Source organism: Triticum urartu, chromosome 3A (genome assembly GCF_056163025.1).
Source record: "Triticum urartu cultivar PI428250 chromosome 3A, HENAU_Tu73, whole genome shotgun sequence".
NCBI lineage: Eukaryota > Viridiplantae > Streptophyta > Magnoliopsida > Poales > Poaceae > Triticum > Triticum urartu.
Window position 1 is genome coordinate 310,866,848 of NC_141875.1, and position 72,089 is coordinate 310,938,936.

The 72,089-nt window shown below is 45.2% G+C and overlaps 2 protein-coding genes across 4 annotated transcripts; both read left to right on the forward strand.

Annotated features, from left to right (window-relative positions):
• Positions 1-12,547: 12,547 nt before the first annotated feature.
• Positions 12,548-33,841, forward strand: LOC125543805 (protein REPRESSOR OF VERNALIZATION 1). Of its 3 annotated transcripts, none has more exons than XM_087546999.1 (9): positions 12,548-13,119; positions 13,214-13,276; positions 13,864-14,571; positions 16,430-16,564; positions 17,385-17,468; positions 21,561-21,617; positions 21,739-21,825; positions 33,090-33,161; positions 33,278-33,841. In XM_087546999.1, the coding sequence occupies exons 1-9, from the start codon at positions 12,655-12,657 to the stop codon at positions 33,680-33,682; spliced, it is 2,076 nt and encodes a 691-aa protein (XP_087403125.1). In that variant the 5' UTR covers positions 12,548-12,654; the 3' UTR covers positions 33,683-33,841. The 3 variants fall into 3 exon arrangements, with proteins under 3 accessions (XP_087403125.1, XP_087403124.1, XP_087403123.1); XM_087546998.1 differs by lacking the exon at positions 33,090-33,161 and adding an exon at positions 26,360-26,401 and having other exon boundaries at positions 12,549-13,119; positions 33,278-33,414; XM_087546997.1 differs by lacking the exon at positions 33,090-33,161 and having other exon boundaries at positions 12,550-13,119.
• Positions 33,842-57,115: 23,274 nt separating this feature from the next.
• Positions 57,116-60,174, forward strand: LOC147979552 (uncharacterized). Its single transcript, XM_087515262.1, has 5 exons — positions 57,116-58,031; positions 58,488-58,797; positions 58,935-59,007; positions 59,592-59,857; positions 59,973-60,174. Exons 1-5 carry the CDS (start codon positions 57,116-57,118, stop codon positions 60,172-60,174), a joined length of 1,767 nt encoding a protein of 588 aa, XP_087371388.1.
• The last annotated feature ends 11,915 nt before the right edge of the window (positions 60,175-72,089 follow it).

Here is a 72,089-nt window from a genome sequence, read left to right on the forward strand (position 1 = left end):
GGTATCATATTTTCCATCCAAGGCTCTTAAGATCTTCTTGATGATGAATTTGTCGGTCATATCTTCACTTCCTAAGCCGGCAATCTCATTTGTGATGAGAGCAAACCTAGAATACATTCCGGCGACACCTTCACCATCCTTCATTTTGAACTTGTCAAGTTGACTTTGAAGCACATCCAATTTGGATTCCTTAACGGAGTCGGTACCTTCGTGCATACCAATCAAAGTATCCCAAATTCCCTTTGCATTCTCAAGACGGCTGATTTTGTTGAATTCTTCGGGGCACGATCCGTTGAAGAGAATATCACAAGCTTGAGTATTGTATTGTAGCATCTTCAACTCTTCCGTGGTAGCTTCATGGTTTGGTTCTCTCCCATCGAAGAATTCACCTTGCAAGCCAACACACACAATAGCCCAAACGGCGGGGTTATGTCCAAGAATATGCATTTTCATCTTATGCTTCCAACTAGCAAAATTTGTACCATCAAAGTAAGGACCTCTACGGTGGTAATTTCCCTCGCTAGACGCCATACTCTCCTAGGTTGTGAAACCAAGGCTATGACCACCAAAAGCTATGGAAATCAAAGCAAATGGAGACCAAAACTCTGATACCACTTGTAGGATTGAAAGTATGCCTAGAGGGGGGTGATTAGACTACTTGACCAAATAAAAATCTAGCCTTTTCCCAATTTTAGTTCTTGGCAGATTTTAGCAACTTAGCACAAACAAGTAATCAACCTACACATGCAATTCTAAGAGTATAGCAGCGGAATATAAAACAATTGCATATGAAGGTAAAGGGAGGAGTTTGATGGAGCAAACGCAATGTTGACACGGAGATTTTTGGCGTGGTTCCGATAGGTGGTGCTATCGTACATCCACGTTGATGGAGACTTCAACCCACGAAGGGTAACGGTTGCGCGAGTCCACGGAGGGCTCCACCCACGAAGGGTCCACGAAGAAGCAACCTTGTCTATCCCACCATGGCCGTCGCCCACGAAGGACTTGCCTCACTAGAGTAGATCCTCATGAAGTAGGCGATCTCCTTGCCCTTACAAACTCCTTGGTTCAACTCCACAATCTTGCCGGAGGCTCCAAGTGACACCTAGCCAATCTAGGAGACACCACTCTCCAAGAAGTAACAGACGGTGTGTTGATGATAAACTCCTTGCTCTTGTGCTTTAAATGATAGTCTCCCCAACACTCAACTCTCTCTCATAGGATTAGATTTGGTAGAAAGAAGATTTGAGTGGAAAGCAACTTGGGAAGGCTAGAGATCAAGATTTATGTGGTTGGAATGGAATATCTTGACCTCAACACAAGTGTAGGTGGTTCTCTCTCAGAAAATGTGTATTGGAAGTGTAGGCATGTTCTGATGGCTCTCTCCTCGAATGAAGAGTGGGTGGAGGGGTATTTATAGCCTCCACACAAAATCTAACCGTTACACACAAATCACCAAACTCGGTGGGACCGAATCATGAAACTCGGTCGGACCGATTTAGTTCAAAATGTGAACGTTAGGATTCTCGGTGGGACTGACATGTCAACTCGGTGGGACCGATTTCGTTAGGGTTAGGGCATAACGTAATCTCGGTGAGACCGATTACGCAAACTCGGCGAGACCGATTTTGGTAATGGACTAACAGAGAGTTGGTCAGGAAAACTCGGTGAGACCGATTCGCTCATTTCGGTTGGACCGAAGTGTTACGAAAGGGAAACAGAGAGTTTACATTGCAATCTCGGTGGGACCGATCGCTCATCTTGGTTTGACTGAAACTTTACGAAGGGAAACAGAGAGATTACAATCCCATCTCGGTGAGACCGAGATCCCTATCGGTGAGACCGAAAATATTAGGGTTTCTGGCAGTGGCTATGTTAACTGAACTCGGTGGCGCCGGATAGAAAGAATCGGTGGGGCCGAGTTGGATATATGGTGTGGGACATATATGGATGTGAGAAAGTAGTGGAGGGTTTTGGAGCATATCACTAAGCATTTTGAGCAAGCACCTCATTAAGCAACACCTCGTCCCTTCTTAATAGTATTGGCTTTTCCTATAGACTCAATGTGATGTTGGATCACTAAAATAGAAAATGTAGAGTCTTGTGATTTGAGCTTGAGCCAATCTTTTATCCTTAGCATTTTGAAGGATCCACTTTCTAATCCATGCCATGCCAACCATTGAGCTTTCCTGAAATATTCATCTTGGAATAGCATTAGCTCAATGAGCTATATGTTGTTAGGAATTACCAAAACCACCCAGGGATAGTTGCACTTTCATGCCCGCAGTCAACTACGGTCTCGGGGACTACACCCAGTGGGTGCACTCAGCGTGCCCCCACTGGTTCAAAGACTCAATCGACACAATCCAGTCGACTCAAGAAGTAAAAACCATTCAGCAGTACTATTCAGCAATAAATTACACACCCAGTGGGTGTGCACATGCAAAAGGCAGACTGACGAAAAGATGCACAAAGAAAATTTTTGGGTAACATATCCTAATAGAACAAGTGTCAAGCTAAGACTTCACTCGGTAGTCAACCAACCTGGACGTTGCTCCGGAGAGCTGGGCTGGCGTCATAAGCAGCTTGACTAGCCCCTCGAACCACCTTCATCTGCTCCATCATGATGCCTGCCTGACGTATGGCCTCCTTGGTAGCACCCACTTGGTCCTTTGGGACGCGATACGTAGTGAAGATTGGAGATGGTGTATCAGTTGGGATCTGAGCAGTCGACGCCAAAGGCTAAGCACTCGACAATGGTACAGCAAAAGTCACAGAAGTTCAGCTCGCATCGTCGATCTCCTGGATCATCTACTCTGTCACTAGTGTCAATTGGGGCACCTTGCGAGTTGATGCCTTCTTACTCCTCCTGGGCCTCAGTGGCACATCCTCGTCGCCATCTGGAAGATCAATGACATTGGGAGGAGTTGCAAGAAAGAATTAACCGTCAAAATTCAGTCGATCAACAAAATGGCTGAGAAAGCAAAGACAAGTTTGCAAAAGTCATACCCGGGTTAGAAGTGACCGTGTCTTCCACATCCTCACCATCATCCCTGTAAGCAGAAGTCCCAGAAGTAGCAGCTCTGCAAGTTTAAAGATTCACTCGGACAAATGAGAAAGAGAGTCAACAGCACAAGTCCCCGATCAAAAAGTGGGGGCAATACACTTACGCAGAAGCGACGGGGACATCGATCTTGATCTTGGGCAGGGTCTTCCGAGGCTTTGGTTCTGCAACTTTTGGCTGTTTTGGAGCATTCTCAGTCAGCACAGGGGAAGAGGTCCGAGTGTGCTTGGAAGTCTGTCCGGTCAGCCTAGCTACTTCGCCGCGGACACTCACTGGGTCGTGCTTATGTTTGACCGCTTTTCGTTGCGAGGCGGTGACTCGACTTCTTCACCACTGTTCGAGTCCTCGCTTTCCTCCTCCTCTTCTTCTCCATCTGATTGACAATCCATGCTTTCGCCTTCGCTTTCTTCTCCTTCCTGGTACTACTCTTGCTCCCCGTTCGGCATTGAGTATGTCTTCATATAAACCTGCGAAGCAAAAGAAGTGACCAAAGGATGGTCGACTCAGTAAACGACTGCAAGTCAGAATGAAAAACACTCGGAAATAAGGACAGACCTTGTCTGGTTGGTTGTTGGTATCGAATGGCAAAACTCTTCGGGACCCCCTGGGGTTATCCTTGTTCCCTGTCAGGTGATAACCCACAAGTATAGGGGATCGCAATAGTTTTCGAGGGTAGAGTATTCAACCCAAATATATTGATTCGACACAAGGGGAGCCAAAGAATATTCTCAAGTATTAGCAGCTGAGTTGTCAATTCAACCACACCTGAAAACTTAATATCTGCAGCAAAGTATTTAGTAGCAAAGTAATATGATAGTAGTGGTAACGATAGCAAAAGTAACAGTAGTAAAAATAATGTTTTGGGTATTTCGTAGTGATGATAACAATACCAACGGAAAAGTAAATAAGCGAAGAACAATATATGGAAAGCTCGTAGGCAATGGATCGGTGATAGAGAATTATGCTGGATGCGGTTCATCATGTAACACTCATAACCTAGGGTGACACAGAACTAGCTCCAATTCATCAATGTAATGTAGGCATGTATTCCGAATATAGTCATATGTGCTTACGGAAAAGAACTTGCATGACATCTTTTGTCCTACCCTCCCGTGGCAGCGGGGTCCTTGCGGAAACTAAGAGATATTAAGGCCTCCTTTAATAGAGTACCGGACCAAAGCATTAACACATAGTGAATACATGAACTCCTCAAACTACGGTCATCACGGAAGTGGTCCCGATTATTTTCACTTCGGGGTTGCCGGATCATAACACATAGTAGGTGACTATAGACTTGCAAGATAGGATCAAGAACTCGCATATATTCATGAAAACATAATAGGTTCAGATCTGAAATCATGGCACTCGGGCCCTAGTGACAAGCATTAAGCATAGCAAAGTCATAGCAACATCAATCTCAGAACATAGTGGATACTAGGGATCAAACCCTAACAAAATTAACTCGATTACATGATAAATCTCATCCAACCAATCACCATCCAGCAAGCCTACGATGGAATTACTCACGCACGACGATGAGCATCATGAAATTGGTGATGGAGGATGGTTGATGATGACGATGGCGACGGATTCCCCTCTCCGGAGCCCCAAACGGACTCCAGATCAGCCCTCCCGAGATAGTTTAGGGCTTGGCGGCGGCTCCATATCGTAAAATGCGATGAATCTTTTTCTCTGATTTTTTCTCTCTCCGAACACGAATATATAGAGTTGGAGTTGAGGTCGGAGGAGCTCCAGGGGGCCCACGAGGTAGAGGGCGCACCTAGGGGGGCAGGCGCGCCCCCCACCCTCGTGGCTAGGGTGTGGGCCCCCTGGTCTTGATCTTTTGGCATTATTTTTTATTATTTCCAAAAATATGCTCCGTGGAGTTTCAAGTCATTCCGAGAACTTTTGTTTCTGCACATAAATAACACCATGGCAATTCTGCTGAAATAACGTCAGTCCGAGTTAGTTCCATTCAAATCATGCAAGTTAGAGTCCAAAACAAGGGCAAAAGTGTTTGGAAAAGTAGATACGACGGAGACGTATCAACTCCCCCATGGTTAAACCTTTGCTTGTCCTCAAGCAACTCAGTTGACAAACTGAAAGTGATAAAGAAAAACTTTTACAAACTCTGTTTGCTCTTGTTGTTGTAAATATGTAAAGTCAGCATTCAAGTTTTCAACAAAGATTATAAACTAACCATATTCACAATAACTCTTAGGTCTCATGTTTACTCATATCAATAGCATAATCAACTAGCAAGCAATAATAATAAATCTCGGATGACAACACTTTCTCAAAACAATCATAATATGATATAACGAGATGGTATCTCGCTAGCCCTTTCTGAGACCGCAGAACATAAATGCAGAGCACCTTTAAAGATCAAGGACTGACTAGACATTGTAATTCATGGTAAAAGAGATCCAGTCAGGTCATACTCAATGTAAACTAACAGTAATGAATGCAAATGACAGTAGTGCTCTCCAACTGGTGCTTTTCAATAAGAGGATGATGACTCAACATGAAAGTAAATAGATAGGCCCTCCGCAGAGGGAAGCATGGATTTGTAGAGGTGCCAGAGCTCGGTTTTGAAATAGAGATGAATAATGTTTTGAGCGGTATACTTTCATTGTCAACATAACAACCAAGAGATGGTGATATCTTCCGTGCTACACACATTATAGGCGGTTCCCAAACAGAATGGTAAAGTTTATACTCCCCCTCCACCAACAAGCATCAATCCATGGCTTGCTCGAAACAACAAGTGCCTCCAACTAACAAGAGTCCCAGGGGGTTTTGTTTGCAATTATTTTGTTTTGATTTGCATAAAGCATGGGACTGGGCATCCCGGTGACCAGCCATTTTCTCGTGAGTGAGGAGCGGAGTCCACTCCTCTTGAGAATAACCCGCCTAACATGGAAGATACGGACAACCCTAGTTGATACATGAGCTATTCGAGCACACAAAACAGGATATTTATTTGAAGGTTTATAGTTTGGCACATACAAATTTACTTGGAACGGCAAGTAGATACCGTATATAGGTATGTATGGTGGACTCATATGGAATAACTTTGGGGTTTATGGGATTGGATGCACAAGCAGTATTCCCGCTTAGTACAGGTGAAGGCTAGAAAAAGACAGGGAAGCGACCAGGTAGAGAGCGACAACAGTCATGAACATGCATTAAAATTATTCAACACCGAATGCAAGCATGAGTAGGATATAATGCACCATGAACATAAATATCGTAGAGGCTATGTAGATTTTGTTTCAAGTACATGCGTGAACATGTGCCAAGTCAAGCCACTCGAATCGTTCAAAAGAGGATACCACCCTATCATACCACATCACAACCATTTTAATAGCATGTTGGCACGCAAGGTAAACCACTATAAGCTCCTAGCTAATTAAGCATGGCATAAAAAACTATGATCTCTAATTGTCATCGCAAACATGTTTATTCATAATAGGCTGAATCAGGAACGATGAACTAATCATATTTTGCAAAAATAAGAGAGGTCGAGTTCATACCAGTTTCTCCCACCTCAATCAGTCCATCATACATCGTCATAATTGCCTTTCACTTGCATGATCGAATGATGTGAATAATAATAATAGTGCACGTGCATTGGACTAAGCTGGAATCTGCAAGCATTCAATAAACAGGAGAAGACAATGCAATATGGGCTCTTTTGTCAGATCAACAATAATGCATATAAGAGCCACTTCAACAGTTTAATCATGATCTTCTCCTATCGACCCCAAAGAAAAGAAATAAAACTATTTACATGGGAAAGCTCCCAACAAGCAAAAAAAAGAACAAGAAATCTTTTTGGTTTTTTTTAATTACTACTACAAGCATGTAAAGTAAACTAATTAAAAACTACAACTATTTTTTTGTTTTTCTTAAGGTTTATCAAACACACAAGAAGAAAGCATAAAAAGGAAATAAACTAGCATGGATATTGTCGTGGTTTTGTCACGGCAGATGTCCTAGAGAAAGGACTTAGTCGTGGAGCCATCGCAACGGGTTAGCTTGAAGGGGTTAAAGCGGACACGGGGACGCAAGAGAGTTTATACTAGTTCGGCCCCTTCAATGAATGTAAAAGCCTACGTCTAGTTGTGATGGAATTGATGGGGTTTCGATGACTAGGGAGCAAACAAGCTTCGCCTAAGTCTCGAGTTGTTGTCTGTCCCTGAACCGCCGCCGGGTCGTCCCCTTATATACACGGGTGACGCCCGTCGGTTCACAGAGTCCCAATACCGGCTCATAGATGTGTCCGGTTTGCTCTCTACTTATTCCTAACTTACAATACAAGTTAAATCCCAACGCCGGTTTACGACTACAGGCCTTGAACCGACCATGGGCCTTGAGCCCTCCTCTTCCTTCTTGGGCTTTAACATACTTAACTACTGACGAAGTTAACCCGACCCAGATAGGCCGGTTTACGCCCAGTAGTGATATCCCCAACATTAGGCCCCAGGTTGATTTGAACATGTTCATGTCAATCCTTTAGCAAAAATCTTCATCTTCAATATCTTCTTGTAGTTTGTTGAACCGCCGTGATGTCATCTTCTCTGGTCGTTGTAAACCGGCGTGACGTCACCTGTTATAAAGGACCTTAATAGGTCTGCGACAATTAAGGCGACATCTTCATTTCCAGGCCCACGGTCCCTTGATTTTCGCGCCTGACTCCTGTCCCTTGCCTTATAAATAGGACCGAAGGGTCATTTCTTTTTCCCCTCCGTGCCCTTCTACTTCGTCTTCCTCGCGTTGCCCAGCTTCGGAGCTTCGCCACCACCGTCAACCTCTGCATCAACCTTGGCCGCTGCATCAACCTGGGCACACTAGAGCACCGCGACAACCTTCCGCGTCTTTCTCATCTCCAGTAAGTCTTCTGTTCTTTTCAACACATATCTGTTCTAGGGTTTCATGTTCTTCTAGTGTTCATCGCCTGTCTCGTGTTCATACGATAGCTCCTAGATGCATCTGTGAATCCTTGCTCTGTGTAGCGATAGGTTTTAGCATCCGCCTTCAGTTTCATGCCTCAAGACCATAGATCTATATGTATCTCTGCCCATTGATTCAGTATTGTTCTTTTTTGAACCTTGAATATTTTCCTTCTTTTCTGAACTTGCTTCAGATCCGTCGCTGTAGAGAAGTCTTGTGAAATCTGTTTCTGTAAACTTACTCATCTGCTTCAATGTTTAGACCAGGCAGTTTAACTTTGTAGAAAAAATTGCCAAACCGGTATATACCATTAGTCCCCTTGTTGAACCGCCAGATGTTGTTGCTTCATAAAACTCCGGTTTAAATAGATCTGTCTCCGGTTTAACATTGCATATACCAATGTACCTTAATCAATGCATTTTTGAACCGGGATCACCTACCTTGTAGATTTCATCATGGCCAAGCAAGTATATGAGTGCAACTGGGTTCCTTCTCGCGTCACAAAGGCTCAACTGGACGATTTAGTCCTGATCGGCGCCTTAGGCAGCAAAGATACCATCCATTGGAGGGTTCCTGGCAAAGAATGCCCTCCCACACCTCAAGAAGGAGAGGTCGTCGTTTTCGTAGATCACTTAGCCCGGGGCTTTAAGCCGCCCGGTTCTAAATTTTACCGGGACGTTTTAGCCAATTTTCAACTCCACCCACAAGACATTGGTCCCAACTCTGTTACAAACATGTGTCACTTCCAAGTGCTCTGTGAGGCGTTCTTTCAAGAGGAGCCCACAGTGGAGTTGTTCAGAGACTGTTTCCATCTAAACCGCCGTACTGAGTTTTCTGATGGTTCCAATACGGAATTGGGCGGTGTGGCGATTCAGAAAAGGAAAGAGGTCACATACCCTCATGCCAAGCTTCATAGCCATCCCAAAGAGTGGAATCAAACATGGTTCTATTGCAACAATTTTCGAGGGTAGAGTATTCAACCCAAATTTATTGATTCGACACAAGGGGAGCCAAAGAATATTCTCAAGTATTAGCAGCTGAGTTGTCAATTCAACCACACCTGAAAACTTAATATCTGCAGCAAAGTGTTTACTAGCAAAGTAATATGATAGTAGTGGTAACGATAGCAAAAGTAATGGTAGCAAAAGTAATGTTTGGGGTATTTTGTAGTGATGATAACAATACCAACGAAAAAGTAAATAAGTTAAGAATAATATATGGAAAGCTCGTAAGCAATGGATCGGTGATAGAGAATTATGCCGGATGCGATTCATCATGTAACAGTCATAACCTAGGGTGACACAGAACTAGCTCCAATTCATCAATGTAATGTAGGCATGTATTCCGAATATAGTCATACGTGCTGATAGAAAAGAACTTGCATGACATCTTTTGTCCTACCTTCCCGTGGCAGCGGGGTCCTTGCGGAAACTAAGAGATATTAATGCCTCCTTTTAATAGAGTACCGGACCAAAGCATTAACACATAGTGAATACATGAACTCCTCAAACTACGGTCATCACCGGAAGTGGTCCCAATTATTTTCACTTCAGGGTTGCCGGATCATAACACATAGTAGGTGACTATAGACTTGCAAGATAGGATCAAGAACTCGCATATATTCATGAAAACATAATAGGTTCAGATCTGAAATCATGGCACTCGGGCCCTAGTGACAAGCATTAAGCATAGCAACATCAATCTTAGAACATAGTGGATACTAGGGATCAAACCCTAACAAAACTAACTCGATTACATGATAAATCTCATCCAACCCATCACCGTCCAGCAAGCCTACGATGGAATTACTCACGCACGGCGGTGAGCATCATGAAATTGGTGATGGAGAATGGTTGATGATGACGATGGCGACGGATTCCCCTCTCCGGAGCCCCGAACGGACTCCAGATCAGCCCTCCCGAGAGAGTTTAGGGCTTGGCGGTGGCTCCGTGTCATAAAACGCGATGAATCTTTTTCTGTGATTTTTTCTCTCCGAACACGAATATATAGAGTTGGAGTTGAGGTCGGAGGAGCTCCAGGGGGCGCGCCCAGGGGGCAGGCGCGCCTCCACCCTCGTGGCTAGGGTGTGGGCCCCCTGGTCTTAATCTTTTGCCAGTATTTTTTATTATTTTCAAAAATATTCTCCGTGGAGTTTCAGGTCATTCCAATTTTTTTTGTTTCTGCACATAAATAACACCATGGCAATTCTGCTGAAAACAACGTCCGTCCAGGTTAGTTCCATTCAAATCATGCAAGTTAGAGTCCAAAATAAAGGCAAAAGTGTTTGGAAAAGTAGATACGACGGAGACGTATCATCAGGCTGTGCACCCACTGTGCCACCGTCTTCTCATCAACGTCCTCCGGATGGATCCGAGTGGAATCTTCAATCCCCGAGTACATCCACATGGAGTGATCACGAGCCTGGAGGGGTTGAATACGTCGACTGAGGAATACCTCGAGCAGATCCATACCAGTCACACCCTCATGGATCAGCTGAACTGCTCGCTCCATCAACATGGACACCTCCACCTTCTCTGCTGGAGTCACTCTCAGTGAAGTAGGCTTCTGGACTCGCGCTAAGGAAAAGGAGGGGAGACCAGTCGAATGACCAGGGTCGACTTGTCTTTGCAATAAAACCAAGTCGACTGCCACCCTCTAACCGAGTCAGGGAGAGTCATCGCAGAAAAATCACTCTTCCCCCTCATCTGGATACCTAAGCCCCCACACATCTGGATCACCTCTGTTTTCTCATCACTCGGGTTAGCCTTTTTCACAGTCTGCGAGCAGCATGTAAAGATGTGCTTAAACAGACCCCAATGCAGTCGGCAACCCAGGAAATTCTCACACAAGGAGACATAGGCCGCAAGGTACGTGATTGTGTTGGGAAGAAATGGTGGAGTTGAGCTCCGAAGTTCAGGAATGCACGGAAAAAGGGATGTGGGGGCAGAGAAAAACCGCGGTCGACGTGAGTGGCGAGCAAGACACACTCACCCTCCTGAGGTTGCGACTCAGTTTCATCCCCCGGAAGCCTCCAGGAATCATGCTCAATCAGCCCACTCTCGGCCAGGTCTTGCAAGTCATCCAGCGCGATTGTGGATAGGATCCAGTCGTCCTGAACCCAACCGCGTGACAAGCCAGATCTCGACGACGACCCGCTCCTGCCGGTCTTCTTGCCCTTCCCCTTCGCCGCTCCCTTCTTTGCTCGCTCCAGCGCCGCTGTCTTGTCCTTCGCCATCACAGCAAGGGGCGCACGGGCAGGAGGCGGCGTCGAGGGCGGAAGCGGTAATGGTGGAGAAGCAGAGGAGGAAGAAGGAGAAATTAAGGCACACTGTGCAAAATTCCCCAACCTAACGTCTTATATAGAGTCATTTCCGAGTGACTGACGACTGGGCCCGGACAATCACGTCAAATCTCGCAACTGTCGCTCGCTCGGTACGTGGCAAAAAAGGTGGCGCGGTGATCGAGGCGCCCCTGCCTAATCCATCCCGATTATTGCGGCCTCCTCCGTCCCGTGCGCTTCCCAGAATTTCGAATCCCGCAAGATCCGGAAATTGCATAGCAACCTGTGAGACTGAAGATTTCTTTCATACCAACACTCGAAGCTTATCAGCAAAAATTCACTCGACTACTTAGAATGGATCAAGGCGACTGAAAATGAAGTCAAAGTTGTCGCATAACTCATCAGTCTAAGAAAAATACTTCCGCAGTGTGTAACAGAGTCGGGGCCAACTTCTACTCCATTTTCCACTCGAACCCTGAACCATTCAGGGGCTAATGACGACGACATGTACCTAGGGTAGGGTCATAGACCTGACCTAGACACCCCCACAAGGACATTGGCCTAAAGTCATAAGCATTCGAGGAATACCATCATTCATTCGACCATAAACACTCCACTCGGAAGATTCAAGTTCACTCGACCAAGGAGTACTCACTCGACCGCGACAAAAATTACGGCAACGGTCCGGTGTTACCCCATAGACTTAATAGTCATTCATGTATCTTTATTGTTGGCGTTATCAGTAATGCCCATCTTTATGTATCTTAAACCCTGTGTAATTGAGGACGGAAGGGGTCCGGCGCACTCTATATAAACCACCCCCTCCTCTGGCACAAGGGTTCGCACCCCCTGTAACTTCACGCATATTTCAATCGACCAAGCCTCCGGGCACCGAGACGTAGGGCTGTTATTTTCTCCGTGAAGGGTCTGAACTCGTACATCCTGCGTGCACAATCTCACAGTAGCTAGGATCATGCTTCTACATTCTTACCCTCCTATTTTACTGTCAAATTTACAACCACGACACTATCCATGCATGCAAATCAATGCGATGGCCAGAGCATTTTCACGATGAAGGGACCACACACGACTTGCAAAAAAATAATTAAGATGAAGATGCCTCGGTTAGTTCATTTGGCCTTGTATAGATGAAAATAAAATAAAATTTAGGGTTAGGCCTTGTATAGATGGAAGGAGCGAGTACACAAGTTGTACATGGATGTCAAAAGACCTGTCCACCGACCGGCTTCGCCCGACTCGACTCGACTCCCCACTCCCCAGCCCCAGCCCCAACAGAAACCCCGTCCAGACTGCGCCGCTTCGGCCCCAGCTTCTCAATCGGACATTAGGAGGGATGGGGAGGCGCCGCCGGTTCACGCAGCAGCCCACCAGCGACGACGACGACGACGACGACGACGAAGCCGTCCCGCAGCCGCTCAGAACCACCAAGCCCACAGCCCCCCTCTCCTCGGGCGCCAAGAAGCAGCAGCGTCACCGTGCCGACGAGGACGACCTGGAACTCGAGGAAGAGGAAGAGGATGAGAAGGACCTGGCGGAGTTGAGGAAGAACGAGGAGGAGGAGAGGCGGGAGGAGACGCAGACCCGCCGCCGCAGGGGCCGCAAACCCAAGCGCCCCGCCGAGGAGAGCGACGAGGATTCGCAGGAGAAAAAGGCGGAATCAGAGGAGGAGGAGGAGTCCCGCGAGGAGGATGGCACGGAGGCGGTACCCGTCGGGCAACCTTTTAAGGTGACCGGCAAGGGGAAGAAGCAGCGGAGGCATTACTTCTCCTTTGAGTACGAGGGCAACACCTTCGAGCTTGTAAGCGGCCGCCCTGCTTCTATTAAACAAAATTTTTTTTGTTCGATTTTATAGGGTTTTTGTATGTTGTAAATTTTGTTATGGATTTGTGTAGGAGGACCCTGTGCTGCTCACGCCCGAGCAGCAGAAAGAGAAGCCCTATGTCGCCATCATCAAGGTCTGCAATTGGTGACACAATTTTGCGGTTTCTAAGATATTAGTACATTGACATGCATAGAATTCACATAGAGGATATGCTATTTTGTGTCATCTTTTTCCAGATAGTCACCGAAAGTTTCTATGTTAGGTAGTTCATTTTTTGCTAAGATACTGAATTATTAGCTAGTTTTCGTAAATTTAACAATGTTTTCTTCCTCATATGCTTCACATTGCAATCAATTGTTGAAAATGGTCTTCTTCATTTAGAAGACCACATGTTCACTGTGCTCTCTGCTCTAGGCTTGGTTTTGGCTGCACTTTACCCTGTGGTGTTTTTTCCATGGTTGAACAATGCTTTTATACCAGGCTTTAGGTAATGATCTATGTTGAGCGGTTTTCGTACGGCCTAGCTTGCATTCTATGATTGGGGCTATTGGCTATTCTCAGTAGTTGTGGAGCCAAAATCCCTCATCTCTTTAGAGCTGCATGAATGTTCTATGAATGCAATTGTCCTTACTTCTGTTACCTCTTTCTGTTATCTATTCATCTCTGGTGCAATTGGTTCTTAATAATGTATGCTCATTTATTTTATTTATCATGGAGCAGGATATAACAGAAAATGATGGGAGCTTATCGGTAACTGGTCAGTGGTTTTATAGGCCAGAAGAAGCTGACAAAAAGGGTGGTGGGAATTGGACAGCAAGTGACACAAGAGAGCTATTTTATAGTTTTCATATAGATGATGTGCCAGCGGAGTCAGTTATGCACAAATGTGTGGTCCATTTCATTCCACTGAACAAGCAGATTCCCAGTCGAAAGGAACACCCTGGATTCATTGTCCAAAAAGTTTACGACACAGTTGCGAAGAAATTGTGGAACTTAACAGATAAGGATTATGAGGATAACAAGCAACACGAAATCGATCTCCTCGTGAAGAAAACAGTGGACCGTATTGGACAGCTTCCTGACCGTGAACCTATAGATGTACCTGCTGACAGTACTGATCAGTTCTCAAATAAACGCGGTCTACGAAAGAGACCTCCGAACCCTTTAGACGTGTCGAGAGATACAACAGGCAAACCCGAGCAATTCATAAAAGCAGAGACACCTGGGAGTGATAATCTAAAGCATTATGCCATCCTCGCCAAATATAAAGCTGTCACTAACGCCACTTATCGCGATAAGTGGCTTGATAAACTAGTAGACACTATTCCATTAACATCAAAAGAAGGTGCTGAGGCTTCTCATGCCGATACTGGCAGTGTGGCCAAAATTTCAAATAGCTCTTCATCTGCAAGGGATACTAGTTCAAGTGTAAGTTGCTCCTTTCTTGTAACGAGAATTATTTACTATTGCACGTCAAATTCATAGTTAGTAGAAGTAGTAGGGATCTACTATGTAGGTATATTAGGATTAGAAAGTAGAACATGGTTTCTTAGAGTAGCATTACATGGTCGGGGGTACAGAACATTTTCTCCGAAACTTGACAAAATTCCACTGTGAACATGAAACTCATATCCTAAAACGGTTTTGAGGTCAGCAAATCGATACAAGATACATAGGTGTCCTAGTGAACCTTGTGGGTTTATCAGCTGTAATTCTTATTGTATATATACAATAGTAGGTAAAATTGTAGGTATCAATGCTGTCTGGGGAACCCGTTAAGGCTTGTTGAGGTTTTAATGGTTTAGAAGTTCTCAAACAATATGAAACAAATACTGAAAAATCACACCTATAATATAAGATGATCCAATGGAGCGATTGGGAAAAATATGAGTTGATGTGCCCTTGGTAAAAATAACAATCATAAAGTTGTTATTTTTCATCTAGGGTACACAAAGTTGTATTTTCCAATCATTCCATTGGATCATCTTATATACCTGGGTCAGACTATTCATCTCTTCACCCTTCTCTTATTACATCACTACCCTACATTTTATGTCTTGTAAATTTGTCTTACATCGGACGTGAAAAGAGAAGGTAAGAAAATGTGTGTCGGTCGAAGGAGATATTTCACGTGACGCAAAATCATGAACGTAAAAATATAGTATAAAATATACATATAAATGTAAATTTTGTGGTTTTATGACTCATATCTTCTCTTATATCGAATTTTGCGTAGTGAATCAATATGAATGTAATCATTCGTAAACAAATGTAAATTCTAAATGTAATGATGTAAAGAAAACCATGGGTGTAATGCTATTCATCACCCAGGGTGCAGAATAAGTTACTTTACACCCGAGGTTTTTTTACGTCATTACATTCAGAATTTACGTTTGGTATACGAATAATTACGTTCATATTCAGAATTTATGTTTGGTATATGAATAGTTACGTTCATATTAATTCACTACACAAAAATTGCTATAAGAAAAGTAAGATACGAGTCATAAAACAACAATAGTCACATTTATATGTAGTGTGATAACGTTATTGGATTGTTGGCCGTTGTATGACTTAATCCAGTTAGGTATCTGCCATATATTGTTTCACTAGCTAATTTCATTGTGCCTGTTGTCTGCTAAACTGATTCTTCTACTTCCTACATATGAAAAGTTTCAGTTATAATTATATTTTGTTATTTACATATTGTTGGCATGTCTCGGTTATTTTTTCTATTCACATATTGTTGGCCTAATTCTTCTACTTCCTCTACAGTTATTTCCAATTTTTAGCTAAAAATATATTATTATCAGCCAACAATGTGAACTGTGCATGCTTTTCCTATGGCTAATTTTGGCATGCTAAACTAAGGTCCATCCTTTTGTCCTATGTTTACTTGTTAACAAAATAGTGCATGCATCTACACTTATTTGTTGAAACTCCTTTTCTAGTTTTAGACTCGAATTTGCGGTTGCTGAACCATGTTGTGCTGAACTTACTTTATAATCTGCTGTGAAAAATAACACAAAGGTAGAAAAAGTAGGTGAGCCAAACAGAAAATACTTAAAAGCTTAGGAAAGCTAGATTATCATAATCCACGTCAGTGCCAGACACAGCCTTAAAATAAGTTCTGGTTCTGTTCTGTTTTCATGCTGGTTTGTTGTATTCTCTTATTGTTGCATTTCATAAAAGATCTAGATGAGCCTTCTACTTGTTTCTTGGATCCCTGTTTTTTTATCCTTTATCTTTCCTCCTTGGATGGTTGGTAATGATCTTCTATTTTCAGGATAATGAAAATTCATATCCACCAGATGTGGTTGTTTCAATAATGGCCTCCTTAGAAAGGTCTACATATGACGCTCTTCATGCTGACTTCCAGAAGTATAATCAGAAAATGAGAAAATTAGAATTCAACATCAAGGTACGTAAGTATCCAGAACTTTGTTTTGGCCTATGTTTCTTGGGAACATCTATTTTCAACCTTAAATGCCAAAGTTGATATGATTATGTCCATATGCTAGTACTGAATAACTGTAATGCTAGCTACTTAGGACTGGAGCTTCAAGAGTTCGCCATCATTCCCTCAAGATTGATAGTTTATTACTGTGGGTATGCATGTCTATGTCGATGGGCATCATATGTCTGCTCAACTAGCTAATTAGGAGGACTGGGGCTTCAAGAGTTAGCCATCATTCCCTCAAGATCGATAGTTTATTACTGTGGGTATGCATGTCTATGTCGATGGGCATCATATGTCTGCTCAAGCATTTCTCATGCTTCCACATATATTCATCTTACCTGGCATGGATCTTAAATATTGGGAAAACTAATTATTTTGATTGTTCCCTATGAGTAAAAGTGTAAATTTAACACATAGAATCATCGCGGTAAGATCCCAGCAGTTAGGAAAGTTAGGATTAGTTCCTTCCATAGGAGCCAAGTTATCCGGCTTCATATGACGGGGACATGTATCAATGCCAATCAAGATCAAAATAATTGTTTTATTTCCTACCAATGCTTAGTCTAACTTATCCCTGAATTATCCAAGGATAATCCCAGATACATCATATTTCTTTGAAGGAACTATTTGGAAAATTCTATCGTTATTTTCATTTCTATGGTTGCTGTAATTACCATGCTACTATTTCATACCAATTAATGATATGCGCTCCTTGACAATTTATCATGGGATCTTTTGTCATATAGATCTTTAACTCATACTGTTTATTTTGGATCCACAGAATAGCCCTGTACTGCGCAGGCGACTGATGAACAAGGAGCTTGACCCTCCAGTTCTTTTAACCATGTCTCCAGATGAACTAAAGGTCTAGTAATTGTTTCATGTGCTTTACATTTTGTCCTTATAATAACCAATTAACCATTTTCTCTATCTCCTTTACGGCAATAATTATATTTTGCTTGCTAGTGTTAAGGAGTATTAGTATTGGTCTAGGAGTCCGTATTAGTCTATATTTCCTTCCTTGTACCCTAAGTCTTGTGTACTATATATTTGCTCTCCAACCATAACATGGTATCTTGAGCCTAGGTTTAGGATATTTTCTCCGGACGCTGCAACTCGCCCGCCCGGTCGAGTTCCTCTCCTGGTCTCTCTCCGTCGATCCTGTTCTCAGATCTTCTGGCGTTTTCTGTGACAAGAGGCGTAGGCCTCCAGAAGCTCCAGTGCATAGTGGATGGCTAAAGCGTGTTGATAATGTCAAGAGAGGCCGGGGTAGACCAAACTTGACATGGGAGGAGTCCGTAAAGAGAGATCTTAAGGACTGGAATATCATCAGAGAACTAGCCATGGACAGGTGTGCATGGAAGCTAGCTATCCATGTGCCAGAACCATGAGTTGGTTGCAAGATCTTATGGGTTTCAGCTCTAGCCTACCCCAACTGTTTGGAACTGAAGGCTTTGGTGTTGTTATCGTCTATTTATAGGCCTCCGTTGATCTGCCACTTTGGGGTCGATTCCCCTCTGCCTCCCTGGTCAGGCCGCCTCCTAGGTCTCCACCGAACCCCTTGGCATGGGCCCACTATCTCCTGCATGCCCAGTCGCTGTCGCCATCCTGCGTGTCAGCATGCTCCTGCAAGCTCGTTCGGCTCCATTCCTGATCCAGGCCCCGTGCCTTCGATCTAGCAAATCGTCCGCGATTGGCACCTGTACGAAGCACATCCCCATACCCACGCAGCATGCCGCCCAGATTACTGCACCCGCTGGAATCTCGCCGCCTCTATCGTCCTCCGCCTCGCAGGGTGCTCCCGCTCGCTGTCCTCATACCGGAGGACACTATTAGGAAGTATTACTATTGGTCTAGGAGTACTTATTAGACCATGTTTCCTTTCTTGCACCTCAAGTCTTATGTACTATATATATGCCCCTTGGGCCTTGTAATAAAGATAAGTTGCTTTCATAACATGGTATCAGAGCCTAGGTTTAGGTCTCCCTCGATCGATTCTTGATCTCGTTCCTGCTGTTCTTGTTCCAATCCGCCTCCTCTGTCGATTTGAGCTTCCAGCTCGATTGAATGTTGCCCATTAGCTTCCACGTGCCAAACATCTTCGAGGTCTAGATCGCCTACAAGTCCATGGTTGGGTTGGGCCTGGTTGGCCGATGCACAATTGAAGATCTCCTAGGCTGGGCCTGTTCAAGCCGCCGCTTGTACGTGCTGCTGCTGCAGCTCCCTGGGTGACCTCCTTATGCCATGCGAGCCCACCATACCTTTGTCTGTCAGCCTTTCTCTGGTCCTGATCCTTTCTATACAGCTTTTGTGGCTGCTTGCCCTTGTTGTTTTCTTTAGGATTTTCTGGACTCTTTTTGCATTATCGATCTACACCCATTGTGCCTTAGCCGCCGAGCTTCTTTCGCCGTCGGTTGTCGTGGGCTATGATTTTCTGTGCAATGCTTTATTCTCTTGATGTGCCATCTTCCTTTGACAACCTATCTTCTCTTGATACTTATCATGTATCTTCTAGTGGTGTGGTGTCTTCCTGTGATGTGCCACATCACATCTCTTCGTTATCCCCTTTGGCTTGACTCGACAGATTCTGAAGACTCTTCATGCTACGATGACACTCTCAAGACGCGGATTTGGATTATCATTTATTTTTTCTAGTATTACACTTCTTCAAATGCAATGCTATTGCATACGCTTTGCATTTGAGAGGGGGGGGGGGGTGTTAGGAAGTATCAGTATTGTGGTCTAGGAGTCCTTATTAGACTATGTTTCCTTAACTTGCACCTCAAGGCTTGTGTAATATATATATATATATGCCCCTTGGGCCTTGCAATACAGATAAGTTGCTTTCATAACAGACACGATCCGCACTGCCGCTGCCTTCTCAGAGTCTGGCCGCTGCAGCCACCGGCTGTACCGCAACGGTCCATCCGCACCCAGGCTGACCGCTTCACCGTCCATCGCGGCCCAGGGCAGCCGCACCTCCAGTCTGCCGGCCCCCAGCTTGACACATCGAGCCGCCGGGCCTCCTACTCCTTGCAGTGGTCCACCTTGGCGACCACTCCACCAGCGACTCGCCATGCATTGTGCTCCTGCTCCATGCATGCTATGCCCGCACGCCCGAGCACGCCTTGTGCTATTTGCTGGACACTGATCCTCTGTTTCCCCTGCTGTGGAATTAGCCTTTGGGTGTGATTACTTGTGGGCATCTCACCTGTATGGCCTCCTTCGCAGTCTCCCTTGCAAACACGATGGGTCCTGCATCATTATCAGTATTGTGGTCTAGTAGTCCTTATTAGACTATGTTTCCTTAATTTGCACCTCAAGTCTTGTGTAATATATATATGCCCCTTGGGCCTTGCAATACAGATAAGTTGCTTTCATAACAGACACGATCCGCACTGCCGCTGCCTTCTCAGAGTCTGGCCGCTGCAGCCACCGGCTGTACCGCAATGGTCCATCCGCACCCTGGCTGACCGCTTCACCGTCCATCGCGGCCCAGGGCAGCCGCACCTCCAGTCTGCCGGCCCCCAGCTTGACACATCGAGCCGCCGGGCCTCCTACTCCTTGCAGTGGTCCACCCTGGCGACCACTCCACCAGCGACTCGCCATGCATTGTGCTCCTGCTCCATGCATGCTATGCCCGCATGCCCGAGCACGCCTTGTGCTATTTGCTGGACGCTGATCCTCTGTTTCCCTTGCTGTGGAATTAGCCTTTGGGTGTGATTACTTGTGGGCATCTCACCTGTATGGCCTCCTTCGCAGTCTCCCCTGCAAACACGATGGGTCCTGCATCATTGTCTCGCGTGTGCCTCCTAGCTTCTATCTTTCTATGTCTTCGATGCGTCCACCACATTCGTTGCTCTTTCGTGTTTCTCATGCATGCAATTCCACCACACCATTGTATGCCAACCTCCTTTTCTGATCTTGTCCTTTCTATACAACTTTCGTGCCCTTTCTGGTCCTTATTGTTTCTATTGGATTTTTGTGGCCTCTTTTTGCATTGTTGTTGATCTATGCCCATTCTCTTGCCGCCGAGCTTCTTTCGCCCCCGGTTTCTTGGGCTACTTTTTTGTGCAGTGCTTCATTCTCTTGATGTGCCATCTTCTTTTGATAAACCATCTTCACTTGATACTTAATCTTCCTTGTACGGTTGTACCCCAAGTTTTTTGTACTATATATTTGCCCCTTGGGCTATGCAATAGAGTAAGTTGCATCCATAACAGCTAGTACCCGACTAGTACAGTTGATAGGGCAAAGGATAACAAGACTGAAACTTTTCTATTTAGTACAAAGCATTTAGCTTCTACCTTTAAACATGCAACATATCTTATGCAAACGGCTTTTGTTGGAACGAAAATAAATACAAAAAAAGCTTTAAATGATTCTGCAGAAAGTGTAAAATTTGTTTGAGATAAATATTAGACAATGAAATTAAGGAAAATGAAGAATTTATTTTTGACTTTGGCATAGAACTGGAATAGGGGAAGCAGGGGAGAGTGATGCTCGTCATAGCTTGATCTTGACGTGTTGAGCTTGCCATGACAGAGGGGAAGTACAAGGGCACATGCTCTGCGGCTGAAAGTGCATAGTCCAATGGGAGTAGAAGGAATTATCACTCGGGCGATGCATGGCATGCCAGTGATGTCGAGCTCTAAAGGTGGTTGCAGGCCATCATGATCATATGATTGAGAACAGTGAAAAAAGAAGAAGAAAATGACAGAGTGCATTGATATCTGGGACTTGTTAGATGAATTATTTCTTTAACATTGCCTGTGCCATTGCCATGTTGGGTTCGTCAGCCACATCTATATCATTTTTTTGTTTCGGGTTCGGGGTGGATGGGGGGGGGGGGGGGTAGAAGTCCCTTACAACTGAGTGGGTTAAGTAGATGCATCCTAAATTCAGGGGTTTAAATAGATGTTCTCCAATTCTAATGGTAGCTGTTTGAGCATTTCAGGCTGGGTTGACACCAGCAGAGAAAACGTCTGAACCAGAAGAGGCAAGGCGATTGCAGGTATTGTTCATCAATTCAGTAATTAGTCAAAACTGAGTAAAGAAGAATATTCAGTACGATTACTAATTTTTAATGCGGAGTTATACTAGTGATTCTCATATCTTGTGTTTGTTTTAACTAGATGACTGACGCACGATGTGAAAGGTGCACAGAAAAGAGAGTAGGCATTTCTGATATTATTCATGCTGGTCATGGAGATCGATATCAGGTATTTAGTTTTTCATTTTATTTTCTTTATTTCATTTGGCTATCAAGATGGGTTTACATTCTCTATTTTTCTGGATGCCACGTTGGGCCTTTCCATTTTGATTGTACAATCTACAGGTATTCCGTTTTTAAAATAATATAATTCCATAAATGGATAAAAAGTAGTGCTAATTTTGGCATTTCAGGGAATGGTTTCAACTTTGAATAGTTCAAACCTGCCTCTAAACACTAGTTTGGTTGGTGCCTTTGTGGGCTTCCAGATCTATTCTTTTCCTTGCACATGCTTCCAGATCTCTTTAGGAGTGCTGGATTGTGCAAACCTTCTCCTATTTACTGCCATTGTTCACTGATTTGTTCGAGGCTCTTGTTCCTGTCACGAATATGCAACTTGTATTACTAGGAGCCAAAGCCACCATATATAGATGTACATGAGAATGCCAAAAGGCAAGAATACAAAAGGCCAAAGGACATCATCAATATAACTCTTAACACCCCCCTCAAACTCATGGTGGATCCACAACACTGAGTTTGGAGAGGTGAAATCTGTGTTGCACTCTAGTCTGTGCCTTCGTGAAGAAGTCTGCTAGCTATAACTCGGAAGGCACATACTGAAGAGCAATAACATGATCCTGCACAGTAGCACGCACATAATAAGCATCAAAACCAATATGTTTGGTAAGCTCATGCTTCACGGGGTCCCGTGCAATACTGATAGCACCTGTACTCTGGGACAAGAGGGTCGTAGGTGTAGGGACAGAAACACCAAAATCCTCCAGTAGCCATCGTAACCAAGTCACCTCTGCCGTCAGAAGAGCCATAGCTCTCAACTCGGCCTCTGCACTCGAACGAGAAACTGTAGTTTGTTTCTTTGTCTTCCAGGCAATGAGAGAACCACCAAGAAAAACACAGTAAGCAGAAAGTGAACGGCGATCCTAAGGATCACTGGCCCACGTAGCATCCGAATAGGCCTGGAGCTGTAACGAGGAAAAGAGAGACGACGAGAAATCGTGCCACGAAGATATCGTAGAACACGAAGAAGGTGACTATAGTGAACTGAAGTGGGAGCGGAAACAAACTGACTTAGAATATGGACAAGATAGGAGATATCCAGATGAGTCACAACAAAATAGACAGACTCCCAACAAGATGACGATAACGCGTCGGATTGGAGAAGAGCTCACCATCAGAAGCGTGAAGGTTAACATTGAGCTCCATAGGAGTCTCAGCAGTGCGCTCATCACTAAGAGTCGCACGAGCAAGAAGATCCTGGCTATACTTTTCTTGAGAAATAGAAAAGCCATTAGAGGTGGAGGAAACCTCAATCCCAAGAAAGTAATGAAGGGGACCAAGATCAGACATAAGAAACTGCTCACTAAGACGGGCCTTGGCAAAGGCAATGTACTCAGAATCGTTGCCAGTGATGATCATGTGATCAACATATAGGAGAAGAGTGCGACCATGAGCAGAAAGGTGGACAAACAACGCTGGATCATGAGCACTGGGCGGAAAACTAGATGCTGTGATGGCAGAGGCAAAACGCTCAAACCAAGCGCGGGGGGCTTGCTTAAGGCCATATAGTGAGCGACGAAGACGGCAGACCATGCCGTCAGGAACTGAATACCCAGGTGGTGGCTGCATATATACTTCCTCACGCAACTCACCATTAAGAAAGGCATTCTTAACATCAAGCTAAGACATGGACCAGTGGCGAACAGAGGCCACAGTGAGAAGTGTGCGAACAGTTGTCATATGGGCCACAGGAGCAAAAGTCTCATCGTAATCACGATCATGCTCCTGCTGAAAGCCACGAGCCACAGGACGAGCTTTATAACGCTCAAGAGAACCATCAGAGCGTCTTAATTTTATAGACCCACTTACAAGTGATGGGGCGAACATATGGGGTGGAAGAGAAACCAGGTCCCACGTGCTGGTGCGTTCAAGGACAGCAAATCTCCTCTGCCATCGCAAACTGCCGTTCAGGATGAACAATAGCATCTCAATAAGAAGTCGGCTCAAGAAAGGTCGAAAGACCATAGCGAGGAGAATACTGGGCAGGTGGCGGACAAGGCCGAGAGCGAAGACCATAAGTCGGTTGAGAGGAGAAAGACGACACACTAGAAGAAGAGGGCGCATCGGTAGACTCATCCACAACACGTGAACGGTGAGTATAATGGAAAGGAAAGGAGGGAAGAGGTGGAATCACTGGAGGTGGAGACGGGGAATCTATCGATGATGAAGGTGGGGAAGGGGAAGGTATCGGTGATGAAGGTGGAGAGTCATGCGATGAGGGAGAAGAAATCGTAGGAGAGAACAACGTCGGATCTGCAACAGCGGGACGAGTAGGAATATTGGGCCCAGAGGGAGGTGTATTCGGAAACGTAAGAAAAGAGATGTCCTCTGTGGAAAAGGCCGAGGAGGATGGACGCGGGTAGAAGGGACGAGATTCATCAAAGGTCACATCTCGGGGAATACGCATCCTGTGATCGACGGGATCCCAACATCGATAACCCTTATGCTCATCACTGTATCTGAGAAAGACACACTCAACAGACTGAGCGATCAGTTTGGTGCGTTCATGAGGGGCAAGCAAAACATAGCAAACGCAACCAAACAAACGGAGGGCCGAATAATCGGGAGAACGACCAGAATGACGTTCAAGAGGAATATCACCCTTTAGAGCAGCAAATGGCTGAATGTTGATGAGATAGGCGAAGTGGTAACAACCTCAGCCCAGAAGTGAGGTGGCGATCATCATCGCAGGTGGCGTCTCAAGTAGGTGATGATTGTTAGCGAACGTGCTTCTGTAGTGGTCTTATTATTTAGGCTAGACTAGTGAGATTCTGTTGTAACAGCCTGTATATATGTACCCGTGTAACCCCAATCAATAAGCAAGGAAGTGTTACATGATCTCTCTCTCACTACCCTTGTTCAGACTCCAACATGGTATCAGTTTGAATCTCACGATCCACATCTTTCGCTGCTCCTCTCTCCTCCCCACCCTCCACGATCACCATAAGCACTTCCTCCTCTGTCTCCTCCTCCGGCGACTCGGAGTCTGACGACCAGTTCCAGCTTCCTGTCGCCACCCAAACCCTCCCCACCACCCAGGTCCAGTCCCTTCGCATCCGTGACCATGTGCTGGTTACTCTGGATTTCGAGAAGGAAAACTACGGTAACAACGATGGCTATTCATTTAAGTCTTCGGGTAGCACCACCAGATCTTCAACAAGGTGGAAATTCTCGTATTTCGTATGTACATGTTCCTGCGGCTCCGATGAGTAGTTATTTATATCGCGACAGCTATAAACAGTTCCTTGTTCCCGGCCTCTGGCGCCGTTAGTTCCTCTCCGCCGTCGCCAAGTTTGGCCTCACCGCCCACGTCGACGGCTCGCCGGCCCAGGCGACTTCCTACTGGGTTCTCATTGACTTCGTCGTCCTCTCTTGGTACAACGCCATCGTGACTCCGTCGACGTTGGAGATCGTCGTCGATCGCAAGGATACATCGTATTCCCTCTGGCGCTCGCTTCGCTCTCTCTTCCGTAGCAACTGCGACGCCCGGATCACCTACCTCCTCGACGAGTTCCACAACTTTACCCAAGGCGATCTCTTCGTCGTCGACTACACCTCCCGGCTTAAGACCATGGCTGACACCCTCCAGGATCTTGGCCACCGCCTCAAGGACCGCAAGCTCGTTCACAACGTGCTCCGCAGCCTCGACAAGCGTCTCCAACACGTCGTCCCGCACATGACCCGCGGCCGTCGCCCCTCCTTCACCAAAAGTTCTGGGCGACTGGCCATACAATACTTCAAACAGTGATTTCCATTGAAGCGCTGAATGAGGGCTGGTGTTTATACCAAAACTCAGCAAGAGACAACCATTGAGCCCGCTTAACTGGACATGCATGAATAAAACAACGCAAATAGGCCTCCAGGCATTCAGTGACTCTTGGACTGACCATCAGTTTGGGGATGATGAGAAGAACTCATGCGTAGCTTTGGTCCGTGTGAGTGCTGCCATTTTCTTCCAAAACCGGCTGGAAAGATAAGGTCTTGATCTATCACAATTGACTCAGTTAAGTGGGCCACAACCAGAACACAGTTGAAACGTCCAGAGCGAGGCAACACTTCTCCAAAATCCATTGTGAGCATTTGCCAAAACTTGCAGGGAACAAGCAAAGGCTCTGAAAGTCCTGGATAGCAAGTTCGATCAGGTTTGGCTCACTGACAAACCATACACTCTTGAACATACTTTTTCACCCAAGCCCTCATGTGCTTCCAGTAAAAAAGTTACTTCAGACGGTGAAGAGTAACTGGAATGCCAGAGTGGCCCCCAATAGGACTGGTATGAAAGGCATCCAACAATTTGGGGACCAGGTTCATGTCAGGAGGAAGCCAGGTACGATCTTTACAACGGATCAAACCATCCCTGAGAGAAAAATGATCGTCTTCAGAAATTTGCACTGCTAATTTGACTAGTAATTCCTGAGCTTCAATATTTTCTTGGTAGACATCTAAGATCTCTTGTATCCAAGCAGGTTGGTGAGGAGATATAGCCAGTAACTGATCATCAAGATGAGGTTTGTGAGACAAAGCATCCGCAGCACGGTTGTCCACTCCTTTGTTGTACTTTATTTTGAACTGTAGGCCCAATAGTTTGGTGAACACATTTTGTTGCCAAGTTGTGTGCAGCTCTGGTCCTCTAAATGTGCCAGACTATTGTGGTCAGTTAGAATGAGAAATTCAACATGCTGTAGATAAGTTCTCCATTGCTCCACTGCAAGTAACATGGCCATATATTCATTTTCATATGTGGATAATCCTTTGCTCATAAAAGCGATTGGATGGCCTTTTTGAAGCAATACTGCCCCTACTCCAGCATTACATGCATCTGTTTCAATAACAAACTGTTGGCTGAAATCTGGCAAGGACAAAACAGGTGCAGTATTGAGAGCCAACTTCGGTTGCTCGAAAGTAGACTGCCTTTGGAGACCAAACAAAAGGAACATGTTTCCGGAGAAGGTTTGTTAAAGGCTGGTTAATCATTCCATAGTATCTAACAAACTTAAGGTGGTAGCCTGATAACCCAAGAAATCCACGGTATTCTTTCAAATTGTTAGATATAGGCCAATTATTCACATCTGCTATCTTACTTGGATCAGTGGAAACACCCTTCTCAGAGACTACATATCCCAAATAAGGGATACTGTGTTGAGGGAAAGCACACTTGGATCCTTTGACCTTCTACTGATGCTGCTGCAATAATTGTAACACTTGCTGCACATGCTGGAGATGATCCTCAAAAGTGGCACTGTATACAAGGATATCATCGAAGAAAACAATATCAAAAGTGGCAGTTTGTCATTCATGATTGACTGGAATGTTCCTAGTGCTCCTGTCAACCCAAACGCCATGACATTATCTGAACACGCAGTATCCAAGTCGACAATCCTTTGAACAGCAACAATCATATGAACATTGAATTTAAACCATCTACAAATCTAGTAGTATAGTGCAACATATCTGGATCAGGTTCATAAGCTGTCAACTGATCCGTAAGTTCAGAAAACTGACTGATATATTCCTCAACAGAAACAGTCTGTCGAAGATAATACACCCTGTGCACTAAGGAATCATGTGATTGCGCCCAAATCGGCTAATCGCCGCTGCACAGAAATCATCCCATGAGGCTCGCACACAGCATGCCACTGCTCCCTCGAACCGCATTGCAGCCACCGCGATCCATAGATCCGGGTTGGTACCAAACATCTCAAAGTAATCAACGCATTTGGTTTATCACAACTTCGGATTCTCGCCATCGAATCGCAGAAATCCACTGACGGTGGTTTCAGTGGCCTGATGACAAGGACAAACCACTCTCGTGTTGCAAAATACTAGAGAAGGACAAACTCGGGCATGGTAAATTGGCGAATAGCTTGTGCTGGAGGAGGGATGTAAGGCGTTGTCGCGCCCAATCCCGTCCCCGTGTAGTCATAGACAAGCGGTGCCTCTGGGCCGGTCTCCGAGCCTTCCCTTGGCGCCCTGTCAAACAGATCCAACTAGATAACTCCCCGCGCGTTGCTGCGGGAAGTTACCATGTTCTAAAAACTCATGAGGTGTATTCCTAAAGGACAAATAAAATATGAGAAGGGAAGTAATTTTACCGCTTTAGTGGGATGCTTGTGAGCTTATGCCAAACATATTTGCAAAAATCATTGTTCTATATTATTTCAATCTCACAAACTACAGAAATCTTGTCAACCAATGAAACAATTGTATTTATGCATTCATTTTTCAAAGTATCATCACAAAGTTCCAAAAATAATTTGATGTATGGTTTATGGACAACAACGCAAATCATGGACAAAAACTCCTTGGCCATGCAAGCATACTTACAACACATACATCATGGAGGGAAACTTCAAGCGAAAGCATAGGAACTAAAACTTGCAGCCATACGTCAAGCATACATCTTCAGGAAGCAGACCTCATAGAAAATCTAACCCGTGCCCAAGCTGCAGCAGCTAGATCGCCTATGATAGAACCTGCACACCGGGAGATCAGAAGCCTTCTAGTAGATTTTTATTCCATATCACCAGGGACCACAACTCTGAAGCTCGCAGTTCAGCAAAGATAGCACTTGAGGACGATAGTTCAAATGCTCCCAGGCTGAATTGTAGCAATCCGGATCATTATAACAGATAATGCCCCTTTAGTCAGGTTATCACGCATGTACATCTATAGGACAATGTTATCACTTATGTGTAGTAATGAAATCGGTAAGAAAACTTGATATATGTACAAAGATAGATACAGATCTAAAACAGCATACACATCAATTTAATATGCATAATCTGTTGAAAGGAGAGATATTGCATGAGGTCTTGGGACATAAGAACATACACAACAAACAATCGGAACAATAAAAGGAACATTACTTTCCTAGCACTGTACATAAAAAAACTAAATACACCATGTTTGGCAAGTTTGCATGCATGCTTCGGAATTTATTTGCGGCAGCTTCACCTATAATGTTACTGTGAAGGAGACAAAAGGTTGCTGATAGCCTGATACAAAAGAGAGATGACTTAGTATATGACCATAATAAAAATATGACCTGGTAATGTTACTATGAAGATATTAGCAGGAATAAGACTGGGCATAAAGACACCTGGTAGTGCCTCAATATATTTGGTGGTAGGGAAACGCTTTTGAAATCGCACGCTTCTTGGATGTACGCATCAGACTTAGGAAAAGAATGGCAGGTGACAATTATTATATAATTAAGATCACTGGCCTACTTTGTTTTTCATCATACAACTTGTTGATAGACATTCAAAAAGAATCTACACATAGGGTAGATAGCAATTACAGAAGTATAAAACAGAGCTTTCTCAACAAAATCAGCTATTGTATGAAAAATGAACCATGATAGAACTGGTCGTTCAATCTATATAATGCAAAAGATTATGAAGATAGCAATGTATCATACCTATCAAGAAGAGACACCGGACATTATTCTTACAACACACAAATGAGATTTCTTTAAATAAAATGGATCATAAATTTATTGAATTCATTTTTCTTCCAAAGATGCAAATAATGACCTGCTATATGAACTAATGAATTTGTTATCAATGACTGCATCAAAGTTGAAGACATAATTGGTACACAATGGAGCATAAAGATTACCTAGATTCATTTTCAACCCAAATCTGCCACCAGTTTCTCATCAAAGACCTTGCCGACATATAGATTAAAACATCTGCACAAACAAACGTTAGATGGATTGGGGGTTTTATAATTGCCAAGCAACTGCAGCCCGAGATATTGTGGTAGTTGCCCTGGAAACAAAAGATAAATCAAAACTTTTCCCGAGAATATCAATTGAAAGTATGTACATCAACAACAGTAACAGAATCATTCGAGAAATTTATGGGATATTGGGAGTGAGGGAGAAAGTATGTACATCAAAAACAGTAACAGAATCATTCGAGAAATTTATGGGGTATTGGGAGTGAGGGAGAGAAGAGCGAAGGGCAAGCTCGGGAGGCTGGTAGATACATGTCCCATATAGCCTTGTAGGAGTCGAGAACCTTAGAAGGAGGAGGATTGCTTACCTACAAAAGGGGCAAAGGAGGCAAGGTCATTGTGAATCAATTAGTTTCTTCTGTATTTTTTTATCATGATTCACTTCATAATAGATGGATACATCAGAAATCACAGAAATAAAAAATACCTAGAAAAGAAACCACTCAAACTCCCATTACATGGACCCATCTAATATATAGCTTCTCACGGCATCTTCCTTCTTCATATGAGCAGTGAAGGAATATGTCCCTGCCGCCGTTCTGGGAGATGAAGCGGAACCCCTTTGTTTTCCATCCCTGTGCAATTGTTGTATGGAGTAAACGCAGGAGACGACACCAATCATACTATACACGTGCTTTTGATGTCTATAATGCAAGAGGGAACACATGATTAACTGTGAGTAACCTGGACAACATGACACGATTTCGAATCAAAGGTGCAGACACCAACCTGATGTTGGAGACGCTGGGAGCGATGTCGCTACTATTGAAAGGGGCAGGGGAAGTCGTTCGAGAGCCGGCAGCCGCGTCTCTTCTGGGTAACTGAGCGGTGGTGGAGGTCGCTGTTGAGGAGGTAGTTGCGGTGGCTGACGTTGGGCGCCTCGAGCCTGCAAGGTAGCGGTGAGATCCCGATGCATCTGCTGCACCTTCCGGCGGCGGATCTGACCGGCGCACGTGGATCCGTGGAGGGACGTGTTGTATGGCAACCGGTGACAGAGAAGCTCAATCATTGTCCGTCGAAGGAGGAGGCGTTCGCGCACCAGATCTGGCTGGGGCTTGGGTGAATGCTGGAGGGTTGGGTTGTAGGCCGCCGTCCGGTGGTGCATCGGTGTGGGTTGTGATGGTGTCGCCTGCTCTGCCCCAGGATACATATTGAAGAGCAGGGAGATGGACCGATGGGCTTCTCTTCGTCAGTTTTTACACCGAGGCCCGCTTCAATTAATTACCAGAGTTGAATCACATGATTCGTTCAATTGTCTCAAGAAAAAAAACATGATTCGTTGAAAAGATGTTGAGGTGGCAAGGCTGCTGATGTGGATAGGCTGCATGTCAAGAGAAATAACATAGTGGGGATGAACTATTTAGGTATTATAGATTCGCCGATGTAGGAGGTGGGACCCTCGGCAGCTCGAAGCTCCTGGATCTGCTTGAGGAGGTCCGTGTCATCGCCATCAGTGTTAGCTTGCATGTCGTTGATGATGGTGCTGACCGCTGCACCAACCGCTCCGTCGACCACCGCATCAACAAAACACGCCATCGCCGCACGTACCGCGCTCCCCGTCGCCGTCACAATGAGCGCGCCGAGCTCCTTCTGGTGACGAAGGTGGGCTGCTTCGCTTGCCTAACTGAGCGTCTCATAGATCGCCTCTCCTTCTGGAGTCAAGTACTCCATGAGCTCTTGCTGTCGCCGCTAGACGCGTGTCATGCAGATGATCCGACGTGAGGTGGGTGAAATTTTTGGCTCTACCAACTGTTAGTTACAGGATGGTGAATCGGAGGTAGGCTATGGGATCATTTCAAATTCACTAGGTGGGGTGTTTGTCTTGCTTACAAGGGAAGGGACAAGGAAAGGATTGCAAGTCAATGACTGCTAGCCGTTTATCAATTAGCCACCTAATACGGAATCAACGAAGGTATTTATAATCCTCACGTTAGGACCCAATCCCCATTGCGGGTCAATGGCTGACGGGCTCTCTCGCTGGGCTCTCTTACTGGGCTGGCCCTCCTTGGTGATGAAGGTTGCACTTGTGTCGTTTCTAGTCAGTGCAGGCCCAGTGCTAACATTGATTCCCACCAGGCCATCACTGTGACTGGGCCACCATCAGGGACGGAGCTAGGAATTTTATTTGAGGGAGCTCACTGAAACATCTAAAGCATTGAGGGGGGCCATACATAGGAATTTAGTGGTCAAATTCATCAAATCCACGCACTACATAGGTGTAGTTTGAGAAATTTTCACAGCATGGGGGGAGCCATGGCCCCGGCTCGCCCCCTTCTGGCTCCATCCCTGGCCACCATACTGTCACTTTCTTGCCTTCGCCCCTTCTACTTAAATCTGGGCTACAGATGGGAAGATGGACATGTGGGGCTGGGTTGGCCTGTTTTCGCTTGTTCTCTGTTGTTTGCCTATTTTGCTTGTGTTCATTTGAAATGTATCACTGTTAATATGGACAGTCTCCAAGATGCAACTCCGACCATTACTATGATGTGAATATATTGTTAAAAAGTAGAAAATCACATAATTATGATATTTTTCATGACAAATCAAACGTATTACTCGTGCTATTAATTTTGAATAATATTATCCTCATTTAAGTAATCTCAACTATCATTTTATATATATATATATATAGTTGATGTTAGATAAGTTTGATGGCACACCTTAACTAGAAGCTTGGTAATTGTATCGTTGTCTCAGATTTGTTGGGATCATGTCTTAGCGCCGTGAAGAATGCAAACTTTGACCTGCATTTTTATTCAGACATGACACATGTTCTGCGATCCCATTCCTTGATCTGATCGACCAGGTTTCTGGTAACTATGGGCCGTTATACCTGTTGGGAAATCTCTCGGTAGACGAAAATTCATCGTATTCTCTTTACATCGAATGACCCAATTGTTATGATTATATTTTTCTAAAATTGTACTCCCTCCGTTCGCAAATATAAGATGTTCTAACTTTTTTTTTCTGAATCGGATGTATATAGACACGTTTTAGTATGTTTGTTCACTCATTTCAGTCTGTCTATAGTCCATATTGAAATATCCAAAACATCTTATATTTGTGAACGGAGGGTGTATCTATATGCTATGTTTGCCCAATAAGATCACAGTATCACACCATTGTGAATAAAATGCCTTACCGCTCATCCATATTAGGTGAACCGATTCGTTATATTGCTGAATTTATGCTCAGTGACACCAACGCATTATCAAATCCTAGAACAAGTAGTCAACTGTAACTATATAGTTATAACATACGGTGTACTTGTTAGCGAATGCTGAAAGCGTGAAGATACATTGGCAACGGTGTAATGTTACTTGGTTTGGCTTCCTACTGGAGGGTGGCTGTTGAGCATGTGTTGGAAAGGCAGTTCACTTTTGCTAGATCGAAACTTAAAAGAGTTCTTGTAGTTGAATCTCAAATCAAATTGTCTGTACAATATCTCATCTATAGGAGGCCTGGAGAGTTGTTAACTCAAAGAAGTGGAGTCGCAAGCACTTCTCCTCTGCAGGAAGTGCATGCAAGGCTGATTTCTGAAGGATAAACTTCATATATCATTCTATCAATTTTTTTCCCTCACACGATTGTAATAAGCCTGAATTTGCCACAACTGTCTCATTGAATTTGCCTCTTTTTTTCAGCTCGAATGTATTTCCTGTGGTTACACATGGTTTTCGTCAAGAGATGCCATCTCATCGCTGACGGTCGATACTCCAAGTTCTGGTGGGAATGTAGGCACCGCTCCCTGGGCAACAGCAAAGTTTGATGTCCTTCAGAAGCAGCTGGTGAGCCCTCGGGATCAGCCAGACAATAAGGCAAGTGCTGATGCTCTCCAGAAGAACACGGTGGCATCCATTCCTAAACTTGAGAGGCAGAAATCATTCATCAAACCGAAGCTAGAGGAGCCCTCTGCACCCACACTGGAGAAACAGAAGGCGTTCACCAAGCTAAAGCCGGAGGAACCCTCTGCACCCACACTGGAGAAACAGAAGGCGTTCACCAAGCCAAAGCCGGAGGAACCCTCTGCACCTTCGGCTAGTCATTAGTGAATGATCATGGGCGTTGCAATGTTTCAGAGATTGTACACCGGCAGCTCCTAAACATTCAGTAGAAGCATGAATAGGATGACAACACTTTCTTGTAGTCTATCGTTAAAAATTTCGTTAAAACTAGTTTCATACTTCCACAAGCTACTTTTGATCTCACTCTTGTTACGGTTGGCACTAAAAAACTCTTAGGGCAAAAGCCACCAGTGAGGGCCAAGTGGTTGGCTCTAGGTGATTTCAACCAAATATATCGTGCAAGAGACGAGCGGAATGTTAACAGAAGATCCATTTGCAGAATTACCGCTTCACATAGAGTAATAAAAGGACAAACCAAGATGACTCTACAGAACCGTGAGCTCAGGAGATCCATTTGCAGAATTACCGTTTCACATACTGTAATAAGGGGACAAACCTTATTGCTGCTTGACATGGAGTAACGAGGGTAAAGCCGGCCCATTTTGTCTGGTTTTGTCGTGTGTCTGTGTGGATGCATATCCGGTCTAAACACTAGACAAACTGTCGCGCGTCCGCTCGGTGTCTTGCTCGGGGCTGAATTTAGGGTGGATTTGCGTCCACACGGACACGAGATGGACATGTCACACATTAGCTTGGTGTCTAACTTGGGTCCGTGCGTTGGCCACCTAACCATCACCTACCTCATATTTAATTCCACACGGGTGGGAGGCTTTGCACGTGAGCCACCTAACCTTCCCTCGTTCTTTTCTTAATGTCACACGTCCGATGGGGTCGTCCAGTCCACTTCCTAATTTCTTCTTCCCTCTGCCCCTAGTTGCCCGACAACCCTAGCTGTTGGGCTGCGCTAGATGCATTGGCTGCAATATAAAATTTTCCTACGCGCAGATCAACCAGGAACATGCTAATGGAGACGAATCACGTGATCAATATCACTAGTCGCACATTGCCATGCAGCGGAAGTAGAGTTGGGGCATCACATTTTCTGAGTCGTCTCCTCGTCGATTCCTCGAACATCCAGTCGTCGGATCCCACGAACAGGTTTGCCGGAGCGGTGTAAGTGCCTCGCCTATATCTGCGCATGCAGGAGGAACATCGTGCGGTGGAACACTAGGTTCGGTCGCACAGCGGGCGACGAGTGGATGTGGCTAATTGCAACACATGCAAAGCCCTAACAAAAAACACTGAAGCGATCAACTGAATACGTGTGCCGCACCTCCATTATATATAAGCATCCATCGCGGGCTCAACACATGGGCCCCACATGTCTACTCGGCCCAGATCCAAGTTCAGGTCGAATCACATCCGACCCATGAAGTCGAATCAGACCTCGTAGGTTCCTTCCCTTAAGTGTGCGACCCCTTAGGTTCATGTTGGCTTGGTCGCAAGCCAGATCACATCCGACCTGCTCGGTTGGTAGCGGCCTCTAGCAAAGCATGCCAAGCACCAAGCAGACAATGAAGCTGGTTTGGTGAACATGTACAACGTGTCACACTTCTATTCCCTTTGCCTCACGATATGTGTTGTCGGGCTCAAGACGAATCGGTCATCCTTGTTGCAGCTCGAACTCTTTCTCATTCCAATGATGCCGACCTACAACCGGATTATCTCAAACTCATGTTGCGTGGCCATACTTATCGAGGTCGGATTACACGAGGGGCCCAAAGTATATATCTTCAGATCAGAGGGGCAAATCCCATCTTGCTTGACCAATGTCTCGCGACATGGGTCTGGACAAGCCCAAAACCAACCTTTATAACTACACACTTTCAGAGTAGCGTTTGGTCGGCCCAAAGCAGGTCGGTCACCGTCCCGAGTCCATGCGCCAGCTCAGGTCTTAGGACACAGAACAAATGTTGTACTAGTTACTCACAGATGACCTATCGCCGCGTCTCATGGTTGGGTCTGTCCGACCTAATGTCCATCTGAGCTCGGATCCGGTCACACATATTCGACATAGGATCCGACCAGGTCCATGCAGTCCGTTAACATATAATGCTCCATGGTTAGCGAGATCCAGCCTTCTATCGTGTTGCTGTCGGGCCCGTGGGACTAGGGGTACCCAGGCCCGTCCCAAGGCGCGATGCTCGGTGCGAGTCCGGTACGACCCATCTTCAAGACTTCAAGAGCAAGAACCTCGTGAGGGCCCCCGCTTCGCGAGGCGCCCAACGACGAGCTACCCAGGAGCTCCAGAGGCCTCGTGCTAGGCGGCATCCCCAAGCTGCCTCCCGAGGCCTCCTCGCGGGTGGATACCCTGAGGGCGCCAAGTCCCGCCTCGCGGTGCACGTGGGTGATGCGAGCCACAACGAGCAGCACCAGAGCCGTGCCAGCAGGCGCGGATGGTGGAGCTTTCCTCTTCCGTGCTAAAGGAGCAGGGCAGCTCACCGGCTCCCAAAGTAATCTCTAAAGGTTGCTACTCCGGTGCAAGAAGACCAGGACCGCGGGCTCACTAGGACAAAGGTCATCGCCGAGGCCACCGACACGTCATGTCCAGAAGGTTTAGCACGCGGAGACTGCTTTTGCCAGGATAAGCTGTACTGCTGCCCCCTTCGAATTTGGCCATTGTGGCAACCCTTCCCGCTTAGAGTTTTGGGGGGAAGAGGACCAAGGCCAGTATAAGTATAGGTAGAGCGCCACCGTAGGAGGAGATCCATCCATCGAGTCCTGAGGCCTCTAAGGGCAGCCCACACTTGTACTCGCATGTTCATCCTCCCTCGCGAGGCAATCCACAAAATGCAGGAGTAGGGTCTTACACCTCAAGGTGACCCGAACTTGGGTAAACTGCCATGTCTCTGATCCTTCTTCCCTCTCGCTCGAGCATGTCGGAGCATCGCCGTGAGGCAGTGAGCAGCGAGGCCAAGCGTAGCGAAGTTCTGTGAGCACACCCCAGAGTTTGAACCTTTCTTGGGTCCTCGGAGCCCCAGTTCTGACATTTGGCACACCAGGTAGGGGTGTGCCCGAGTTCTTCCGCTGCACTCCGGCCTCTGCTCCGCTGCCACCATGGTCGACGCTCGTCATGCTCGAGCTGAGTGCCGTGCAACTCGTGTCGCCCAAACAGAGCCCATGGGCCGCGGTGGCCGCCGCCACTCTGCCCAGACGCGACCAACGCCGCTATTGACCCTGCCGCCCATGAGCAGCAGGACTCCTCCCTGCACTCCTCCGTGTGTCAGGACGGTCACACCGCCACGACATCACTCGCCGCTGCTACGGGCTCGTCCCCCCACGGTCTTCAGGGGCCGATGAATGCGCAGGCCGCGATGCTCATGGTGCGCGAGCTTCTTCATTACTGCCCGACCAACAACGGCTATGACGTCTGGCTTGGCTGCATCATCGAGCTTGTCAACGCTGCGGGAGAGGCCCTGATGCCCTCTCACTCGCTTCACCCTCCGCCATCCCAGGCTGCGCCGTCCCGCGCTGGAGATGGGGCGCATGGGGCACCTTCACCATCTCCGCTGCGCGGCGACATCGTCGAGCCTCGACGCGAAGCGCGCCCGCGTGACCCGCTACGGAACGCCTGCACCAGCCTGGGACGAGGCCAGCTGCCAGATCATTCACCGCGCGCCACCTGACGCGCACCTGCTCCTCGAGCAGCGGCAGCAATGCCAAGACCGAGCCGTCCAGGAGGTCGCAGCGGCCGGGCGCCAGAACTGCCCGCCCTCGCATACGGTGCCCCTTCAAGCAGAGTTGGCTGTCGGGCCCTCACTCGCGAGCTGCGCCCGGTGGTTTGGCCCGCCAAGTTCAAGCCATACCTGCCTCCGCGTTATGATGGCGGCCCCAACCCTACGGAGTTCCTCCAGTTCTACGCGCTGAGCATTGAGGCCGCAAATGGTGACGACAAGGTCATGGCAAACTAGTTTCCCATGGCCCTTAAGGACGACGCACACTCCTGGTTCATGAACCTGCCCGAAGAGTCAATCTCTTCGTGGGCTGAGCTGTGCGAGCTGTTCATCGCCAACTTCAGAGGAACCCACAGCCGTGTCCTCACCATGAGCGACCTGCAGTGCGTGAAGTAGCGCCCGACGAGACCATCCGCTAGTACATCGAGCTCTTCAGCCAAGTGTGCCACAAGATCCCGCGCGCCTTGGACGAGGCCATCATCATGGCATTCACCAATGGAGTCAAGGACGTTCACATGTGATAGAAGCTTGCCATCCATGACCACCTGAGTATGGCCCTGGAGCTATTCAACCTCGCAGACAAGTGCGCCAAGGCTGAGGAGGGCCGCCTCTTCCTCAACAATGACCCGATGCGCCCCTCGACAACAACAAGGCCAAGGGAAAGGAGGTCAAGCGCAAGGGCCCTGTCGTGCTGGCGATTGAGCCCGAGCAAAAGCGCGGCTACATTCGCAATGAGCCCAAAGGGAGCAGCCACCTGTTCCGCACCTACCACAACGTGCGCGCGCACAACACCAACGACTGCCAGGAGCTCAGGGCGCTCCGCGACGAGCGCTTGGGCCATTGTCCTGACCACGACGATCATGGCGCTGGCTGCGGAGGCGGCCGCGGCGTCGGCCGGTAGGATAACTACAATGGCAACCCGTGCCAGGCCTGGCGTGACCAGCCCCTCGATGGACCATAGCGTGACCAGCCTCGCGAGGATGGTTGGAACGACCGGCCTCGCGAGGGCACTTGGAGTGATAAGCCTCGTGAGGCGCGCCCTCAGGGCCACGCTGCCCTTCCACCGCTGCCGTCGCCCCTAGAAGGAAGGATGACAACTAGCGTGACGAGGGGGCCGGGGCCTACCAGGAGCCTCGCATGATAGCTTGTATCCTCGGCGGAGCTCAGGCTCCCACGTCCAACCGCATCTTCAAGCAGTTCTTTCGCGAGGTAAATGCTTCCCTCCCGAGGGTCGAGGCCGCGGGGCTCCTCAAGTGGTTGCAGTACGCTGTCGCCTTCGACTCCAAGGACCACCTCAGGTGCACAGCCACCGCCGGCGCGCTCCCCATGCTGTGCACGCCCATCACCAGCAACGTCTCTGTCACCAAGACCCTTATCGATGGTGGCGCTGGCCTCAACGTCCTCTCCATCGAGACCTTCGAAACGCTCCAAGTGCCTTATGACCAGCTCATGCCCACCAGGCTCTTCTCAGGGTGACCAACGGCTCCACCACTCCTCTGGGGCAGGTGCGTGATACGTCTTTTGCATCATGTTTACCTACTATTATTTATAATATTTTTATGCATAATAATGCCTTTTGGAGTAATTCTAATGCCTTCTCTCTCATAATATGCAAGGTTCACACAAAGAGGGAGAATTTCGACAACTGGAAATCTGGACCTGAAAAAGCTACATCAGGCTACCAATTCTGCACAACTTCAAATGAGCTGAAACTTCATGAGGAATTTTTATGAAATAAATAAGAAATACTGGAGCAAATAACTACCGGAGGGGCCACCTGGTCAGTACAACGTGCCAGGGCGCGCCCTGGTGGGTTGTGCTCAGCCTAGCCCACCTCCGGTGCCCATCTTCTGGTATATAAGTCATTATGACCTAGAAAAAATAAGGAGAGGTTTTTCGGGACGAAGCACCGCCGTCTCGAGGCGGAACTTGGGCATGAGCACTTTTGCCCTCCAGCGGAGCGATTTTGTGGGGAACTTCCCTCTCGGAGGGGGAAATCATCATCATCATCACCAATAACTCTCCCATCTTGGGGAGGGAAATCTCCATCAACATCTTCAACATCATATCCTCTCAAACCCTAGTTCATCTCTTGTGTTCAATCTTTGTACCAGAACTATAGATTGGTACTTGTGGGTGACTAGTAGTGTTGATTACATCTTGTAGTTGATCACTATATGGTTTATTTGGTGGAGGATTATACGTTCAGATCCATTATGCTATTTAATACCCCTCTGATCTTGAGCATGATTATCATTTGTGAGTAGTTACTTTTGTTCTTGAGGTCACGGGAGAAATCTTGTTGCAAGTAATCATGTGAATTTTATATGTGTTTGATATTTTGATAGTATGTATGTTGTGATTCCCTTGGTGGTGTCATGTGAACGTCGACTACATGACACTTCACCATATTTGGGACAAAGGAATGCATTCTGGAGTAGTTATTAGATGATGGGTTGCGAGAGTGACAGAAGCTTAAACCCTATGTTATGCGCTATTTCGTAAGGGATCGATTGGATCCAAAAGTTTAATGCTATGGTTAGAATTTATTCTTAATACTTTTCTCGTAGTTGCGGATGCTTGCGAGGGGGTTAATCATAAGTAGGAGGTTTGTTCAAGTAAGAACAACACCTAAGCACCGATCCACCCACATATCAAATTATCAAAGTAGCGAACACAAATTGAACCAACATGATGAAAGTGACTAGATGAAATTCCCGTGTACCCTCAAGAACGCTTTGCTTATCATAAGAGACCGTTTTGGCCTGTCCTTTGCCTCAAAAGGATTGGGTTACCTTGTTGTACTTTTGTGTCTATTACCATTACTTGGTCGTTACAAATTATATTGCTATCAAACTACTCATTACTTATAATTTCAGTGCTTGCACACATTACCTTGTTGAAAACCACTTGTTATTTCCTTTTGCTCCTCGTTGGGTTCGACACTCTTACTTATCGAAAGGACTACAATTGATCCCCTATACTTGTGGGTCATCAAGGCTCTTTTCTCGCGCCGTTGCCGGGAAGTGAAGCGCTCTTGGTAAGGAAAAATTATGACTACGTGCTGAAATTTATTGTCACTTGTTACTGTGGAGAACAATCCTTTGAGGGGTTTGTTCGGGGTATCTTTACCTCGATAGGAACCACAATTAGTTGCCCCTCAACCCACTGCACCTACTAAAAATACTGAATATGAAATTCCTTTGGGTATGATAGAACAACTGCTAGCTAATCCTTATGCAGGAGATGGAACCGAACATCCTGATATGCACTTGATATATGTGGAAGAAATTTGCGGATTATTTAAGCTTGCAGGTTTACCCAGAGATGAAGCTAAGAAGAAGGTTCTCCCTTTATCTTTGAAGGGAAAAACATTGGCATGGTATAGGCAATGCGATGATATTAGTTCTTGGAATTGGAATAGATTGAAATTAGAGTTTCACCAAAAAAATTATCCTATGCATCTAGTTCGTTGTGATCGAAATTATATATATGCTCGATGTTATATTCATGCCCCAACCATGAGCTCTCAAGAGAAATTATCATTCATAATTTTTATGCTCGGCTTTCTCATGATGATCGATCCATGCTCGATACTTCTTGTACTGGTCCCTTTATGAAGAAGACTATTGAATTCCGGTGGGATCTCTTGGAAAGAATTAAACGCAACTCTGAAGATTGGGAACTCGACGATGTTAAAGAGTCAGGTATTAAGCTTAAGTATGATTGTGTTAAATCTTTTCTAAATACCGATGCTTTTCAAAAGTTCAACACTAAATATGGACTTGACTCTGAGATAGTAGCCTCCTTTTGTGAATCTTTTACTACTCATGTTGATGTCCCTAAAGAGAAGTGGTTCAAATATTACCCACCTATTAAGAAGAAATTAAAGAACCCGTAATAGCTAAAGATGAAACTATTATTTATAATGTTGATCCAGTTGTTCCTACTGCTTATATTGAAAAACCACCTTCCCTGTTAGGATGAAAGAACATGCTAAAGTTTCAATTGTGGTCAATAAAAGTTATATTAGAACACCTAAACCAGCTGAACAAATCAAAGTAGAACCTAGTGTTGCTATGGTTAAGGATCTCCTTATTGAAAATATAGATGGGCATGTTATTTACTTCTGTGATGAAGCTGCTAGAATTGCCAAATCCGATGAAAAAGATAAACATAGACCTGTTGTTGGCATGCCTGTTGTCTCAGTTAAAATAGGAGATCACTGTTATCATGATTTATGCGATATATGTTCTAGCGTGAGTGCTATTCCTTTTACTTTATATCAAGAAATTATGAATGACATAGCACCCGCTGAGATAGAAGACATATCTGTTACTATTAAACTTGCTAATAGAGACACTATCACACCACTTGGGATTGTTAGAGATGTTGAAGTCTTGTGTGGGAAAATAAAATACCCTACTGATTTTCTTGTTCTTAGCTCCCCACAAGATGACTTTTGTCCCATTATCTTTGGTTGACCATTCTTGAACACCGTTAATGCTAAAATAGATTGTGAGAAACAAATTGTCGGTGTTAGTTTTGGTGATGAGTCTCATGAGTTCAATTTTTCCAAGTTTAGTAGAAAACCTCATACAAAAGAATTGCCTAGTAAGGGTGAAATAATTGGTCTTGCTTCTATTGGTGTACCTCCTACTAATCCACTAGAACAATATTTGCTAGACCATGAAAATGATATACATATGCATGAAATAAATGAAATAGATAAGATTTTCTTTGAACAACGTCCTCTACTTAAACACAATTTGCCTATTGAAACTCTAGGAGGTCCTCCTCCACCTAAAGGTGATCCTATGTTTGAATTAAAACAATTGCCAGACACTTTAAAATATGCTTATCTCAATGAGAAAAAGATTTATCATGTTATTATTAGTGCTAACCTTTCAGAACATGAAGAAAGATTATTGAAAGTTCTAAAGAAGCACCGAGCTGCTATAGGATATACTCTTGATGATCTTAAGGGCATTAGTCCCACTCTATGTCAGCACAAGATTAATATGGAACTCGATGCTAAACGCGTTGTTGATCACCAACGATGGTTAAATCTGCAGATGAAAGAAGTGGTAAGAACGGAAATATTAAAACTTCTGGAAGCAGGTATAATCTATCCTATAGCTGATAGTAGATGGGTAAGTCCTGTCCATTATCTCCCTAAGAAAGGAGGTATTACTATTGTTCCTGATGATAAGAATGAACTTATTCCACAAAGAATTGTTACAGGCTATAGAATGGTAATTGATTTTAGAAAATTAAACAAAGCAACTGGAAAAGATCATTACCCTCTTCCTTTTATTGATCAAATGCTAGAAAGATGGTCTAAGCACACACATTTTTGCTTCCTTGATGGATATTCTGTTTTTTCACAAATACCTGTTTCTCAACCTGATCAACAAAAGACCACTTTTACTTGTCCTTTGGAACTTATGCTTATAGACGTATGCCTTTTGGTTTATGCAATGCACATGCTACCTTTCAAAGATGCATGACTACTATATTCTCTGACTTTTGTGAAAAGATTGTTGAGGTTTTCATGGATGACTTTTCTATTTATGGGAAGTCTTTTGATGATTGTTTAAGCAATCTTGATCGAGTTTTATAGAGATGTGAGCAAACAAATCTTGTTTTGAATTGGGAGAAGTGCCACTTTATGGTTAACAAAGGTATTGTTTTGGGCCATACAATTTCTGAAAGTGGTATTGAGGTGGACAAAGCTAAGGTTGATGCAATTGAGAAAATGCCATGTCCTAAAGATATCAAAGGTATTCGTAGTTTTCATGGTCATGCTAGTTTCTATAGGAGATTTATCAAAGACTTTTTGAAAATTTTTAGGCCTCTTACAAATCTTTTGCAAAAGGATATTTCTTTTGTTTTTGATGATGATTGTTTAGAGGTACATGCATGACACCTAACGGCAATGGCTGCCTCTGATACTAACTTGGCTGACTCTATAGCATCACGTGGCCTTTTTAAACCTGCCTCAAAATGGATCTCCATTCTTCCTCCTTTAGATTTTGTTAATCTGTCAAGCATTATCCTTGATGTCTATTTCCGCTTGCGCCATGGTGCTAGTTCAACAACGAATATGGAAAGTGTTAGTGCACATTAAACTGTGAGAGTACATATAAAGGAGCATGCAACTGCAACTTGACTCGGTCAGGTACCGTCTTGGTGTTGATGCTCATGAGGTTCATCTGATCTTGCCAAGTCCTGTTGTGTCAGCAGTCCTTCATAAGTAGTGTTAGGTGTGAATGCAGCTTGGGAACTGGCCAGTTCCAGCAAACGAATGAGTAACTCGTTGAGATACTGGTACAGTTGAAGCGGATGCTGCAGCTGGTGGAGCAGGTGATACTGTGTTTGTAGATTTAGCCGGTGGACTTGGACCTTCTACTGCACTATAAGTACCAGCAGAATCTCGAGGGAAGATCCTTTTCCCTTTCACTCGACGAGTAACACCATTCCCTACTATATTCTTTTCCTTTATGTTGTTCGACTTTGCCATGTCAAGGCATACCCACAACACAAAAGAATAAAATCGCTCTTCAGAACTCATTGATGCATGATACAGACAAGCAATACTTTGATGTAAGACAACCATATGAGGATGGAATATGTAAGAAAAACAAGACGGCGTGACATATTCACATCTACGATGTGTAAACTAAGCAGAAGGATTTTCAAGAAAATAGAAGTAATGCAAGCTAGACACCATATGAAAGATGCAACCAATATCACTATGCCTAGTCAAAAGTGTCATTTCGAAAAATTAGAAGCAGTACAACGTACAAATCAATGCACTATGCAACCACTATCAAACTGCCATGTTAAAAGCGTCCAATCACGAGTGACCGATGCGGGATACACAACAATAGTACTTTGATGTAAGAACATGGTATGATTGATCGATGTAGTGTATTCTAGACACAGAAAGGCATGCCATATGCACATGTATAACGTATAAACTTAGCAGGTGCAATTTAATCAAAATAGAAGAAATACAGGTTAGACAACATATGCAACATGAAACCAATTATCACACTGTCAACTTAGAGCAAGCACCTGCGATGGTGGAGTACGGGAGATGAACTCATCATGTAGACTTGGGACTTCAACTTCTTTAGCAGTAGCAGTGGCAAATCTAGAGAGTCTCTGTTTGCGTCGGTCCAGAGGACCACCAACATCCCCTAACTTAATCTTTTCCTTCCTATTTTCTGATATTGCCTTATGAAGTCAAAACCAAAAGAAGATGAATAAAATTAGCTCTGCATAACTGGTTGATGCATGATACAGACGAACACTACTTTGATGTAAGGCAAGCGCATGATAGGAGGATGGAATATATACAAAAAAAGATAGCATTGCATATTCAGACGCACGATAGGAGGATGGAATATGTATGAAAAACAGTAAGCAGAAGGCATTTCAACAAAATTAGAAGAAATGAAAGCTAGGCACCATATGAACATGCAACCAATATCACTATCAGGTAAAAAGTGTCTCATCGTAAGTGCCATTTCAAGAAATTAGAAGCAGTACAAGCTAGAAGAGAACGCAAGATGCAACCTACATCACACTCCCAAGTTAAATGTGTCTTATGGATAAGTGATCGTTGCATGCACAAGTGAAGGAAATATGCCCTAGAGGCAATAATAAAGTTATTATTTATTTCCTCATATCATGATAAATGTTTATTATTCATGCTAGAATTGTATTAACCAGAAACATAATACATGTGTGAATACATAGACAAACATAGTGTCACTAGTATGCTTCTACTTGACTAGCTCGTTGATCAAAGATGGTTAAGTTTCCTAGACATACACATGAGTTGTCATTTGATTAACGTGATCACATCATTAGGAGAATGATGTGATTGACATGATCCATTCCGTTAGCTTAGCACTTGATCGTTTAGTTGACTGCTATTGCTTTCTTCATGACTTATACATGTTCCTATGACTATGAGATTGTAACATCCCAAATTTTCAATTTGGAATGTTATATACTAGATCATCAATGCATATCATATTTTATTTTGCATTTTGGTTGATCCTAGAAAATTTTACGCAACTCAAGGACCCACGGAGAGAGTTGGGGATTTCGTTATTTTCATATTTGAGTTTTCTCAAATTTTGAGAATAGGATCATTTGATTTTATTTATTTTATCATCAATTATTTCTATTACAAAAATATGAGAGAGGGAATAAAATGAATTTCCTAAAATAGAGAAATATTGAGGATTTAATAATAAAATCAAATAAGATTTTATTTCGGAGTTTTTCGGTGTTTTATTTGAATTTAGGAAAAATGTGCGTTTTTCAAAATTGCATTTAGGGCCCAAATAAATGTTCACTTTGTCGGGCTTGATTTTAGAAGCCCGGGAAAATTTATTTCGGGATTTTTAGAGTCCGTTTAGTATTTCTTTTTATTTTTCTTCCGAGTGGAATATTTTTAAAAAAGGGGGAACCGACCTAACCGGGCCGTGTCCGGATAGGACTCTGGCCCGGCAGGCTTTAAAAGCCGGCCCAGCCCCGGGGGGGAAACCCTAGCCCCAGCCCCGGGGGGGAAACCCTAGCCCCAGCCGCCCGCCGCCGGCGCCGCCGCCGCCCCGACGCGCTGCCGCCGCCTCCCCGCCGAGGTTCGCCGCCGCCTCGTAATTCGTGCCGCCCATTTTTTTTAGAAAACCGATCGGTTTTCGTTGGTTTTCGCTGGTTAAATAGATTTGGTTTTTTTTTTAAAATAGATCGGTTTTCCGGTTTATTTTTTTAGCGAGCGTTCGTCGTTTTTCTTTTTCTCGGATTAAATCCGCGATTTTTCTGATCGCGATTCCGGATCCGATTTTCGTTTTAGTATAACTTTTCGCTCGTTTATCGGAATCAGGCGATTCAAGAGCCTAGAGTTTTGTCTCGAAACCCTCTATCTGTTTAACCAACTTAAACAAGATTTTGCTACTGTAAAATTTTCCCTAGATCTAGATTACTAGAACGAAGTTGTTTTCTTTCGCCGTTGTCTTTCGCTGATTCGTTCGATTTGATTCTTTTTGCCAACTGGAGTTCTTAAGTTGAACCTTCTGGTTAGATCTCTTATTTGAGTTTTACCTGTGCATTAGATGAGTACTTATTGTATGCTTGTTTGTTTGTCTGCGATAGAGTACCCGGAGTGCGCCCCTGTTACTTCGAATCGTTAGGTTTTCCGGATCATCAGCAAGGCAAGTAACACTTTGATCATACCTTTACTACTACCCAGTTTTATTGCATTAGATCAATCCTCACACATTGCATGATTAGGATCTAATTAAATTGTGGGATGGGAAGTAGATGAGGTAGAACCTATTACCTGTTTATTATCAAACCTTTGGGTGTTACTTCTACGTTTGCTTATTATGCCATGCTATGCTAGTAGACGTGGATTGGGTGAGTGAAATCCATGACAGATGTGAGATTGTTAATTAATGGTTTATCTAAGGTGGCAACTTAAACACACATTTGGGTGGATTGAGGCACCTGGGTATTCCAGGACTTGCCTGTTTTCTTTTGGACCGCCACCCAGGCTCAAAGGGATCATGAGACTATTCATACTAGAAACTTCCGTGTGCAGCCACAAGCTATTATGGGCTCTAGCATAGTTGACTAAGTTGTGCGAACTCTTACAGTGGTAGACTAGCAGATGTAGGGGATGTAGGTGGTACGGTCTACCCGATCGTAAGGTGCCAGCGCGTCTGAAAGACTATGTCTCGGTCATCCGTCTTCTCAAACACCATGTAGTGCGAGAAAACAAACGGAGGCGATCGAGTCTTATGGGGAAAAGTGCGCGAACCTCTGCAGAGTGTAATAAACTAATCATGGTTAGCCGTGTCCCCGGTTATGGACATCTTGAGTATCTAGTACCTGGATTATCATGTGAATCTCAACATGTTACTCTAAATTAATTTTTGTTGGGTTTTGTTTAATGATGATGCTTAATTGGGATTGAGAATGCTGTCAACCATTCTCAATGTTTAACAACCACCATGATAGTTAAATAAAATTTATTCCTTTGAAGTAGGGAAAAATTGGCTTTACGCAAAACTGTAACCATAGAGCTTCCACCAGCCAATATGCATATAGTATAGCTGTTTCATTCCATTACCCTCTATGTGTTACATTGCCAGCATATTCCATGTGCTGACCCGTTTTCGGGCTGCAACGTTAATGTTGCAGACTTTTCAGACGACGATTAAGGAGTTTTTAGGTCGTGGTTCTATACTCAGTGATGCCGTTGGAGTTGATGGACTCACTTATCTTCCAAGCCTTCCGCTGTTATCGTTATTAGATGGCCTTAAGCCATATTTATTGTAATAAGTTCTCTTTAGAGACACTCGATGTAATAAGTGTGTGATTGCTACTCTGCTATAAATCCTCCGAGTACTGTGTGGTGTCAGCATTACTGATCCAGGGATGACACCGGAGCACAGAGATCAGACTGTTTGAGGTCTGGTCGCTACAGAGATTATGCAACTCCCGATTACCAGAAGAACACTTTGTGTGCTACCAAAGGTCACAACATAACTGGGTGATTATAAAGGTGCTCTACAGGTGTCTCCGATGGTGTTCGTTGAGTTGGCATAGATCGAGAATAGGATTTGTCACTCCCATTGTCGGAGAGGTATCTCTGGGCCCTCTCGGTAATGCACAACACTATAAGCCTTGCAAGCAATGTGACTAATGCGTTAGTTACGGGATGATGCATTGCAGAATGAGTAAAGAGACTTGCCGGTAACAAGATTAAACTAGGTATGGAGATACCGACGATCGAATCTCGGGCAAGTAACATACCGATGACAAAGGGAACAACGTATGTTGTTATGCGATTTGACCGATAAAGATCTTCGTAGAATATGTAGGAACCAATATGAGCATCCAGGTTCCGCTATTGGTTATTGGCCGGATACATGTCTCGGTCATGTCTACATAGTTCTCGAACCCGTCGGGTCCGCACGCTTAAGGTTCTGTGACGATCGGTATTATGAGTTTTTGTGTTTTGATGTACCGAAGGTAGTTCGGAGTCCCGGATATGATCACGGACATGATGAGGAGTCTCAAAATAGTCGAGACATAAAAGTCGATATATTGGACGACTATGTTCGGACATCGGAAGTGTTTCAGGAGGTTTCAGACATATACCGGAGTACCGGGGGTTACCGGAACCCCCCGGGGAGTATATTGGGCCTAATGGGCCTTAGTGGGAGAAGAGGAGGGGCGGCCAAGGGCAGCCGCGCGCCCCCTCCCCCTCTAGTCTGAATTGGACAAGGAGGGGGGGCGCCCCTTTCCTTCTCTCCTTCTCTCCCTTCCTTCTCCTCTCCTCCTCCTACTTGGAAGGGGGGGGGTGGGAGTAGGACTCCTCATGGGGCGCACCATAGGAGGTCGGACCCCTCCCCCTCCTCCACTCCTTTATATACGGGGAGGGGGGCACCCCTTGGAGACACAACAATTGATCATTGATCTTTTAGCCGTGTGCGGTGCCCCCTCCACCATAATCCACCTCGGTCATATCGTATCGGTGCTTAGGCGAAGCCCTGCGTCGGTAGCTTCATCAACACCGTCACCACGCCGTTGTGCTGACGAAGCTCTTCCCGGAAGCTCTACTGGATCATGAGTTCGCGGGACGTCACCGAGCTGAACGTGTGCTGAATGCGGAGGTGCCGTACATTCGGTACTGAGGATTGGTCGATTGTGAATACGTACGACTACATCAACCGCGTTGTCATAACTCTCCCCTCTCATTGCTATGCATCACCATGATCTTGCATGTGCGTAGGATTTTTTTTGAAATTACTACGTTAACCAACAATGGCATCCGAGACAGGTTTATGCGTAGATGTTATATGCACGAGTAGAACACAAGTGAGTTGTGGGCAATACAAGTCATATTGCTTACCAGCATGTCATACTTTGGTTTGGCGGTATTGTTGGATAAAGCGGCCCGCACGGACATTACGCGTACGCTTACGCAAGACTGGTTCTACCGACGTGCTTTGCACACAGGTGGCTGGCGGGTGTCAGTTTCTCCAACTTTAGTTGAACCGAGTGTGACTACGCCCGGTCCTTGTTGAAGGTTAAAACAACACTAACTTGACGAACTATCGTTGTGGTTTTGTTGCGTAGGTAAGAGCGGTTCTTGCTCAGCCCGTAGCAGCCACGTAAAACTTGCAACAACAAAGTAGAGGACATCTAACTTGTTTTTGCAGGGCATGTTGTGATGTGATATGATTAAGGCATGATGCTATATTTTATTGTATGAAATGATCATGTTTTGTAATGGAGTTATCGGCAACTGGCAGGAGCCATATGGTTGTCGCTTTATTGTATGAAATGCAATCACCATGTAATTGCTTTACTTTATCACTAAGCGATAGCGATAGTCGTAGAAGCAATAGTTGGCGAGACGACAATGATGCTACGATGGAGATCAAGGTGTCGTGCCGGTGACGATGGTGATCATGACAGTGCTTTGGAGATGGAGATCAAAGGCGCAAGATGATGATGGCCATACCATATCACTTATATTGATTGCATGTGATGTTTATCCTTTATGCATCTTATTCTGCTTTGATTGTCGATAGCGGATGTGGGAGCCTCGGCGCCCTTGGAAAGCACCTTCCAGGCATCTTCGTACGTCGTGTCGAAGAGCCTGCTCAGAGTTCGATGCTGCGCCGGGTTGAACTCCCACAGATTGAAGGCCCGTTGTTGACACGGGAGGATCCGGCGGATGAGCATAACCTGGACTACGTTGACAAGCTTGAGCTGCTTGTTCACCAGGGTTTGGATGCATGTTTGCAGTCCAGTCACCTCTTCTTTGCTGCCCCACGACAGGCCCGTCTCTTTCCAGGACGTGAGCCGCGTTGGGGTCCGGACCGTAACTCGGGGGCTGCGACCCACTCAGGGTCGCGTGGCTCGGTGATGTAAAACCACCCCGATTGCCACCCCTTCAGGGTCTCCACAAAGGAGCCCTCGAGCCATAAGACGTTGGGCATCTTGCCCACCATGGCGCCTCCGCACTCCGCCTGGTTGCCGCGCACCACCTTCGGCTTGACATTGAAAGTCTTGAGCCATAGGCCGAAATGGGGGAGGATGCGGAGGAAAGCCTCGCACACGATGATAAACACCGAGATGTTGAGGATGAAGTTCGGGGCCAGATCATGGAAAGTAGTAGAACATGAGTCCCCGGACGAATGGGTGGATAGGAAAGTCCAGTCCGCGGAGGAAGTGGGGAAGGAACACTACCCTCTCATGGGGCCTTGGGGTGGGGAGGAGCTGCCCCTCTTCAGGAAGCCGGTATGCGATGTCGTTAGACAAGTATCTGGCCTTCCTCAGTTTTTTGATGTGTCCCTTTGTGACGGAGGAGACCATCCACTTTCCTCCCGCTCCGGACATGGCTGGAAAAGGTTGAGGTGGGGAGTGTGGACTTGGGCGCTGGAGCTCGAGTGCGCGAAAATGGATAGGCAAAGGAGGAAGAAGGCGTAGGTGAAAAGGTGGATCCTCATCCCCTTATATGGGTGGACGCAACTGCGTGTCCCCACCAGCCTGCTAAAACTCGCTTATCTCCAAGCGTCGTAATCAATGGCATGGTTGGGTTACCCACGCCCGTATTGATGAGAATCCCGGAATAAGGGGACACGATCTCTGCTTCGACGAGACGTGCCAAGGAAACCGCCTCGCATGACATGCTGAGGTGGGACAATAAAACGATTCGAATAAAGGCTTGGCCGTGGTGCGATGTCACACTATGGAATACGTCAGCAGATTAGATTTGTGTAAATATTATTCTCTCTATGGCAATATGTGGAAACTTATTTTGCAGAGCCGGACACTATCTTTGTGTTCAAAATGTTCTATGAAGTACTTGGAGGAGGAACCCGCCTTGCAATGCCGAAGACAATCTACACGCCAGACTCGTCGTCATTGAAGCCTGGTTCAGGGGCTACTGAGGGAGTCCTGGATTAGGGGGTGTCCGGATGGCTGGACAATACCTTCAGCCGGACTCGTGGACTATGAAGATACAAGATTGAAGACTTCGTCCCGTGTTCGGAAGGGACTTTCCTTGGCGTGGAAGGCAAGCTTGGCGATACGGATATATAGATCTCCTACCATTGTAACTGACTTTGTGTAACCCTAACCCTCTCCGGTGTCTATATAAACCGGAGGGTTTTAGTCCGTAGGACAACATACAGAACAACAATCATACCATAGGCAGGGTTTAGCCTCTCTGATCTCGTGGTAGATCTACTCTTGTACTACCCATATCATCAATATTAATCAAGCAGGACGTAGGGTTTTACCTCCATCAAGAGGGCCCAAACCTGGGTAAAACTTCATGTCCCTTGCCTCCTGTTACCATCCGGCCTAGACGCACAGTTCGGGACCCCCTACCCAAGATCCGCCGGTTTTGACACCGACAGGGACCATCCCAAGATACCGCATTCAATGAGCTTAAGAATTTGCTTACTCATGCTCCCATGCTTGCTTTACCCAACTTCGACAAACCTTTTGAAATCCATTGCGATGCTAGTGGTAATGGCATAGGAGGTGTGTTAACGCAAGAGAAGCGCCCCATAACTTACTTTAGTTAGAAACTTTCCAGAGCACAACTCAATTACCCCATCTATGACAAAGAGCTATATGCTTTAGTCCGCGTTTTGCATGAATGGGAACATTACCTTCGTCCCCATGAGTTTATCATTCATACCGATCATGAGACCCTCAAGTATCTTAAGGGGCAAACGAAGTTGAACAAGCGTCATGCTAAATGGAGTGAATTTATTAAGTCTTTTCCCTATGTCATCAAGTACATCAAGGGTAAAGAAAACATTGTAGCGGATGCTCTTTCCCGCATATGCATGCTTGTCACGCAACTTGAGTTAGATGTCATTGGCTTCGAGCATATCCAAGACTTGTATGAGCATGATGCAACTTTTGCTACTCCTTATGCCAAGTGTTTGTCGAATACATCTTGGGAACGCTATTACATTAAAGACGGATATCTTATGAGAGCTAACAAACTTTGCATTCCAGAGTCCTCTCTTCGTTTGTTGCTTTTGCAGGAATCTCATGGAGGAGGCTTAATGGGACACTTCAGACGCGACAAGACGCTCGCCACACTCTCGAAGAACTACTTTTGGCCAAAGATGTTTCGGGACATCAATCATTTCACCAACCGATGTTCTACATGTGGCAAAGCTAAGTCCAAAGCTCAATCTCATGGCCTCTATATGCCTTTACCAATTCCATACCAACCATGGGAAGACATTAGCATGGACTTTGTACTTGGTTTGCCTAGGACTCGAAATGGGAAAGATTCCATATTTGTCGTTGTGGACCGTTTCTCAAAAATGGCACATTTTATTCCTTGCAACAAGATAGACGATGCTTCACATGTTGCTAATCTCTTTTGTAGGGAAATATTGCGTCTCCATGGTGTGCCAAAGACTATCGTCTCGGACCAGGACGTCAAGTTCCTTAGCTAGTTTTGGAAGACCCTATGCGCCAAGCTCGGAATCAAGCTACTCTTCTCCACGGCGTACCATCCTCAAACCGACGGCCAAACGGAGGTGACAAACCGCACACTCTACGCTCTCCTTCGAGTACTCATCAAGAAAAACATCAAGGAGTGGGAGGAGTGTCTACCCATCGCCAAGTTCGCCTACAACCAAGCAAGACACTCAACAACCGGCAAATCCCCTTTCGAGGTCGTCTACGGATTCAACCCTTTGTCACCATTGGATATTCTCCCTCTACCACTCCAAGAGCGCATCAATTTGGACGCAAGTGCATGAACGACCCATCTCAAGAAGGTGCATGAAGATACAAGAAACACCATCGAGCGCCAAGTACAACGCCTTGCGACCAAGCTCAACGTCAACAAGCACCCTATGATATTCAACATTGGAGACCTCGTGTGGCTACACCTTCGCAAGGACCGCTTTCCCCAAGAACGCAAGTCCAAACTTCGACCACGCGCGGATGGACCATTCAAGGTGCTTGCACGCTACAACAACAACGCATACAAGATCGACATCCCTCGTGACAAGTACTCCGTGAGTGACATCTTCAACATCAAAGATCTCTCGCCCTACCATGGTGATGAGGATTTCGATCCGAGGACGGATCTTCCCCAAGGGAGGGGAGATGATGCGGAGCATCCCATGATCATCCCCATGGACGCACCGACACCTCCAACGACACCACTTGGACCAATGACACGAGCTCGAGCCAAAGCTATCGAAGATAAGGTGAACTCACTCCTCTCCGAACTTCCACTTTCTATACATGAGACATGGCTACTACCTAAGTCCGAGGTGTTGTGCATGATTAGGTACCAAGAGGGTCCCCCCGAAGATGTGCATGAAGATGTACATGTCCCCAAGTCCAGGGAAGAGGAGAACCAACGGAAGGAGCCAAGAGCATCTCCCAGGCCCCGGACATCCGGCCAAGGCCCCAGACGTCCGGCCCTTGGAGTGTCTTCCACTACAGCAGCCCATCCGCAGAGGGCTACAGGCCCCGGACATCCAGCCCCGGCAGCCCAGACATCCGGCCTCTCCCGAGCCCCCGGAAATCCGGCCCCTCCGAACCCGAGAGCAACAAATGCCACCGCTCCAGCCCGGACACCCGCCCCCCCCCAGCCCGGACATCCGGCGTCGCCTGAAATCCCGGACATCCACCCCGACCAGCCCGGACATCCGGCCTCCCCTGTCTGCGCACAGTGAAGGGCCGAGGCCCGTGTATCCCTTCTCCCCCTAGACTATATATACTCCACCCCGTACAACTTTCTAGGGTTAGCATTGGTTTAGCTCATTTTAGAGATAGAACATTGCTCATCCACATCGGATCTACTCCACGAGAGAGACTGCGGACTCTACGGAGAAGATCCCTTTGGATTCAAGACCTCCTTTTGGAGAAGAACTTCAAGACCTCCTCACGGAGAAGACCGGTTACCATGTATCGTCCCTAGTTGATCGTGGATCGTGTATCTTACTTTATGTACTCGAGGATCTAGCACATGTGTGACTATTTCTTGTTGGTTGAGTGATTCTCTCGTGTTTCCCCTTGTGATTTCCCTCGTTTTCCCCTCGTGTTCCTCGTGTTCTTCGCGGGATCCGCTCCTTTCGTGAAAGATCGGGCGATTAGGGTTCTACCCTACACCACAATCCCAGACGGTTGAATACTAGCAAGCGTTTGCCCACAACACACACGGCCTATTCCATCACAAATAGGTCGTATGGATCAACTGTATGCCACGTATCGCACATTGTCAAAAAGTAATGTGGTAGACCTTCTTTAACATGTGTTAAAAAACAAGGACCTCGAGGTTAACCTAATTTAACATCAACACAACTTCCCATCCAGTCACCCATCCAATGGCTGCTCCAGCCTGAGCACACTTAACTTGATAGTTTTCTTACATGAGCTACTGGTGGAACAGGTAGTCCTTGCTGATAGGAATGCCTCTTCGCATCCTTATGGCTTATCCCACAATGGCCAATAGATGTTGTGTAGACAGAGCATATCACATACGTCTTATTAGAAGCAATCGCCTGCGTTATCATCAGTCTTCACACACATTTCTGATTACAGACCTATTTGCTGCGTATCACACACATCTTGTTATATTGAACGGTTTCCGTTCTCTTGCCTAATCACAAATAGTTCATCCGAGTGAACCATATGCTGTACATCGCACACACCTTGATCGGGCTGTCCGTTTCATTTGTGTTGCCTAATCACAAACAGTTCATCCGAGTGAATCGTATGATGTGTATCGCACACGCCTCCATCTGGCTGCCCGTTTCTTTTCTGTTGCCTCATCGCAAACAGCTCATTGAACTGAACCGTATGCCCTTCATCGCACACGCAACTAAACCCTGAACCGTGTTTGATGCATCCGTCATCGCAAACGTTTTACACATTTCTGACGGTTTTCATACAGCGCCGTTTGCGATCATTGCATCGCACACAGTTTCTCGAAGGGTCTCTGAGCGTAGTGTCACGTTAGCAACATCCTACAGTAGTGAATCCATGAATTGTACTCACTACTCCTTATTTCTTTTGACATCTTAGTTGTTTTTGCTGTTTTTTCAGCTGATGGCCAAGCATACTACGGTGTGTTTGGTAGGCCACAAAATTCTGGCAAGTGGATGGATGTTCATTCAGCTCCATCTTGTCTTGCTGAGGTAATCAAGGATGTTTATTTTGTTTTTTGAAATTATATTTTTCTTTCATTTTGATATCTCTTTATGGTTGTTTTGGCTTATTCTTCTTACGCATGTGACTCTAATATGTTTGGTTATTGTTACTTTTTGTTTTGTGCTCAGGCGAGGGCACCTGTTGAGCACCTAGTCGGGAAGTTGGTTGAGGGCTGGACGGCACTTAATGGTTCTGACATCGACGCGGTTGCGAGGCAGTTCACATCATTCATTGGAGAACAAACGCACCGACCAACTGGTTGCCGTGGATGGTACGACTACAACAACTCTCAGGAGCTCCCTGACACGCAAGATGAGCCAGATGGAGATGCTGGTCTCGACAAGGACGATGACGATGACATCGATAATGTGCAACATGAAACCGATAATGATGAACATGTTGAAGTTCTTGTAGGTGGTAAGAATGATAAGGCTGCACCAAAAGTTCCTCCACCGGAGGAAGGCATTGATCAAACTATTGCGAGAGACACGGGGGTTTCGCTCTCAAAGAGGGGCAGGACTCCAGAGGATGATGGGCAAGTCTCTGCTGGCAATAGGTGTAGGACCGATCCCGTAGCTGCTAGGAGGAGGTTCGGTGTCTATTTAGTGTTTTGTTTGTCCTTCCTTTTTAACAGCCCGACCTTTTTTCATTTTTTTCTAAGTGTGGCATGATTTCTGTGTCTCACACTTGGTATCTTTTTTGCCATTTTTTCTATGTGCAGTGAGGCGACAGCTGGTGGACGAGCAGTTAAGAAGAAACAAGCACCCACGCCAACCAGTTTTTCTGCCCGATTGAACAAGGGTGCTCCCACTGCTGGTGCCACCACTTCCACTAGGTCATCTCCTCGTACGTCGACGTCCAACACCGGGGATCCTGTCGTGCTGGAATACTTGAGGAAGACAATCAAGAAGTGGGTTCTCCCTGTTTTTTATTGTCCTAATGCTATTTTTTGTTTGATGCATTCTAAATCATACACAACCTTTTACTTGATCCATTTCTGTGGCAACTACTATCTGCTTCTCATGGCAGCTGTCTAACTTGCCACATGGACTACTGCTAGCTGTCGCACATGGCAACTGCTTTTTTCATGATCTAATTTTGTTGCATGGCAACTGCTAACTAGACCACATGGCAACTCTTTTTCCACTCATCTGGCAACTGCTAGCTTTCCACTAACTTCCACCACCTACATTTTCATGTGTGCTCATCCATACCTTGTTCTCAAATGGCACCTCTGGCATATCACACATTTTTCATTTTATGATGACTACCATGGCAATTATTTTGCTCACCCTTTTTATACTCTTCATATGTTTTCTTGCAGGGTGAAGAAGACTACTACACGCTTGACCAAACGCACTAGCAAAGACCCACTTGAACACATTCACTCCAAGCTGTCGACAGGTGGCAACTCAGATATTCATGAGCCGCCAGTCGACAAAACTATTGCTGCACCATCCACTATTCCCACTAGCTCTGATGCAAGCGGCCGACCATCTCCGCCGGTTGTAGATGTGTAGGCTACAACAACAGGAATCCGTACATCTGGGAGTGACGAGTCAGTATCTCCAGGACTGCTGAGATATTGCTCACTCTGCTGGCAATGAGGGATGCTGCTGTGACCCATGCCACCCGATCAGCAAGTGTTGAAGTGGACGCTCCCGAGATCAACCTAGACAAGGAAGATTCCCGCTCATCTGATATAGATTCCAAGCATGTGGCTGTTGGCACTTCTGTGTCCACAAAAGAAGGGGCTGCGGCCACATTTCAGAATGAGAGGCCATCCATAAGTGAGGCTCATCGCGCAACAGATCAAGCTGCTGGTGGTCTAGAGACTGCTACGGCGACCGTTGCCCGATCTGGTCTGCCACCTAGGCGGTGTAGCCCCCGCAAGCATCCTGCACATATATCCAATGCACCAGATCTAGCTAAGAGCAGCAGAGGTGACTCTGGTTATGTGCCTGCTTCCACACTATTCCCACCTTCTGCCAAAAGCAATGTTATGGAGAAAACGGAAGTCCGGAATACAACTGACGTGGGTGGCAAGCCATGCACGACTGAAGGAGGCGAAAGCCCGGAGCAGACTGCGTCTTTCAGCGCCGTGGAGAACACCAGCTTAAATCTGTGCAATTCTAAGCTCCCAGTCAACATTGGTGTCCCCTACAGCCCAAACAAGAAGATAGGCAAGAAATTTGCGATTGAGATCGCTGACAGCATGCCCCGCCCTACTAATAAGCCTAATGATCATGCAGCAGACGAGGCAGAAATGTTTGTTGATTTGTCAGCTCTAGATTCTGCCAAGCAACTTGTTCGCGATCCGGCTGGTAGGCAGGAGAGGCACCCAATGGCTTTCACCCCACCGAGCTTTAGCCTTGGCATCGATCGCACTCAAGATGAACCAGTGGTGCAAGATCATGTGCCTGTTTCCTTTGCTTTCCCGGCAGGCATGGCCCCAATGATAGCACAGCCAATGGCTGATGGCAGGAAGGATGTGAAGTTTGCAGAGCCGATAGTGCAAGGTACATTTTTTGTGTGTTTATTATTTTGTTTCTACATTTTTTTGTCTAAAGTTTGTCACAAGCTGTTTTGATTTCTTACTGGTGATGGCAAATCTCATGAGATGCACATGGCAACTATAGTTATTGTCACATGGCAACTACAGTTGTTGCCACATGGCAACTCCATTTGCAATGCCCATGGCAACTGGAGTTGTTGCCACATGGCAACTCCAGTTCAATGTACATGGCAACAGCAGTTGTTGTCACATGGATAATCCAGTGCAATGCACATGGCAACCGGAGTTGTTTCCACATGGCAACTCCAGTGCACTTCTCACCTGCGAAACATTTTTTGTCTACCAAGTGAAATTTGACATAGACACTTTCTTATTAGCACCTACAGTTCACAGTTTGAACTCTTTTTCACAATAACTTGTTGTTTCCAAGTTTCCTAACCCACTATTTTATCCTTTCCAGTCACCCCTGAGGAGATTTCGCCGTCACTCGATGAAGCTTACCGCAGGATTGAGGAGGAAGCATTGAAGAGGAGGTCCTCACGGGGCCAGGGGCAATCAAGTTCTAACGTGCCTGCTGAGTCAGTATCCGAGGATACCGTTAGAAGTGCCACCCCTAGATCTGTGAGGCAGAATAGGGTAGTTCACGCACCAACCATGGATGACTATGAGCCCGAAGTTAAGGCCAGAAAGGAGCAGAACCATCTGTACGATATTGTCAAGCGTTTCGGAAATTCGAGGTCGAACGGCAAGCACATGAAGGAGCTGAAACCGTAATGTCCACACCACATAACCCCTCACTTGCTTTTCTCCGATATTTTCCTTTGCTCTTCTAGCCATGCGTTGTTTATGTTTTATTTTTATTTTTTTAGTAGACATGATTCTTTCATGTTATATCATTTTCATACAGCTCATGTTTGGATAGAACCAAAATCATACAATGTGATGTGACATACATCGACCTGGGTGATCTTGCCGAGTCTGTGAGGCCCACTGGTAAAATGTTGAAGAATGTAGTTGCATGTGGGATTGACTTCATCAACAGGCATATTGATATTTGTCCCGACAAGATGATCATGCAATACAGCATGACGTGCAAAATATGGGATGGTGACTTTCCACCATAGAATCCTGAGGAAGCATTTTGCCGCGCATGGTGAATTCAAGCTCACACTGAAGAAATATGTGAGTGTTTCTTCTTGTTGTACATATTTCTTCCATGGCATGTTTTGTCAGTAGTTATACTTCATATGTGGGTTACATACTGTTTATGACAGATGTTTCAAGTGGCAACAACTTTCATGTAAAATAAGTTTGACCATTTAATGCAACTTATGTGGCAACTTCACTTAAAATATTGGGCAACTTTGTTTATACATGAATTTCAACTTCTTTTTAATTACACATGGCAACTAAACATTTTCCGTGGGCGCATTTGGACCCTTGATACTTGGTTATTCATGTATCTCTTACTGCATCCGGCAATATTTTTATATATCATTTTCCCACTATGTCAATTCTGTTTTGATGTGAACTTTGTTTTTTCTTTCCTCTAATTTACTTGTAGGTCATGTTCCCCATGTTCCAGGAACTTGCACCAGACAACCCAAATGACAAGTGTGGTCACCACTACGCGATTTGCCTTGACCTGAAGAACCAACGATTTGAGGTGCTTGATCCAATCCGTTCAGAAGATGATGAAGACCTTACTACACATGCTGAATTCTTTATCAACAACCTGAAAGAGACATGGAACCATCACTACGAAAACTCAAAGGTCCAGATCAGTCATTTTCCAATCGAGTATGTCACAACTTCGAAGCAAGGAAACGGGTAATTACTATATTTTTCATGTGTCCTCCACATCAATCCTAAACCTTGTCACCTTTGCATTGAAGTTTATCATTTTTTCTATTGTCATGAGTTCACCTAATTCTTTTCCTTATAGGCGTGACTGTGGCTTTCACATGTTGGAATACCTTGCAAATTGGGAAGGTCGACGGGTCCCTACGATCACAGCTACAATGGTCGTCGAGCTCCGTAAAATATACACATGGAACTGGTTGATGAATAAAGATTTCAACATGCGGGCTAATGCACGAGAGTTCATAGAGGGAGCTATCAAAACCGCCAACAAGAAGTACAAGTGATCACGTGATGCTCCATGCCGCATGCCTACCTTACATTCTGTGGCTGAGGAATGTAAGGTATCACCTTGTTCTTTAAAACTATGTCCGTGTGCTATGTTATGACTGCATCCCCCGTAGTCTAGTATATAGTGGTGGCGTGTGAGTGCCATTGAATATTTGTAATATATGTGTGGATCTGAACCTGCTTAGATGTGACAACAACTATGTTTATGTTCACCACTATTATGTGTTTGTGATTGTGAGTACGAGTTGGGTGTTTGAATGCGTCTATGATGCCTGAAACATGGCAAATATAGTTGATCAGGCACGGTTAGTGAAAGCAATCATTCCGTTTTTTGTTTTTGGGTTTTTGCATTGATAACTGTATCGGTTAGCATGATAGTTCATAAGCAACCATTCTCTCGTGTTTTTGCACGTGATCGTCTCAACTAGTTCGTTCAGAGTATGTATACAATACAATATGTGTGAAAAATGCATGGACTGGAAACGAAAATCTACGCGATGGCAGATCCAGTAGCAATTACATGGCAGATTCGATGGAAGCTGCATGGCAGATTTAGTAGCACCTACATGGCAATTTTAGTCATGCATACATGGCATTTTCTTCAAATTTTGTTATCCACCAACAGTCATTCTCGCATTTTTAAAATCTTGCCCATCTGCTTTACAAAATTGTCACCAACACCTAAGTTACAATCCTCCACAGTTGCTTACGGATTGCCCGTCCCTTTCTTTGTTTTCTTATGCTTTGCTTGAATTCCCAACCCCGATTTGTATCTCACCTCTTTTGGATGCCATTTTGTGATGGAACGGGGCGGGTTCCTGACCTGGGTTTGCGTGCTTGCTGTTCCAGACCCTACCTCCGAGTTTTCAGATGATGGACCCGTGAACGAAGGCACACTTGAGGTGCGGGGGAACCAGTGTAAGGCTTCTTCAGCCTTCCTCTTTTTGATCTCATCAAGCTCTCTTTTTCATGGCCTTCCTATGTTTTTCTGCCACCCTCGCTGTCTCATCACTCTTGCATGCTTCATCTATTAGTTTAGCATAGTTCTTGGTCAACACAACGTGCCTCACGGCGTCCATGGTTGCCTCTGATATGTCATCATGCACAGCCAAAACACATCATCAGCGTCCCAAGTCCATCGCCGTCGTATGAAATGGCAGGGCAAACGCGTGACCGTGTGCATGTCTATTATTTTGAGTATGTGGCAGACAATCCCGTCCCGTTCGAATTTGCACATTGGCAGTAGTATTCGCCTTCGTTTATCGAGGCCTTGACAAAGTAGTTTCTTCCCTTTTCCGGGTCTTCAGGTTCTGAATCGTACATGCCCATTAGTGATGGGGACATCAATACCATTGTTACACCCACAGCCCCTACTGTTATACATACTGGACTAATTACTAGAGCTCGCGCACGCCAATTGAATTATCAGGTACTTTCGTTTCTTGGTAACGATTCTAATGTTCATAAGAATATGATGCTGCCTAAATTGGATGCATTTGTTTTGCTTACAAATGAAGGGCCTAGCTTGGATAAGAAAGATGAACCTTGGAGCAAGTTCAATCATGGAGATGATGGCATGCGCAAGGGGAACAAGAACGGAGTTACAAGTGATGATTCCAGGACTTTGAAGCCACCATAATGAGTGCATGAAGCCTTGGACAAAATATACAAGATGCCGCTTCATAAATTTCGTCCATAGGCTATTCTAGGTGCTGCGTCACCTTATTATTGGGCCAGGCCCATGTATTTTTGAAGTACTTAAGTATAGGTTGTTTTTAGAGTCTGTATGTGTGGGGAAACAAGAGTTAGGGTTGGTTTCGGACCCCTCCACCAAGGGCCACGAAATTCCCCCTCTCTCCTCCATATATACAACCCTTAGGGCATCGTTTAATCTTTGGGTTTTGTTTAGATTAAAAGTTCGCCATAGCTGCAACTTCGCGTACTTCGTTTGTGTCCAACGACCAGACCAAGACGTCACAGAACCCCACCTTGATCAATAAAGCTTTCATCTTATATTAGCAATATCCAGATTGCAATCTCAGTTTCTTGCTTGTTCTTCGTTTGCTCGCAGGAAACAGACCCTCGTGGTCAGGTTGATCGTGCTCCGGCGTGGTCAATAACCCCTCAGAAGTTGGTTTAGCGATTGCTAAGGCGCGACGTCTCGCACGTTCGTAGTCGGATCGTCAAGGTCGACTCCCACAGAAACGATAGCCACCATCTCATCGAAACATCGGGACACCTTCGCCTCTATCAACTGGTATCAGATTTCCAGGTTGCTCGGTGAGATTTTACAGTTTTTCATAGTTTAGATCGAGTCTGTTCTTCATACCTACAGTCCATGAAAAAAAAGCCAAAAAAATTAGGGTTAGTTCATCCTATCCGAACCAATCTGAGCCTTTGCATAATCTTTTCCATATTTGCTGTGTTGAATTTGCGGTTGCATTGTCGTGTATGGTTGCTGGTCTTAGTGTCTAGTCCTTTAGAGTTTCGAGTTCTGTTCACAAGTAGTCACGCCGCCGCCGCATCATCATCATCACCGCTTATCCGCCATCGATCCGTCTCCATATACCATCACCAATCCGTATCCATATACCACCACCAACCTGTTGGGGAACGTAGTAATTTCAAAAAAATTCCTACGCACACGCAAGATCATGGTGATGCATAGCAACGAGAGGGGAGAGTGTGATCTACGTACCCTTGTAGATCGACAACGGAAGCGTTTGGTTGATGTAGTCGTACGTCTCCACGGCCCGACCGATCAAGCACCGAAACTACGGCACCTCCGAGTTCTAGCACACGTTCAGCTCGATGACGATCCCCGGACTCTGATCCAGCAAAGTGTCGGGGAAGAGTTCCGTCAGCACGACGGCGTGGTGACGATCTTTGATGTACTACTGTCGCAGGGCTTCGCCTAAGCACCGCTACAATATTATCAAGGACTATGGTGGAAGGGGGCGCCGCACACGGCTAAGAATATGATCACGTGGATCAACTTGTGTCTCTTTGGGTGCCCCTGCCTCCGTATATAAAGGTTCAAGAGGGGGAGGCCGGCCGGCCACCATAGGGCGCGCCAGGAGGAGTCCTACTCCCTCCGGGAGTAGGACTTCTCCCCCAATCCTAGTTGGAATAGGATTCGCGAGGTGGGAACGGAGAGAGAGAGAAGGAGGGGGTGCCGGCCCCCTCTCTCCTTGTCCTATTCAGACTAGGGGGGAGGGGCGCGCGGCCCAGCCCTGGCCACCTCTCCTCTTCTTCCACTAAGGCCCATTAAGGCCCATGTACCTCCCGGGGGGTTCCGGTAACCTCCCGGTACTCCGGTAAAATCCCGATTTCACCTGGAACACTTCCGATATCCAAATATAGGCTTCCAATATATCAATCTTTATGTCTCGACCATTTCGAGACTCCTCGTCATGTCCGTGATCACATCCGGGACTCCGAACAACCTTCGGTACATCAAAATGCATAATCTCATAATATAACGGTCATCCTAACCTTAAGCGTGCGGACCCTACGGGTTCGAGAACAATGTAGACATGACCGAGACACGTCTCCGGTCAATAACCAATAGCGGGACCTGGATGCCCATATTGGTTCCTACATATTCTACGAAGATCTTTTATCGGTCAGACCGCATAACAACATACGTTGTTCCCTTTGTCATCGGTATGTTACTTGCCCGAGATTCGATCGTCGGTATCCAATACCTGGTTCAATCTTGTTACCGGCAAGTCTCTTTACTCGTTCCGTAATACATCATCCCGCAACTAACTCATTAGTTGCAATGCTTGCAAGGCTTCAAGTGATGTGCATTACCGAGAGGGCCCATAGATACCTCTCCGACGATCGAAGTGACAAATCCTAATCTTGAAATACGTCAACCCAACATGTACCTTTGGAGACACCTGTAGAGCACCTTTATAATCACCCAGTTACGTTGTGACGTTTGGTAGCACACAAAGTGTTCCTCCGGCACACGGAGTTACATAATCTCATAGTCATAGGAACATGTATAAGTCATGAAGAAAGCAATAGCAACATACTAAACGATCGGATGCTAAGCTAATGGAATGGGTCATGTCAATCAGATCATTCAACTAATGATGTGATCCCGTTAATCAAATGACAACTCTTTTGTCCATGGTTAGGAAACATAACCATCTTTGATTAACGAGCTAGTCAAGTAGAGGCATACTAGTGACACTCTGTTTGTCTATGTATTCACACATGTATTATGTTTCCGGTTAATACAATTCTAGCATGAATAATAAACTTTTATCATGATATAAGGAAATAAATAATAACTTTATTATTGCCTGTAGGGCATATTTCCTTCAGTCTCCCACTTGCACTAGAGTCAATAATCTAGATTACACAGTAATGACTCTAACACCCATGGAGCTTTGGTGATGATCATGTTTCGCTTGTGGAAGAGGCTTAGTCAACGGGTCTGCTACATTCAGCTCCGTATGTATCTTGCAAATCTCTATGTCTCCCACCTGGACTAGATCCCGGATGGAATTGAAGCGTCTCTTGATGTGTTTGGTTCTCTTGTGAAATCTGGATTCCTTTGCCAAGGCAATTGCACCGGTATTGTCACAAAAGATTTTCATTGGACCCGATGCACTAGGTATGACACCTAGATCGGATATGAACTCCTTCATCCAAACTCCTTCGTTTGCTGCTTCCGAGGCAGCTATGTACTCCGCTTCACATGTAGATCCCGCCACGACGCTTTGTTTAGAACTGCACCAACTGACAGCTCCACCGTTTAATGTAAACACGTATCCGGTTTGTGATTTAGAATCGTCCGGATCAGTGTCAAAGCTTGCATCAACGTAACCGTTTACGATGAGCTCTTTGTCACCTCCATATACGAGAAACATATCCTTAGTCCTTTTCAGGTACTTCAGGATGTTCTTGACCGCTGTCCAGTGATCCACTCCTAGATTACTTTGGTACCTCCCTGCTAGACTTATAGCAAGGCACACATCAGGTCTAGTACACAGCATTGCATACATGATAGAGCCTATGGCTGAAGCATAGGGAACATCTTTCATTTTCTCTCTATCTTCTGCAGTGGTCGGGCATTGAGTCTGACTCAACTTCACACCTTGTAACACAGGCAAGAACCCTTTCTTTGCTTGATCCATTTTGAACTTCTTCAAAATCTTGTCAAGGTATGTGCTTTGTGAAAGTCCAATTAAGCGCCTTGATCTATCTCTATAGATCTTTATGCCTAATATGTAAGCAGCTTCACCGAGGTATTTCATTGAAAAACTCTTATTCAAGTATCCCTTTATGCTATCCAGAAATTCTATATCATTTCCAATCAGTAATATGTCATCCACATATAATATCAGAAATGCTACAGAGCTCCCACTCACTTTCTTGTAAATACAGGCTTCTCCAAAAGTCTGTATAAAACCAAATGCTTTGATCACACTATCAAATCGTTTATTCCAACTCCGAGAGGCTTGCACCAGTCCATAAATGGATCGCCGGAGCTTGCACACTTTGTCAGCTCCCTTTGGATCGACAAAACCTTCCGGTTGCATCATATACAACTCTTCTTCCAGAAATCCATTCAGGAATGCAGTTTTGACATCCATCTGCCAAATTTCATAATCATAAAATGTGGCAATTGCTAACATGATTCGGACAGACTTAAGCATCGCTACGGGTGAGAAGGTCTCATCGTAGTCAACCCCTTGAACTTGTCGAAAACCTTTTGCGACAAGTCGAGCTTTGTAGACAGTAATATTACCGTCAGCGTCAGTCTTCTTCTTGAAGATCCATTTATTCTCAATTGCTTGCCGATCATCGGGCAAGTCAACCAAAGTCCATACTTTGTTCTCATACATGGATCCCATCTCAGATTTCATGGCTTCAAGCCATTTTGCGGAATCTGGGCTCACCATCGCTTCTTCATAGTTCGTAGGTTCATCATGATCTAGTAGCATGATTTCCAGAACAGGATTACCATACCACTCTGGTGCGGATCTTACTCTGGTTGATCTACGAGGTTCAGTAGTATCTTGTTCTGAAGTTTCATGATCATTATCATTAGCTTCCTCACTAATTGGTGTAGGTGTCGCAGAAACAGGTTTTTGTGATGTACTACTTTCCAATAAGGGAGCAGGTACAGTTCCCTCATCAAGTTCTACTTTCCTCCCACTCACTTCTTTCGAGAGAAACTCCTTCTCTAGAAAGGATCCATTCTTAGCAACGAATGTCTTGCCTTCGGATCTGTGATAGAAGGTGTACCCAACAGTCTCCTTTGGGTATCCTATGAAGACACATTTCTCTGATTTGGGTTCGAGCTTATCAGGTTGAAGCTTTTTCACATAAGCATCGCAGCCCCAAACTTTAAGAAATGACAACTTTGGTTTTTTGCCAAACCATAGTTCATAAGGCGTCGTCTCAACGGATTTTGATGGTGCCCTATTTAACGTGAATGCGGCCGTCTCTAAAGCATAACCCCAAAACGATAGCGGTAAATTAGTAAGAGACATCATAGATCGCACCATATCTAGTAAAGTACGATTACGACGTTCGGACACACCATTACGCTTTGGTGTTCTGGGTGGCGTGAGTTGCGAAACTATTCCGGATTGTTTCAAATGTACACCAAACTCGTAACTCAAATATTCTCCTCCACGATCAGATCGTAGAAACTTTATTTTCTTGTTACGATGATTTTCAACTTCACTCTGAAATTCTTTGAACTTTTCAAATGTTTCAGACTTATGTTTCATTAAGTAGATATACCCATATCTGCTTAAGTCATCTGTGAGGGTGAGAAAATAACGATATTCACCACGAGCCTCAATATTCATCGGACCACATACATCTGTATGTATGATTTCCAACAAATCTGTTGCTCTCTCCATAGTACCGGAGAACGGTGTTTTTGTCATCTTGCCCATGAGGCACGGCTCGCAAGTACCAAGTGATTCATAATCAAGTGGTTCCAAAAGTCCATCAGTATGGAGTTTCTTCATGCGCTTTATACCGATATGACCTAAACGGCAGTGCCACAAATAAGTTGCACTATCATTATCAACTTTGCATCTTTTGGCTTCAACATTATGAATATGTGTGTTACTACTATCGAGATTCATCAAAAATAGACCACTCTTCAAAGGTGCATGACCATAAAAGATATTACTCATATAAATAGAACAACCATTATTCTCTGATTTAAATGAATAACCGTCTCGCATTAAACAAGATCCAGATATAATGTTCCTGCTCAACGCTGGCACCAAATAACAATTATTTAGGTCTAATGCTAATCCCGAAGGTAGATGTAGAGGTAGCGTGCCGACCGCGATCACATCGACTTTGGAACCATTTCCTACGCGCATCATCACCTCGTCCTTTGCCAGTGTTCGCTTAATCCGTAGTCCCTGTTTTGAGTTGCAAATATTAGCAACAGAACCAGTATCAAATACCCAGGTGCTACTGCGAGCTCTAGTAAGGTACACATCAATAACATGTATATCACATATACCTTTGTTCACCTTGCCATCCTTCTTATCTGCCAAATACTTGGGGCAGTTCCGCTTCCAGTGACTAGTCTGCTTGCAGTAGAAGCACTCAGTTTCAGGCTTAGGTCCAGACTTGGGTTTCTTCTCTTGAGCAGCAACTTGCTTGCTGTTCTTCTTGAAGTTCCCCTTCTTCTTCCCTTTGCCCTTTTTCTTGAAACTAGTGGTCTTGTTGACCATCAACACTTGACGCTCCTTTTTGATTTCTACCTCCGCAGCTTTCAGCATTGCGAAGAGCTCGGGAATATTCTTATTCATCCCTTGCATATTATAGTTCATCACGAAGCTCTTGTAGCTTGGTGGCAGTGATTGGAGAATTCTGTCAATGACGCAATCATCTGGAAGATTAACTCCCATCTGAATCAAGTGATTATTATACCCCAGACATTTTGAGTATATGCTCACTGACAGAACTGTTCTCCTCCATCTTGCAGCTATAGAACTTATTGGAGACTTCATATCTCTCAATCCGGGCATTTGCTTGAAATATTAACTTCAACTCCTGGAACATCTCATATGCTCCATGACGTTCAAAACGTCGTTGAAGTCCCGATTCTAAGCCGTAAAGCATGGCACACTAAACTATTGAGTAGTCATCAGCTTTGCTCTGCCAGACGTTCATAACATCTGGTGTCGCTCCAGCAGCAGGCCTGGCACCCAGCGGTGCTTCCAGGACGTAATTCTTCTGTGCAGCAATGAGGATAATCCTCAAGTTACGGACCCAGTCCGTGTAATTGCTACCATCATCTTTCAACTTTGCTTTCTCAAGGAACGCATTAAAATGCAACGGAACAATAGCACGGGCCATCTATCTACAATCAAACATACATAAGCAAGATACTATCAGGTACTAAGTTCATGATAAATTTAAGTTCAATTAATCAAATTACTTAAAGAACTCCCACTTAGATAGACATCCCTCTAATCCTCTAAGTGATTACGTGATCCAAATCAACTAAACCATAACCGATCATCACGTGAAATGGAGTAGTTTTCAATGGTGAACATCGCTATGTTGATCATATCTACTATATGATTCACGCTCGATCTTTCGATCTTAGTGTTCCGAGGCCATATCTGCATATGCTAGGCTCGTCAAGTTTAACCTGAGTATTCTGCGTGTGCAAAACTGGCTTGCACCCGTTGTAGATGGACGTAGAGCTTATCACACCCGATCATCACGTGGTGTCTGGGCACGACGAGCTTTGGCAACGGTGCATACTCAGGGAGAACACTTTTATCTTGATAATTTAGTGAGAGATCATCTTATAATGCTACCGTCAATCAAAGCAAGATAAGATGCATAAAAGATAAACATCACATGCAATCAATATAAGTGATATGATATGGCCATCATCATCTTGTGCCTGTGATCTCTATCTCCGAAGCACCGTCATGATCACCATCGTCACCGGCGCGACACCTTGATCTCCATCGTAGCATCGTTGTCGTCTCGCCAATCTTATGCTTCCACGACTATAGCTACCGCTTAGTGATAAAGTAAAGCATTACAGCGCGATTGCATTGCATACAATAAAGCGACAACCATATGGCTCCTGCCAGTTGCCGATAACTCAGTTACAAAACATGATCATCTCATACAATAAAATTCAGCATCATGTCTTGACCATATCACATCACAACATGCCCTGCAAAAACAAGTTAGACGTCCTCTACTTTGTTGTTGCAAGTTTTACGTGGCTGCTACGGGCTTAAGCAAGAACCAATCTTACCTACGCATCAAAACCACAACGATAGTTTGTCAAGTTGGTGATGTTTTAACCTTCGCAAGGACCGGGCGTAGCCACACTCGGTTCAACTAAAGTTGGAGAAACTGTCACCCGCAAGCCACCTATGTGCAAAGCACGTCGGGAGAACTAGTCTCGCGTAAGCGTACGCGTAATGTCGGTCCGGGCCGCTTCGTCCAACAATACCGCCGAACCAAAGTATGACATGCTGGTAAGCAGTATGACTTATATCGCCCACAACTCACTTGTGTTCTACTCGTGCATATAACATCAACACATAAAACCTAGGCTCTGATGCCACTGTTGGGGAACGTAGTAATTTCAAAAAAATTCCTACGCACACGCAAGATCATGATGATGCATAGCAATGAGAGGGGAGAGTGTGATCTACGTACCCTTGTAGATCGACAACGGAAGCGTTTAGTTGATGTAGTCGTACGTCTCCACGGCCTGACCGATCAAGCACCGAAACTACGGCACCTCCGAGTTCTAGCACACGTTCAGCTCGATGACGATCCCCGGACTCCGATCCAGCAAAGTGTCGGGGAAGAGTTCCATCAGCACGACGGCGTGGTGACGATCTTGATGTACTACTGTCGCAGGGCTTCGCCTAAGCACCGTTACAATATTATCGAGGACTATGGTGGAAGGGGGCGCCGCACACGGCTAAGAATATGATCACATGGATCAACTTGTGTCTCTTGGGGTGCCCCTGCCTCCGTATATAAAGGTTCAAGAGGGGGAGGCCGGCCGGCCACCATAGGGCGCGCCAGGAGGAGTCCTACTCCCTCCGGGAGTAGGACTTCTCCCCCAATCCTAGTTGGAATAGGATTCGCGAGGTGGGAACGGAGAGAGAGAGAGAAGGAGGGGGGGTGCCGGCCCCCTCTCTCCTTGTCCTATTCGGACTAGGGGGGAGGGGCGCGCGGCCCAGCCCTGGCCACCTCTCCTCTTCTTCCACTAAGGCCCATTAAGGCCCATGTACCTCCCGGGGGGTTCCGGTAACCTCCCGGTACTCCGGTAAAATTCCGATTTCACCCGGAACACTTCCGATATCCAAATATAGGCTTCCAATATATCAATCTTTATGTCTCGACCATTTTGAGACTCCTCGTCATGTCCGTGATCACATCCGGGACTCCGAACAACCTTCGGTACATCAAAATGCATAATCTCATAATATAACTGTCATCGTAACCTTAAGCGTGCGGACCCTACGGGTTCGAGAACAATGTAGACATGATCGAGACACGTCTCCGGTCAATAACCAATAGCGGGACCTGGATGCCCATATTGGTTCCTACATATTCTACGAAGATCTTTTATCGGTCAGACCGCATAACAACATACATTGTTCCCTTTGTCATCGGTATGTTACTTGCCCGAGATTCGATCGTCGGTATCCAATACCTAGTTCAATCTCGTTACCGGCAAGTCTCTTTACTCGTTCCGTAATACATCATCCCGCAACTAACTCATTAGTTGCAATGCTTGCAAGGCTTCAAGTGATGTGCATTATCGAGAGGGCCCAGAGATACCTCTCCGACGATCGGAGTGACAAATCCTAATCTTGAAATACGTCAACCCAACATGTACCTTTGGAGACACCTGTAGAGCACCTTTATAATCACCCAGTTACGTTGTGACGTTTGGTAGCACACAAAGTGTTCCTCCGGCACACGGGAGTTACATAATCTCATAGTCATAGGAACATGTATAAGTCATGAAGAAAGCAATAGCAACATACTAAACGATCGGATGCTAAGCTAATGGAATGGGTCATGTCAATCAGATCATTCAACTAATGATGTGATCCCGTTAATCAAATGACAACTCTTTTGTCCATGGTTAGGAAACATAACCATCTTTGATTAACGAGCTAGTCAAGTAGAGGCATACTAGTGACACTCTGTTTGTCTATGTATTCACACATGTATTATGTTTCCGGTTAATACAATTCTAGCATGAATAATAAACTTTTATCATGATATAAGGAAATAAATAATAACTTTATTATTGCCTCTAGGGCATATTTCCTTCACAACCCGTCTCTATATACCATCACCAATCTGTATCCATATACGACCACCAATCCATATCCATATACCACCACCAATCCATATCCATATACCACCACCGCTGCCATATCCTACCATCATATATCCACCACTAATCCGAGTTCCTTTCATATTAGGTTTGTTTTCGAGGTCCGTCTAATTTCTGATTCGTGTTTCCTTGCCTGAGTAGGTTTCGAAAAAAAAAATCACAGGCCCCCGGGCAGTGTTTAGGCCAAAATTTTCACACGCAAAAATTTTTTAGGCCAAAATTTTTAGGCCAAATTAGGGTTTGTTTTCTGGAGACCCCGGGCAGTTTTTAGGCCAAAATTTTCACAAGCAATTTTTTTTTCCTATCCTATTTTTAGGCTTTTCTGAGTCTTTCGAGCCACGTGCCATCATAGTGATTTTTTGTCGCACTTTTTCGTCGTTGCTGCCCTGATTTCGGGAAAAAAAAAGTCTCCACCAAGGGCCACAAAATTCCCCCTCTCTCCTCCATATATACAGCCCTTAGGGCATCGTTTAGACTTTGGGTTTTGTTTAGATTAAAAGTTCGCCATGG

Excerpts from the sequence above, each read along its gene's own strand:
- LOC125543805 (XM_087546999.1), top strand. The coding sequence starts at position 12,655 with ATGGGGAGGCGCCGCCGGTTCACGCAGCAGCCCACCAGCGACGACGAC. Across the intron at positions 13,277-13,863 it reads CCTATGTCGCCATCATCAAG|GATATAACAGAAAATGATGG; the intron begins GTCTGCAATTGG and ends ATCATGGAGCAG. Across the intron at positions 21,826-33,089 it reads GTCATGGAGATCGATATCAG|GAGGCCTGGAGAGTTGTTAA; the intron begins GTATTTAGTTTT and ends TCTCATCTATAG.
- LOC147979552 (XM_087515262.1), top strand. The coding sequence starts at position 57,116 with ATGAGGGATGCTGCTGTGACCCATGCCACCCGATCAGCAAGTGTTGAA. Across the intron at positions 58,032-58,487 it reads TGCAGAGCCGATAGTGCAAG|TCACCCCTGAGGAGATTTCG; the intron begins GTACATTTTTTG and ends TATCCTTTCCAG. Across the intron at positions 59,858-59,972 it reads ACTTCGAAGCAAGGAAACGG|GCGTGACTGTGGCTTTCACA; the intron begins GTAATTACTATA and ends TTTTCCTTATAG.